Consider the following 72,089-nt stretch of genomic DNA (forward strand, 5'->3'; position numbering starts at 1 on the left):
TTAAGCTTATAGTTGAGAAACTACAAGATTCACCACCAATTGTGCCAATTTCATAGCAAGGTTTGTTGACTCCCTTGATCGAAATAAAATTTCCTCCTCCTAAACTCTGTGGTAGAGTGGTACAGAAACAAACTAATTCCTCATAACATATTCTTAAAGATTCAATGTAACCGAAGGAAGGGTGTGAACATGCTTGTGGATATGCTTGAAAGTAAAGAGTGCATAGAAAGTAAATATAGAAAATGGTGAAAGTGATGTAAAAAGAACAATCGTTGGAATATCTAACTTAGGTTTTGAGGTATCCCAATCAATTGTCTAAGCTTAGCCAACACATCTTGGAATGTTAAATGGAATACACCTAATCAATTAACAAATTTAGATGAAGTGCATGATAAACATATTAACCAACCACATTAAGTTTTATGGGTTAAACACAATATGAATGACAAGTAGGTAGTGTCTCGCTAATCACATAATACAATATTCAACTAGTTAATTAAATAATGCCAAATTGAATGGATGTCATACAATTCATAAGTTTAATTAACATATGTTATCAAAATATTAAGGATCTAAACGGTTATGGATTAAGATTTAACCTATAGCAATAAATCATGTAATTTTGACTAGTTTGTCAAACAATTCTAAAGATACACAATCATAAATATAATACAAGTTGAATGTCCATAGATAATATAAAAATAATCAAGTTTGGAATAAGTCTCACAAGTTTACGTTTCTAACCCACGCTAGAGCTAACCTCTTAGCCATAAAAGTCTTTTATCTCCAATGAATACAAGTATAAAGATGAAGATACAATATAAAAATGTGAAAATACAGAGGGGAAGTCGTGGAGAATTTGAGTGGGGGCTGAGTGCTTTGACTTAAAAAAGGCAAAGAATGTATTTATGGAAGTATCAAGGCATCATGGCGCTATTTCATATTTTATATGCGAACTTTTTTCTTGAACTGCAACTATTATCTTTCGCATTGTGGTACTGTGGTACGAGGACATTCACTGTCTTTTTCACGCCCTTTTGATCTAATTGTTTCATTAAGACCTACAAAATCATCAAATAAACACGTACAATATAGGAATAAACTCGAATTAAGTTGAGCATGATAACATATTTTAGGTGTTGTCAATCCACTTCTGATTACTTGGTGGCATTTGCAAGTGGTGTAGTGTCTTGGCAATCAAGATTGCAAAAGTGTATTCCACTTTTAAAATTGAAGTGCAAAGAGTATTAATCTTATAGCAGCAGAAAGGTGCAAAGAGATCGTGGATGAAGTACTTTAAACAAAAACTTGGTTTCAAATAACAACGATATGTGATATACTACGATAATTAGAGTATTATTCATCTTCGTAAAAATGCTATATTTCATTCAGAACAAAGCATATAAATGTGATGTATTACTAGATGAGATCTATTTTGAATGATGAATTTTTTAAGCTTGAGAAGATATATATCGGTCATAATGGATCTGATGGTGAAATATGGGAGATTTCATGGATTATTTCACTTTTTGTGGAAAGCCCATTAAGGCTCACTTGGGCCATTAGCTTTTGAACATAAAACCAAAAGCAATCAATCATAAATATTATGAAAATCAAGTATGACGACATGGTGAGAAAATTATAAAAGAAATATAGAAAAGAAAGTATTATGTATAGAAGTGTATTTTAGCATTTTGGAGATGGATTTGTGGTCTGATTGAACTAAAATTTTGACTGTTTATTCTTGACATGAGATTTTTTAATGTAGAAGATGAAGACTTCTTTTAGAGCTACTACAGTTGGATTAAAGTGAGTAGTCAGTTACCACTTCAAGTGAGAATTTTTTTATTTATTCTCTTCTATTATTGTCGTTTGTTACCAAGATTTTTATTTTTATATTGTGTATATCTATGGTTACGAAAATCAAGTGTGACAGCATAGTGAGAAAATTAGAAAATAAAAATATAAAAGAAAGTATTCCCTACCGAAGTATATTTCGGCGTTTAGGAGTTTGGAGGTCAATTTATTTTATTGAGCTGAAATTTTGATAGATTGTTCTTGAAAGAAGAGTCTCCAATCTAGACAATGGAGATTTCTTTTGGTGCTACTTATGGTTAGATTATAATGGGTAGTTGGTGACCACTTCGAGTGAGACTTTTCTAATTACTTTTCTATTATTGTTGTTTGTTGTCAAGATTTTTAATCTTTATATTGTGTATGCATCTAGTTGTGACTAAGGAAAATTTATTGTAACCTATTATTGATTATATTTAATAGAGATTTTGGTTTCGATTCTGGTTTTTTAATCCTTGAGGAGATTTTCGATGATTGATTATTATTATTATCATCATCATCAATAGTCAATTAATTTCCTTTAGATTCACAGAAAAGGGCGGATAATTAATCCTAGGAATATATTGATTATCCCAACAATACCCACATTTGTTATACTAATTATAAAACAAAGTTTTAAATCAGTTATCAATAATTGTATAATTATTAACTATAGTTATTTAGACATAATCAAAATTAAAATTACCAAGAAAATAAACATAAAAAAAAAAAAAAAAAAAACACGAATTCAATTCATCCAACTATTAATATTCAAAATCACACCAATACACAATCAAAAGCTTCACAATTTCTCAAATTCGTGAAACCCCACCACCACTTTCTTCCACACAAATTAAGATCACACTCAAAAACAGAAACATAGAAACTGAAAACAGCAATCATATGGCATGGAAGAGAGCCAATCTTGTAGTTAAATATGAGAAACACACACACAATGATATATATATATATATATATATATATGTTTCTCTATTCAAGTCCAAGGTTCTTTCTCATGGAGGTGAGAAAGTGATAGATCTTCCCAGGACAAGGGATAACACTTGCAACAGTCTCCTTCTGCAAACATCTCTTTTCCCAAGCTGATAATTTAGGGCAATGTTCTTCCACTTTGAAGTTCCCTATTTTCTCATAAGCATAGAACCAACTTGTGAATGGAATTGCAATCACATCTACAATCCCAAAACTTTCACCTCCAAAGAAATCTTTGTCCCCTAAAGCTTCCTCCAATTGCTTTAAAATCTCTATCAACTCTTTCTTGGCTGCCTCTTGCTCTTCTCCATTGCTCTTCCAAATCTTGGAACCCACATCAAATACCTTACCAAAAAAAGTTTGAAAATTTTTTATTCTTCAAAGTGAAAGCATGAAATGTATATAAATAACTCTAGCTAGGCAGAGAGATCAATGTTGAATTGTCACCCATTTTCAGCATTTATATAACCATTAGGAGTCATTTTATAACTAATTGATTTTTAGTTTTTTAAACACTAGTTTTCAACTATTGTTTTCTTTTCTTTTTTTAATTTGTACTTCTTAAAAGTGTTTTAAAATACCAAGTCAAGTTTTTTAAATTAAAAGAAAAATAGATTTTAAAAATTTGTTTTTATTTTTAGAATTTTGCTAACAACTCAACTAATTCCAAAACCTTACTATAATCATTTAGAGCCCTTTAATAAGTAATTAATTTTAGTTTTTTAAACATTAGTTTCCAACTATTAAACATTAGTTTTTTAAACATTGGTTTAATAACTAATTCATAGAAGTGTTTTAAAAAACCAAGTCAAATTTTTAAAACCAAAAGAAAATTTATTTTTAAAAATTCATTTTTTAAAAAATATTTGCTAAGAACTCAACTGCATATGGAAACTATTGGTCAAGAAGTTGTAAGAAAATATGCCTAATTTTCGAAAATATAAAACAAAAAACTAAATGATATTCAAGCAAGGTCTTAATTATCTATTTGATTAGGGTAAGTTATCAACAAAATATGACAGTTTTATTTATAACAAAAACATAACTAGGAGGCTAAATTTCTTTTAAAAGAATAAATTGAAAATGGAGAAAATAATTAGGAAAAATTTCACATATAGAAATAATGTCAAACCATTTACAGAAATAGTAAAAAAAAAACACTGATAGATTTCTATCGGCGTTTATCAGTGATAGACTTCTATCAGTTTCTATCATTGATAGACTTCTATCAATTTCTATCATTGATAGACTTCTATCAACATCTATTAAAGAAGAATAAAATTTTGCTATTTTGTGTAAATAGTCTTCCTTATTTTTTTATTTTCAAAAATCTCCATAATAATTAATATTAATACGCTTCTAGTTAATCTTAAGACTTTTTTTAAGGAAGAAGTTAATCTAAAACTAAGCACACACAAATGGGTAAGTTTCAATTATTCATGCCCCATTTGATATTAAAAAAAATGAAAAATGAAAAACATGCCTAGCTATGCCTTGATAGTCAAAACTTTTGGTGTAACCCAATTTCAAATACATTTTTATGATTTCAAAGGATAAACACTAGAAAATTATTGACTTTGGAAGGGTGTCGAAGTGTAGTTAAAAGTCATTTCAAACAGGTTCTAAAATATTGATAAGAAAGCATAGAAAGAAAACAAACAAACCTTTTTGTCGATGTAGTCAATCCAAAACCGAGCTTGAGCTCTTTTGTAGGGCGAAGAAGGAAGAAGTGGGGAAGAAGAAGGCCAAGTCTCATCAATATAGTTAACAATAATGGAGCTTTCATTCAATGGCTTACCATTATGCAAGAGAACAGGCACTTTCTTATAAATAGGGTTAGATTTGAGCAACAACTCACTTTTCCCACCTTTGAAACCAAACAAATCCTCTTCTTTACTTTCATAACTCACTCCCTTCTCATTCAAAGCAATCTTAACCCTATTGCAAAATGGGCTGAGCACACAGTCCAAAATTATAACCTCCTCTTTTGACATCTTCAAGATACTTCCTTTTTCTCCCCTCTAAAAAGGCTCCTCTATTTCTCTATATGTCTCCCTTTGCTTTAGCTCTTTGGCTCCTTGTAGATTGTGCATGAAGATAATATGTTTATATAGAGATGAAGATACTCAACAACATGGTTGGTTTCTTCATCTTTTGATTTGATTCTATTCTTTCTCGATCTATTTCATTTTATTGGGATCAACAATATATGAGATTGGAAGATTCGAACATTTGATATCTTAATCAAAGTTATATGTCTAATTAAACCAATTGAACTTTGTTCAGATTTTGACTTATTTATTTATTTTATAATTATTATGATACTCGTTCCAAACTATATAATATATAACAACCAAAACTTTGTTACAAAGACATTGGAGTAATTGATATATTGGAGAGTATAGCTATGGTCGGCCCAACAAGGAAGTATAAGCATAGTTTATAAAGTTAATAATGAAAGAAACTACATGATCAACATGACTTGGCCCTTTTTGTTTTATTTGTATTAATGCTTCCAAAGAATTGAGTTTCACAATGTGGTAAGAGTATATGATGTTCAAGTTCTCTTTTGTTATATAAATAAATGGAATTTCCAAGACCTTCTAAGTAAATATGAATGAATATGCTATATTATAAAGTTTTATAATTATTTAAGTTATATGAAGTGGGGTAATTTTCTATATATTTCATAGGTTGGAACATGTTCTATTTTATTATATTAAAATATAAGTATTTACAACTCGGTTATAAAATGACTTATATATATATATATATATATTAAGTGTAGTTTGATCTCACATTATGTCGTCTCTCAGTTTAGGTAAATGTTGACAAAAATATTGACATGAAACAAAAAAAAAATAGGAAGAAATTATTTATTGTTTATATTATATTCACATTAGCAACATTTTATTGTTTATTTTCTATGCTTCATGAATTTTTTTAACGATATAATGAAAATGTCGATTTACACTCTCCTCATATGAGATATCAAGGTTGAACAAATAAAAATGTAGAAATATCGACAAAAGTATCCGGTATGCATGTATGGATTATTTTTGGATTATTTTTGCATGAACGATTTCTTCCTCTCACTGATTTTTGCTTTCGATTTCTTCTTCTATTTTGCTTTCTACTTTCCAAAATCTCATTGATTTTCCTCACCGAGACCTCCATTTCATCGAAATCTTCCAAAATTTCGATTTTGCTCGATTTTCAGTCCTCCATTTGATCCTCACTGAATCCTCTATTGTAGCGGTCGTGTTGCTCGATTTTCATACTTTTTTTACTATCAATTTTTGCTCCTTTTTGTGGTATATTTCTTTCTCTAGTTGTTTTTCAATATATTTTAAACTTAGAAATATATGTATGTTTTTGGAATTCTTTCTCTAATTTATGTATGTTTTTGGCTGATCTATATTTATATGTATGTTTTTGCATGTTTTTGGGTTGAGTTTATTTTAAACTTAGTTTATGTATAGTTTATGTATAGTTTATGTATGATTTAGTCTATGTATAGTTTTTGTATGATTTAGTTTATGTATAGTTTAATTTATGTATAGTTTATGTATGATTTAGTTTATGTATAGTTTATGTATGTTTTTTGGTTGATTTAGTTTATGTATATTTTTTGACTGATTTAGTTTATGTATGTTTTTGGGCTGATCTTATATTTTTTTATTTGTTTGGATTGATTTAAACATAGAAATCTTATATGTATTTGTTAGGTTGATCTTATATGTATATGTTTGTAGATCTTATATTTGTTTATTTGTTTGAGCTGATTTAAATATATAATTTATAAATCTTAGATTTGGTCTGATTTAAATGTATAATATTTAGATTTTATATGTTAAATTTAGAAATTTGAGTTTGTTGGGTTGACATATTAACATATTTTTTTGTCAACTATGACAATTGAAAAAAACATAATAAATATGCCAATGCGTCCTGAAGATTTAGTAATTCTTGAACTTGGAAATGATGGAGATAGTGACATTGACGTTGAAGTTGATGAATTATTTGGAAACGACGGTAGTGGTGAACATGATCTTGAATTGGTACCATCGGAAATGTGCACCCAAATAGATTGGAAAATGACAAATTCAACTTGTGAACTAGAAGTCTACTTTGAAAGAAATGAATGTAGGAGTAGATAACTGTAGTTTAATACAAAAAGGAATGTTATTTAATACCAAAGAAGATTTACAGCTTGCTGTAAAAAAATATTGTGTGACAGAACACTACGAAATTATCGTAGTGGAATCAAATTAGGATCTTTGGTATGTTAAATGTAAATCATGGAGTGACGGTTGTGCTTGGAGGCTACGGGCATGTCGGTGCAAAACTCATGGGATGCTCGAAATCACAAAACTAAGGAGAACACTCATGTTTGTTTTCAGAATTGACACAGGATCATTCACAACTGAATTTAAATTTCATGAGTATCGAAATTCAAATTTTGGTTAGAGCTGATCCTGGAGTACCTATGGCCCTACTTCAAGAAGTCATTAAAAAACAATATGGCTATAATGTCAATTATAGACAGGTGTGGCAAGCCAAGAGAAAAACGTTAATTGTTGTGTTTGGCGATTGGGGGAAATCATATTCGAAGCTTCCGTATTGGCTGAATGCTGTTGTTCGTTACAATCCAGGAACACGAACAGATTGGTTTTTACTTCCCTTTAATGTGCCAGGTACGACTATTTTTGGACAAGTTTTTTGGTCTTTTGGTCCTGCAAAAGAAGGGTTCAACCATTGTAGGCCATTAATCCAGATTGATGGAACTCATCTCTATGGAAAATATAAGGGGAAATTATTGACAACCTTATCTATTGATGCAAACGGACATATATTTCCCCTTTCTTTTGATATCGTAGAAGGTGAGAATTCGTCCAGTTGGTCATGGTTTTTGTGGACATTGCGTGAATATGTTACCCAAAGAGAGGGTATTTGCTTGATTTCTGACAGACATAAGGGCATTCTTTCTGCAATTAATAATGAAGAAATTCGTTGGAGTGAACCCACCGATATTGTCTTCGCCATGTTGCCAGTAATTTCAATACAAAATACAAATTGAAGCAACTAAAAAGTTTGGTGTTTAAGGTCGAAAATCAACACCAAAGGCGTAAGTTCATTCGGTGCATGAAAGAATTGAAACAATTGCACCCTTAATGTCTTGAATTTTTTTTAGACATTGACTTGGAAAAATGGACACAGTCACGACGGTGGGTACCGCTATGGGTGGATGACCAGCAATGCAGCCGAATGCATGAATGGCGTTTTCAAAGGTGCTAGAATATTACTAATTACTTCTTTGGTTAGGCTAACATTCTATCGCACAATACTGTATTTTGAACGTCGGAGACAAGAAATCAGTGAAGCATTTGATCGTGGAGACATATATACAGAATATGCCCTAAAGAAACTGAAGAGGTGGGAAAAACGAGCATCGACACATACGGTGACATCCATTGACAGGGAAAGTCAAACTTTCGAAGTACAAACTGGCATAAGTATGATTTCTCCCTACAAAGGACAACACACAAGTTTTAAGCTCGAAAGAAGGGACATGTTCTTGCAATAAGTGGCAATCATTCAAGATTCCATGCTCTCATGTAATTGCAGTTTGTAATTATATGCATATGACATATCTACCACTTATTGATGAATGCTACAAATTGTCCAATTTCAAGCGTTGTTTTGAAGACCGCTTCCATCCAATTCAACACCCAGATTATTGGCCAGAATTATCATTTACAAAAGTTTGTCCAAATGCGGACTTACTTAAAGAACAAGGTCGGTCAAAAAGTATGCGCATTCATATGAAATGGATTGGAGAGAAGCAAGCCAAAAAGTGCAATGTACAATTTGTAAAAGAGAAGGACATAACAGACGCACTTGTCCACACCGTAAACTAGGTGCTTCGTTGTCTTCGGGTCATTAGGTGTATTTTTTTTTTACTTATACATTTCATGTATTTGTATTCTTTATGTATTTATATTTTTCATGTAATTGTATATTTCATGTATTTGTATTCTTTATGTATTTATATTTTTCATGTAATTGTATATTTCATGTATTTGTATTCTTTATGTAATTATATTTTTCATGTAATTGTATATTTCATGTATTTGTATTCTTTATGTATTTATAATGAATTTATGTAATAAATTTATTTTATGTAATTATATTTTTTAATGTATTTTTTATGTATCTTTTATGTCATGGATTTTATTATGTAATATAATTTGAACTTTTTAGGTAATGGAGCCTAGTCCTTCTAATCATGTACAATTGTACCAACAAAACACGCATCGTTCACAGACAGTATGGGATAGTTCTTCCACTATAGTGTTGAGTTGTCGGAGAAGGGAGGGGACTACACAACATACTATCTCATTTGATCACCGCATTATTCCATATGTTTAGGAGATAGGTTTTCTTGGAGTTGTACAGATTGGTTTCATCCAGCTTGATTGGCACCTTATTACTACTCTAGTTGAGCGCTGGAGACCAGAGACCCACACATTTCACCTGCCATGTGGGGAATGTACGATTATGCTAGGGTGGTCATTCAAACTGCAAAAACCGAACTGAACTGAAGACTTAGTGAAACCGAAAAATTCAGTTCGGTTCGATTTCACTTTCGAAAACCGAATTTGAATACGACACAGATAGTTTTTAATTAATATATTATTATATATTATTTATATTATTTATTAATTATTATATTAATTTATTTAAAAAAAGAGTAAAACTGAATTTTAAACCGAACCGCTTTTAATTTAAAGAACAACCCGAATTTAAAACTGAATCGAACCAAACCGCTTTTAATTAAAAAAAGAATAATAACATGGATTTTTTAAAAAATGCCAAAACCGAATTTGAAACTGAACCGAACTGCATAGAACCAATGGAATGGTTCGATCGGTTTAACCACCAAACCGAACCGTTTCCACCCCTAAATTACGCTGCAGGATGTTGCCGAACAATTTGGTCTATGAGTGGATGGGCAACCACTAACAGGCTCACTACAATATGACTGGAAGAACGTTGTTGAAGAGCTCTTAGGCGTTCTACCAAAGGATCTGAAGGGATTAAGATTGAGAATCTCTTGGTTTGGCGTCCCAGTTTCCCGAATTACCTCCGTATGCTTTGACGACATCAGCGTATGTTATGGTTACGCAACTTGAGCAATATCTATTTACCTGCAGCTTATTGGAGGATTTTTATTTGCCGACAAGTCAAATACTCTGGTGCATCTCATGTTCCTCCCATTATTGTCTGATTTCGAGCATGCTCGTACGTACTCGTGGGGTGGTGCATGTCTTGCATGGTTGTACAGAGAACTTTGTCGGGTTTCCAATACACAAGCATTGGAAATAGCGGGGCCACTGATACCATTACAAGTATGGGTTCATGATCGATTTCCAATTAGAGCACCACAAGTCCAACTACAGACCCCAGATCATCGTCCACTTAGTACCAGGTATTATTTTATTTATATATTTATTTCGTTACCATTTTATATAAGAATATAAATTAATTGTATTTTTTATAATTTTAGATGGAATGGTAACTGCCTCTGAACAGTCAGCAAATATATTGCTCGTGTACAGAAAAATATTCGACATGCTGACGCACAATCAGGTAGTAAATATGTATATAAATGAATATTTAAAACATTTTATATTTATACTTATTATTATTATTATTATTATTATTATTTTGGTCAGGTTATTTGGACGCCACACACACAGATTTGGTCATCCTTAACTGATTATTGTCGTGATGGTGAAGACATCTGGTTGACGTTAGCCCTCTTATATGCTTTCATATAGTAGAGTGGCATCATCCAGATCGCGTGCTGAGACAGTTTGGTATGCGACAAATGATACCTTCGTTGTCCTATACACTCCCATCACTATACCAGATTGATTTAAGAGGTAAGCACGACCAAGACTGGCATCGAGTCCATGCAGAATATTTATCCTACTGGCATGGACGACGTGATCGTTGTGCACAGGGAGAATTAACAAATGGGCCAGCTGTATCAGACGACTACTTTCCCTTATACAATTCGATCACGAGGCGATTTATCTCACCTGGCGGTGCTTACTATTACTGCATGGTAAGAGATTTAAAATCAGACATTTTCCATATATATGATATGAATATTGTTTAATATTTATTTTTTTTATTGTACAGAATAATTTTATTGGTGATGTTCAACAATATTCAGTGCAGAACAACTTACCAGAATTGGGTTCAATGTGTCAGCAAACATTGGTCAACGTAGAAGGTATTATTCAACAAACAAGACGATTCAATGTTGCTGACACCGATCGAAGACGTATTCGCCGTAAACGACAACGATAACGGGGTGAACCTTATTTAGAGGGACACGTAGACAACCCCATGAGAAGTAAGGGCCAGGGGGAGTCGTTTTTAAATCCCGCATTGTATCATTTTCAAATTGTAAATTAAAGAACTAATTGTAAATATTCTTTAATATCATGGTATATTTTTTTTAATATGAGTGCAAGATGTTTTCATTGTAGATAAAATATATAATTAAGTTTAATAATGAAAGAATTAAGTTTAATAATTAAAAAAAATTATAAACAATAATGAAGGAATTAATTTATATNAAAAAAATTATAAGCGAATCGTGTACCGGGTACACGAGTTCGCTTGACGATCAACCAGTCAGCCGACGTGGTTAACTGACTAGATTAAATGGTACTCGTGTACCGGGTACACGAGTATGCCACATGGTAATCGTGTACCGAGTACACGATTCCACTACACTAGTTTTGTCGATACTTTCCCAAAACACCTATTACCTTCAACCCTATTTTTGTCATTATTTATTAAAAAAACATTATTTCAAAAAAAAAATCAGGTTTTCATGCCAAGATTATTCAAGTAATGTTGATCAAACTACTTGAGAAGTGATTCAAATCTTGAATTTATCGAGATAAATCCATTCTATCTTCAAATCAAGATGATGACCATAACAATTCTTATATTCAATTCGCTAAGATTTTCTTATCATTTGTATGAGAGCTTTATGCTCTAGATTGGATTCATGTTAGTGTTGCATTCTTTTTCGACTTTTTTTAGTCTATGTACTTTAAATTTTATATGATATAATTTTTATCATGAAAAATATTGTTAGGATGTAATGAAATTTCTTACACGATGATAAAGTAAAATATCTTGTTAAATGAAAGAGACTTGATCGTTACAAAAAAATAAAAAAATAAAAATAAATGAATGAATAAAATAAAATAAAATAAAATAATTTATTCCAAAAAATTAGACCAAATGTATTTTTTAAGGTAATTATTTTAACCTGCAAAATTACTCGAAATGTTTTCAAATATAATAAAATGTCACGTCGTTCAATGATAGATAGTGATAAACATCTATTAATGTCTATTATGATATTGATAGACGATAATATTTTACTATATTTATAAATAAATTAGCTCAATTCCCTATATTTGAATGATAGAAATTTTCAATATGATTAAAACTTTATTAATAGTCAAAGCGATTGGCGAGCATAGAACTAGCATATGGATGTGTTAGTTATTCGAGAGCCAATGGTCCAATTGCGCTACCCATAGTACTAATTAAATAAATTAATTAAGAAAAAAAACCCACTTAATAATATAACCTAGATCGAATTGTCGTACGTTTATCCTTCACAAATACCATCCAAAACCTCTTGAGATGAGCACTGTTCTTGTACACTTGATGAAGATATGAAAATCAAAATCTATTACCCTTCGGCTAAGAGGAAAAAAAAAGGAAAAATTAAGCACCCAAAACAAAGACGAAGAAGAAGAAAAACCCTTTTGTAAATGCCTAGTAGAGAGAAAGGAAATTAATTTAAAACTTTTACAGACAAAAAATTACAAGAGTGGAAAATTTCAAGATTGAAATTGCTTGCCTTCAAAAGTCTGCCCAAAATTCCAATCCTTTGGAGCAACATTGTAAGACGTAATTGTTACTCCATCACTGCTAGTGACTTCGAAGGAAAGGGCTTGATGGTTCAAATCAGCATTAATGTGCCAGTTCTGCCCCCAATTACGACCCATCGGAAGCCAACCGGTTCTCGACCCCTTGATCTTTACAGCACTCACATCTCCAGCGCCTGCAACGTTACTTATCAATACTGAGAGGTAGATGCCGTACCCAGAAACTGTGTATCGAATACCTCCTTCCTTTCGGCATTTGATCCTGCAAAAGCCATATCAACAAAAGTTAAGACTCACTGATTTAGGAAGATGGAGCAAAGGCAATATGAGACAACGAGGCAACTTCTGTGGAGTCCCACAGTTCTAAAGTTTTATATTTTCAAGACAATATAGGCCACGTTTTGTAATGATTACGTTTATACTTTTATATTTTTTAAATTTATGGTGGCTTCCGCTCAATTCTCTGATCATAGTTTTCTCGTTTTCACATTTCTTGAAGAAACACTTAAACTCTTGACTAAATTCTTAAAACAAAAACAAATTTTTTTAACACTACTTTTTCAGTTTTCACAATTTTGCAAAAATTGGTACAAAATAGATAACAGAACATAGAAACTTATGGGAAGAAGTAATGTTTATAACTTAATTTTCAAAACCGAAAACAAAAAACCAAATGGTTATAGTTCGAGGCCATAGCTTTATGGTGTAAGCAGAAAAATACATAGAAACGGGACGGATGGATGTATCCACAAAGGGAATTTATGATAAAGCTACTCTAATTGGCACGAAGCAAAAAAGTAACGTCAGAAAGAACTTTGAGAAGGGTACACAAAGAAATCACCAATTTCACCTAGTCAAGAACCTCAGCAGAAGTTCCTCTTTTTATTCCTTCTCTTTTCTTCTCATTTTTTTTTATTTTTATATGAACCTCATCAGAAGCTCTCGGGATGTTGGAGAAAATTCTATTATTTAGATCCTTCCATATTTCAGATGTAGCTACAATTGAATTTTGAATAGAACTTTAGCTTCCTTTTGAACATAAGGCCATAAAGAGGTTGGTCCAAAAGATCTAAATAATGGAAGGCCCACCACTGAAATTGAAAATAGAGGGAATATAATCTCGAAAGAGTCAACAGTCAGCAGACAGCAACATACACTGCAGAAAAAAGTGATTCTGATTATCACCATCAGTTGATTTTTTTATTATTATTATTACTTTCTTTTTTTTTTCCTTTTTTTAACAGGAAATCATTGTATGAAAATTATGCAGTAATTGAGCTAGATGTGCATAAAGACAAGCTTTTTTGGACTTGATCGCCAGCATTAACTCTCCCTAATGCAAGGGCCTACAATGATACTCGAATATTAAATAAAATCTCTTTACTACACCAAATCTCTAAGGGTCTGTTTGGCCCAAGGAATCGGAAAGTAGATGTTGTGAACTTCTCTTCTTGTTTGGCCCAAGGACAAGTAGTTTGTGGGTCCCACTACTGAAAAACATCAATTTTATATCTTATCAACTCCTTATATTATGGACCCAGGAGTTTACAACTCCCTAGACTTCATAACTCCACGGAACTCCCTATTCTACTCCTTACCCCAAACACTCCTTAAAGAGTTTGCAAATATTGAGGGTTCCTCACAACTTCTATTCCAGCAGCCGTGTACCGTTTTGTATTAGAATTACGAAAGTACATGGGAAGCACAGAAGCTAGTGAATCACTATCAATCCAAGGGTTTTCAGGATATCAAACTGAACTCTATCTTTACAAACCTTAACGTCAGAGAAGGAGACGGCTGGCACTTGATAGTGGGAATAAAACCATGGTTATCTGCTTCTGCTAGCTTTCCAAGTAGTACTCCAAACAAGAGTCTTTACCATACTTTTTGACAGTGGTCCAGTACCAAAGGGAATTAATCTTCTTTGGGAAGCACCAGAGTCATTTAACCAAGTTCTTTTTTTTAAGTTTCCCAATCCAAACCTACCTTAGCAGTTCACTTCATTTACAAAAAGAAGTTGAACTTCAATAAAACCGTTGCTTTAATCTTTGGCCAACTGAATGAAAACATGGAATATGCCAACATACAAAAGGGTGCAAATATAGGACCAACAAACTGAAGTATATAAGTTAATTCTCAATCTAAAAGTGTTAAATTGTTAATAATGAGAATAAGTTACGAAGAGCTTAGCCTCTTTAACGGAAGCAAAGAGTACAGCATGATTTCCCAACTGTAGCTACGAAAACCATCCTTCTAGATTGAGAATGAACTCAAAGCATTCAAAACAAACACAACAAACAATGAGGAAAGATCTCTTCGCATAGTGCCCCTTGAACCTTTTATTCTCACATGAGGAGACCATTCAGGAAAATGGGATAAGTTGGCATCCAAATGTGGCTGTTTGCCCAGCTACTCCAAGCCAACCTAAAGTCCCTTCTAACTCTAAGAACAGATTGAATAAAATCCAAGTTAACCCTCTATCAAATACTTCCACTAGTTTAATTTTAGTTACCTCTCCTTTTCTCATCCACCAACCCATCAGCAGCTACAATACAACTTACAACAGATGCACAATCTCACAAAAGGCAGGTTTTTCCAAATTCTAGAGGGAAGCACCTTCTACGTATTTCCAAGAGGACCTTAGCAAGTATCCTATGCAAACTGGTGATGGAAGCTTATGGCATCAGGGTTGCAAGATTCATCCACCAAAACAATTCAAAGCTTCACAGAATCACAGAACTTCAAAGGAATCCATTCGTTACAACGAATTTTACAAAATACCCCATCTGGATTGTGAGAGGATGGTTTTTTTAAAAGCTTCACAGATTTAAAACATCAGACCAATATGATTCCTATTGTCTTTCACTTTTGCTTCATTTTTGTAATGTCCTTGTTTTTTGAGTCCTTTTCATTTATTTAATTGAAATGTCTTTGCTATTGTAGCATAAACGTCACAAATCTCTCAGAAGTTTAACAAGAATTATGGTTTCCCAACAAGTTTTTTTTTTTTTTTTTTTTTGAAACGGAAACAAACTTTTCATTGATATAATGAAAAGAGACTATTGCTCAAAGTACAAAGCTCAAAATAATAATAATTCGGAGCTCAATGGATCAGTAGGTTGGAGGACATCTCAACTAGGTTGACACCTCATAGCACCCTCATCATATCCATTTACAAGATGAAACTATCAAACAAAATCAGAGACTATTAATAGTTACAAAGAAGATATAAAAGCATTCTAGTTGAGGCAAATGTCTTGGATAGAATAATCAGCAAAAAACATAGATTGAGAGCACCAAGAAGCGGGTTGATCCAAATCTGTCTGATCATTCAATAGCTTTGTTGTGGAATACTCTTTAGTTTCGTTCAAACAATAATTCTGAAATTAAAGGTTTAACTGCATTTGACTAAAGAATTTGTGTCTTAGAAGACAAGATTGGTCTAGTCAAAATATGGGAAACATTACCATTATGAATGTTCTGTCCAAAGACCTAATGTAGATTGAAATATGAAAAAGAGATTCCTCCAACATTTTCTTGAATAAGGACAATCAAAGAACACATGTTGTAAGTCTTCACTACTTGCTAGGCATAAATGGCAGATGGTGGGTGAAAGATAATGAGATTGAAGTTTGGTTGCGACACTTCAGAGCAATTAAGAGATCCAAAAATTAAAGCCCAAATCAGAATGTTGATTTTTCTTGGGCTTTTGGACTTCCGGAGGCCTGAACAAGCTCTTCTTTCAAAGGGGAAGATGAGTTCAAGTGCTTTGATAAGGATTTTACTGAAAATCCTGCAGACAAATTCAATGACCACACCCTTGCATCAGCCCTTTGGGTTGGTTTTTTGCCTTCCAGACAGTCCATTAATTGCTGGAATTCTGAGAATTCCTCATCCTTTAGAGGCCTTCGAAATAACAAATTCCAAGAGTAAATTTCCCGGTCCCAATGTTCACTAATGTTACCTTTAGGCATTGTAGCAACACGGTAGAGATGAGGGAAGCTTTCTTTGAAAGCAACTTAGTTCCCAACAACTAAAGGAAACATATTCTATAACATTGTTACTAAAAAGGATATCATTTCGTTACAGGGATCCCTGCCTCTAAACCGCACGAGGCAATCAATTTTAACATGATTATCATATATCTTAAGGTTTCTCTACCAGACCTAAGATCATTAGAGTTCTTGTCAGTTGTTACTCATTCCATGTTATTTAATACCAAAATTCAACTTGGTGTTTCGAACTAGTTGAAGATTATTATCGCCACTATTGGAAATGTGAGCAGTGTCCCATATTGGCTAAAAGATAGGAAGGTCATAGTACCTTGGACAACTGTCTTCATTAATGTGAACCCTTTTGAGTGAAAATAAAACCAAAGTTATGCAGCCTTGAAAATTGCATAAGCTATAAAAACCTCCAACTAACTAGAAAATTGGCATCTATCACGCTTGCAGTTTTCCTTTAAATTTAGAACTAACACATTGTGAAAGCTCACTTATAGTAGCACTCCCTTTTCCTTAAATCAGATGCGAGTATCCTGAGTAAGGTTTGGTGTTCTGTCCTTAACTGATTAATTGGGCTCTATATTGGGAAGGTTAACTACGTCTCAAGATGTACATTAATTCTGATGAAGCTTACTATTCTGGTTAAATACACCATATCATTTTACGCCGTCAAGTGCACAATGTGTTTTTTCTAGCACATGGATGATTGAAAGTCTAACAAAGTCCACCTAATTTATAGCTGAGGGAATCCAGAGTCGCAATGTATACATATGGTAACAGAGTCGGATAAATCAGAAAATTCAATCATAATAAAACCATGTACTAAACAAACTTCACAATGATTACAGCTTAGTAGAATTATATATTGCAATTTAAAAATAAAACATAAAAGATCAAGACATTAAGGGCAACTTCAAATGTTAACAAGCGAGTAAAATTCGAGTATAGAATAAAGCAAGAACAGATCTCTTTACACATTTCAATCCTCAATCAAATAAATCAGATAATCCAAAAGCAAGACAAAGAAACCGCAAGAAAGAAAGCACTGAACACATACCTCCGATACTGAACAGGCATGTTTCCCGCCTTCCAGATAGCGATCTTCTCAAACGCCTCAATAGGGAGAACAAAATGCTTATTAGGAGGGTTACAATGTCCTCCACCCTCAGCCGTGAAGCCATAATTAGGCGCACAGAAATTAGTAACAGTGACAATGATAGAGGTACCAGGAATACACCACCGGAGGTCCTCTACACACCGGAGCTGAAAGCAGGCACCACAGATCTGTCCGCGTTCAAATAGCGACTCGCTGAGTCCCACAGTCGCCATGCCATAGCCTGCCTTCACTAAATCGCCATAACCACAGGCTCCGCCCACCGCATCGCGAGGGTCGGAGGCGGCGTAGTAGGTGGCACGAGCAGATCTCCAGTCGGAGAGCGACGGGGCGGAGTCCGGCGACGGCGAGGAGGTCGTAGAAGAGAAATGGGAGGTGACTGGAGATGTGAGAAGTGCTGCAACAGTGAAGAGGAAGTGAAGTGGAAGACATGGCGACATCTCTCCGGAGAGAGTGTGAGGGGCAAAGTGGGGAAGAAAATAAAATTGTAATTTACTGTTTTTGAAATTGGTGTTAATTTATATTATTGTTAAGAGAAAGGATTATAAATTTTAGAAAATTCCAAATTAATTGAAGTGAATAGTTTTGTTGGTTCCGCGTAGAATAATATGTTTATCTCCTCATGTCGGTTATGGAATCGAGGGAGAAAAGCAAAGACTACTTTCTTTTTCTTTTTTTCTTTTTTTTCTTTTGCGAACTTTTTTTTCGTCAATATACTTTTTTTTTCTTGTGAACTAAAGATTGAAATCATTAAATTCCTTCAAATAGTATTACGAAAAACGACCAGTGTAGTGGCTCGGTTGAACTTTAAGAGGACGAGTGGGAGCAAGATGAGTTGAGATGAGTTATGATATCGATGTAACGGTATTTGGGGATTCACTTTGTATGTCATAGATATTTTATATTCATGTCCATCAACTTGGTAACAATATACTCAACCCTTATCACCATCGATATCTCTATTGTCATTCTAACCAACACCTTTGATACTTAACTCCAGCCACCATCTTGGGTGATTTTTGACGATGGTCACCTCCACAGAATTCTTGTGATCGCCAACTTCGGCCACCACCTACCTCGACTTTCTCGCAACGGCCACCTTCGTCGTATTTGGCGACCACCAACTCTGGCTACATCCGACCACTATCGTCGACGACCAACTCCAGCGAGCACCTCTACTAACTTTGACAACCATTATTTTAATTATTGGTTTAGTATTTTATAGTTGTCTTTATAGTAATTCTAGTAAAAACATTTTCAACATAACAAACCAAACAAACTTGTAAAAAAAAAAAAAAAAGACACTTTTGAGAAAATGTTGTCAAACACATGATTATTTTTATTTAAACATTTTTTTATCAAAAGTATTTAAATGAAAAAAAAATCCAAATTAGCCCAAACATAGGCTTGTATCATGAAGAAAAGAAGTGTGAACTAGAGTTTGGGAGGTGGAAAGGAAGTTGTCAAGCATATCTATCAAATAGAAAATTGGATGGACGTTTGTATAATTTTTTTTCTTTTTTTTTTTGTATAAGTGGACTTAGCCATTTTTTTGGCTCATGTCATATATAATTTTTTTTTTTTTTTTGATATCATATAATTGGGTCGAAGAATGTAGCCATTTATTACATATTTTTGTGCTAGACATGTAACATGACCACTAATAAAGTCATTGTAATACAATTACATTTTGAGATATTCCACTTATAATATAAATCCAAATTTGTTTTTTTTTCAATGAATCCAATATAAGTTTGCCCAGCTTAATTAGAAATGTCACATACATAAAACTATAAAATGGTTGCTTAAATAAAAACTTTTTTAATTGCATGATCCAAAAGTAAACTCTAAACTCCATTTTCTAAAACTCCCAAACAACACACGTATACTAAAAAAAAACAATAAAATAAAATGCAATTCATAGTTTATTTGAAGAGAAACTTTCATAGATAGAAAAAATGTCAAACTATTTACAGAAATAATAATAATAAAAAAACACTGATAGACACTGATAGACTTCTATCAGCATATACCAGTTATAGACGTTGATAGACTTAGATCAACATCTATTTGTGATAGACATCGATAACAATGTTTATTAAAAGTATAATTAAATGTTGCGATTTGTGTAAATATTTTGTCTTAGTTTTCTATTTTTGAAAACCCCCTTTATTTTAATATATATATATATATATATTAGTAATATTGAATAAAAAAACTTCAAGCGAAAATAATCATCATAAAAACAGATTATTTATGTCAGGAAAAGCTGTATCAAATACCCCTGACATATGAACTCAATGTAGCACCCCAAACATAGATATATAAACTCAAACAAAATAACTTTGTACCCTAAACACAGACATGTGAATTCTACAAACATATAAACTCCAGACATCATATCTCAGCTTAGCACCCCAATAGTCCATAAAATTCATGTCTCTTTGTTTCTAAAATTTTTAAATTACAAAACACACTGAGACGCAAAGTTAGAAGTTTTAGATTCTAAATTTATATTTATATTTAATAAATCAATTAAAATTAAAAAAAAATCAAAGTATTAGATACAAAATTGAAAATTCATAGATTTAATAGAGAGAAAATGTAAAGTCTATAAATCTTTTTTATACTTTTAAAAGGTTAGGCCTCGTTTGGTATCCATTTAATTTTTACTTTCAGTTTTTGAAAATTAAGCCTACAAATATCTCTACCACCTCTAGATTTCTTGTTTTATTATCTACTTTTTACCCATATTTTCAAAAACCAAGCCAAATTTTAAAAGCTAAAAAAATTAGTTTTTAAAAAACTTGTTTTTGCTTTTGAAAATTGGCTACAACTTCAACTTTTATACTTGAGAAAAATGTAAATCATTGTAAGAAAATGTGAGAAAATATGCTTAATTTTCAAAAACTAAAAACAAAAAATAAAATGGTTAACAAATGGAACCTTAGCATTTTGGGTGTTGAGTTAGTTATTATAGATCATGATAATATGTGAGTTATGGTAATCTTACAATAGTCTATATTTGGATGCAAATTATCTTAGTTTGGGTTGTAATAGTCTATGTTTGGGGTGGAGATTATTTTAGTTTGGGTAACAAATAGTAAACACCATAATAAATAGTAAATATTGTAAACAGGAATTTGAAATAGTAATACTCCTAATTGTAAGTTATAATAGTTGGAAACATTGATTATCATAATTCGAGCCCAAACGCCACCTAAATAATTCGAGCATAGTTTAAATTTAGTCAACGTTTTGGGATCCGTTTGGATTGACTTGAGAAAAAAGCTGTTTCAAAAAGAGGAACTTCTACTAAACTTTTGTGTGGTTAGCTGTGAAGGACAGATTGGATACGCGGGATTGATTGAGGAGTTGGGGTGTGTTGTCAGAGGGGGNGAGGTCTTAGTACTTGAGGGCTATCTTGCGAAATAGAAATAGATTCAAACATTTGGTTCGTTTGATGGTTGACGATGGTCAGTCTTGTTTTGTTTGGTGGGATCTTTGGCTGCCGGGGGGTGCGATTTTGGATTCATATGAGTCTATGGTGGTTTATGATGTAGGGAGTAGTTTGGAAGCGCGGTTGTTGGAATTCATGAATGGTGAGGGAGGTTGGAGTTGGCCTACAGTGTCTTGGGAGCTTCTTGAGATCTAGGGTCTTATTCAGGCAGTGGGGCTTAGGGTGAGGGGGGAAGATTATTGGGTGTGGGTGCCGGATGCGAGTGGTCGATTTTCTATCGCTAGTGCGTGGGAGTGTTTGCGTCCTCGTCGTCTTAGGGTGTCTTGGGCTGGTATTTTGTGGGCGGGGGGTGATATTCCGCGTCACTCCTTCTGTGCGTGGTTAGCTGTGAGGGACAGGTTGGGCTCGTGGGATTGGGTGGGAAGTTGGGATGTGTAGTTAAGTTGGTTGTGTCGAGTGGGGTCGGGTAAGGGGGTGCGTAGTAAGTTATTCCGTATTTTCTGGTGTGCTTCCATATACTACATCTGACAAGAACATAATCGGCGACTGCATGGAAGTAGACCGAGGTTGATGTCAGCTCTGGTTCACCTTATGGTCTCTACGGTTCGTGCTCGTGCTTCTTCCTGGCGGGTTGATCTTCTTGGTCTTATATAGTGTGTTTACGGATGTTTTTTCTTGTTGTACTTTCCGTTGTTCTTTGTTTTGCTGTTATCCCTTGTTTGTAGGATTTTTGTTTCTTTTCTCTAGCTTTCTCTCTAGTGGTCTGCGAGTTTATTTTTTGTGTTGGTTTTGTTCTGATCTTATCTTGTAGGCTTTGTTTTGGATTTTGTTACCCTATTTTTGCTTGTGCTTTGATGCCTTGATCCCGGGCTGTGGGATCCCCCTTATTGTTGCATAATAATATCACCTATTCTAAAAAAAACCTTTAAATTGATACACTTATAAAAATTCAATGGTATAAATTGATAATTACTGAAATAAACGAGTAAATAAATTAATAAATATATATAAAAAGGGTAAAATAGTCATCTCACATGTCAAAAGTTCATCTATAAAATTAAAACCGAACCAAATCTCTTTTGTCCTCAAAGATTGTCTCAAAGAGTGTGGCTTCAGCTACTTCCACTGTTGCAATTTCTTCAAAAGCTAAGATCTCCTCCTCCCTATTTACTCAAGCTCCAAAAAATTCATCATCAAATCCCCAAAATTTCGCTAGAAATCATCATTAATGGTCTTCGTTCATATCACGGCCACCCGAACCAGTTGCATCACTTGCAGTTTTGCTGGAAAAGTTCAATACAGGGATTTCGTTTTAAGGCTGGCTTCCGATGTTCCTATAGAATTGCAAAACAGGTAATATTACTGCCACCGAAGCATTACATTTCTTTGACTTAATGATGCGTGCAAATCCTACCCTGCCATATCTTCATTCAACTATTTACTTGGTGAACTTGCTAAGATTAAACGTCTCTCAAGTATTTTTTTTTTTTTTCTGTATAATAGAATGTGCCTAGCTGGACTTGTGCCAAATTTCTTCATGCTGAATATTTTGATTAATTGCCTTTGTAATGTGAATCGGGTTAGAGAAGGTTTTGCAGCCATGGCAGGGATTTTAAGGAGTGGTTATATTCCTGATAAAGTGACAAATACGACTTTTCTTGTGTAGGGCGCATATGATTAGTGAAGCAATATATATATTTATGAGAATGCAAAAGTTAGGTTGTAGGCTTAATGTGATTACTTATGGGACCTATTGAATAAGGAATATTGACATTGCACTTAAGTTGCATGATGAAATGCTCAATGAGACTAGTCGATATGGGATTAATTGTAAGCCTAATGTTATTTGCAAAAATATAATTATAAACAGGCTTTGTAAGGATGGATGGGAAGATGAGGCAATAGAACTTTTCAAGGAAATGAAAGCTCAGGGAATGATTCCCAATATCATTTCTTATACCTCCTTGATTCATGCATTTTGCTATTGTGGAAAGTGGGAGGAGGCTAAATGTTTGTTCAATGAAAGGGTGGATCAAGGTGTTCGATCAAATGCGATCACATTTAGTGTGTTGATTGATATGCTTGGCAAGGCAGATAAGGTTATTGAGGTTAAGAATTTGCTAGAGATGATGATTCAGAGAGGTAATGTTCCAATTTGTTAACTTATCAATCATTGATTGAGGGGTTTTGTTTGGTTGGTGACCTGAATATTATTAGGAAATTGTTCATTGTTTGGTTGGTGACCTGAATATTATTTGGTTGGTGACCTGAATATGTGACTTACCCCTGCCTCGGGGAAGGAGTATATTAACAATCACAGGTATTTGTATATACTGTTTACAAACTACAGGACACGAGACTTTAGGGCATCAACCCCAACAATAGGCCCATCTATAGTAAGGGTTAGAGTCAGATTCATTTTACTCTAAGTATTCTTCCTCCTCAGGATCCTCCAAATTTCACGTGGCTCCCTCATTGAGTCCTTCTTGTAACTGCCCTTGTGGAATACCTCCATTGTCCGTCATTGTTGCAAAACAAAAACAAGTGAAAGAAAAGTGGACCTCACAAATCACTCTCTCACGTGTTTCACTCAACAAGTGAAGTTTGCTTGTGTTTACACTCTTTAATGTAGGCGCTCTCTCACAAAAATGGATGCTCTTAAGGTGATGAGTCAATATTTTGCAATCAAGACCAGAAGAGCAAGCAAAAAACAAACCAAGCAAGAATGAGTGTAAAGTATCAAACTCAAGCAAAGAACTAATAGAATTCAACAAAAATGAAAACTAGAAATCAAGAACCTAATGTTCGAGATTCAACAAATTAGATTCAACAAATTAGACATGAAAGCAAGAAAAATAAGATATTTAAAATCAAGAATTCAAGATTCACTATTCAAAGAGTAATACAAGATGAATAAAGATGACAAACTACTAGACAAATCACTGATAAAAAAAAAAACAAAGAATTATGAATAAAACTAACGACATGAATTTTATCGAAACCCCCAATGCCTTTCAGAAGCTTTGAACTCATAAAAATTGAGCTACTTGTTTCATGTACCTGCTTGACGTACTTGCACGAAAAAAATTTGTATGTTTGTATCTAACTTTTGTAAAATTTGAGACCATTTTCCCCCTCACGTCTGGCACCTCTCAGACTTCAATTTTTTTCCTTTTTTTTTTTTCAATTCACAACAACTTCCGATTTTCAGCACCCTCTTTTTTTCATTTTCAATCCAAAATTCCAGCAATAAATTAAAACTAAGATTTTGACGCAAATTTTTCAAAAGAAAACAACACAGGAACCCTAATTATATATATATATATATATATATAAAAGACTTAAGAAAGAAAGCAATTAATGTTGGGAATGTCCTAAACTCGCAGTTCGTAAATGTTACAAACATATCTTATTTATAAATAAAAATTTTTGTTGAGATTTTTATTCAATAAATTATTATTGATATTGCATCCTCTTATGAAAATTCAATAAACGAATTCATGGCTATAACATGAATACTTTAACTTTATGTGGCTACATAAAAATGGATCAAGTTTTAGTATGTAGCCAAAATGGTCTATAAGTATACGGATGAGATTGGATACCTCATCCTCGTGACACTATTAGATGCAACCTATTTTGTATACTAATATAAATGAAGTGATCCAAAAATCATTCATGTAGAGACATGTGAGTGGAGGGAGTTTGCATAAGATCGGACCTCGAAATAGTTACTTTTCTTTATAACAATCGTTTACTATTAAAGCTGACTATCTCAAACTCAATGACTTAGGGTAATGCGATCTTAATCCTGAGCTAATTAAGAACTCCTATTTATTCAGGATTATCCTTTAATTTGTAGGAGTATATCAGCATGCAGCGGAAGCAACAAGGATCAACAAGCATTCTAACTCATTAATTTTGGTTGTAAATAAAGCATGCTTATATAATAATAAGAGGGTTTCAAGTCATACCTTTGTAGAACCTCTTGAAACTCGAATTCTTCTTGTGAACCACCTCAAGATATTCCCTACTATTCTCTTGGAGCTTTAGATTGAGTTGTGAGACTCAAAATAAGTTTAAATGAAGGGAATTTGGAGAAGAACACCACTGATGCAACTTGAAGAAACCTTTTTCAACCTTTCAAGTTTTCAACAAAACTTCGGCAAGTTTTAATAGTTTGCATGCCCAATTTTCACTTCCATGTTCTTTATTTATTGCAGGACATTCAGGCATAGCAGAAGGCTGAATGAGGTGCAGCTCATGCTTGAAGAGTAAATCAAGATTCAAGTAGATTTTGTGTGAGTATCTTGGTTAAGTGAATGGAGGAAACCAACTTTCCAATTTTGTGTTGTTTCCAAATTTCTAATTTCAATATTGATTTCCAAAATCAACTTAATTTCAAAAATGAAATTATTATTGGTTTTACAAATTAATTTCATAAATTAATTTTCTAATAAAATTAATAATAAATAATTAATTAAACAATTTAATTAATTCTAATTAATTAAACAATTTAATTAATTCTAATTAATTTAATATCAAATATTAAATTAATTTACACAAATTCCATCTTCATGAATCTCTATTCATGAATTTAATATTTCAATCATATTTAAATATTCAATTAATTCTCCAATTTCGTTTAATTCTAATTTGAACGTTTCAAATTAACTTATCACGCTACTCTAAAGCTAATTCATTTATGAGTTAATAGAGGGACCTCGTGGACCAACAGATCATGGGCTCCAAGGATCCGAGATTAATTGGCTAAACTCTTTACACCGAGTTAATCCCCATTCGTTAACTAATGGGTCACTCCACTAAAGCTCATAGTTTCACTCCCCTCACTGTAGATATATTATGTCTACATGATTTAACCATAATTAGCAAGTCAATCCTCCACAGGTTGTTTGTAATAACGGCTGGGTCAAATATCTATTTTATCCCCGAGATTACGTCTTGTTCCTTAAGTTCCTACTGATCTTCTAATGAACAATTGGTTTGTGATCCAATCACTAAACCAGAACCCTCTCAGTCCAGTGAGAGGGCGAGGCCCCTTGTTCAAGACCTGGATTCAGTACTTATGAGAATAACCTTTCTCCTATCCCTAAATCGGGTAGGCATGAATTCCGTCTTGCACCCTATGTCTCCAACTATCTACCCGATCTTACCCCTGAAATGGGAGGCTTATTGAGCTGGTGCTGTTGAGCCAACCCTCTGAAGGAAATTGGACATGAGGATTTCCATGAGCAACAGAAGGATCTTTCCAAATTTCAATCGTATATGAACATTACAATTACAATCACAAACAGAAACATATGATTATGTGTAAAACAGAAATTACAGCATGTTTGACGACACAATCAAGGGATAGGACTAACAAACCTTGAAGACTCATCTTCAAGTTCCTTGATCACGAACGCTCACACAATCCGCAATACTGCAACACTTGAACGCTCGTACAACACGATCGCTACACTACATGATCACAGCGAACTCGAATAAAGCGATCACCATGGTCACGAACACCCCAAACGGCCTCCACAGAACCTCGACTGTGTTGAGTTTAGTATGACACCACCATGAAGGTCACCTCGGTGTTCTTGGTGTGAGAATCCAGAGGATGGGCTCTGTGTGGACTTGATCAGAGGCAAAAACTGGAGGAGGAACAATCGTGTAAACGATTGAGCAAGTGGGAGAAGATAAAGCCTATCGTATAGGTTGATGCCCAATCGTTTAACAAAAGCTATGTGATTGTTTAGCTCATCGTCCAGCTGAGTTTCTATCATATAGGAACACTCCACGATCGTCTAGTCTCTCCAAGCTGTCATTTAGTAAATCTGATTTACTTGACAACTATTCCATGAGTAACTTTTGATAACGAGCAGAAATGCACGTTATCATAGTGCTAATCCTTAAACAATGTTGGATTGCGTTGATGAAATATGTTAAATTGCGTCCATTAAGCATAAATTCTATAATATTGCGGTCGCATGCGTCCAATGCATTAGAGCAGTTGATCTTTATATTTTATGCAGAATAATGCGTTAACGCAATGCAAAGAATACGATCATAAGAATACATTGGTCGAGCGCAACTTCACTGCAAGACTTTGCATTGATCGTGCTCGCAAACATTCACCCAAGAAGAATCACCGCAACATGGTGGGCGTATCCGGACGAAAGGATAATTAAGATCGATGGGACAGAAAGCTGACGGCAGTTGGATCCAAATTAAGTTGACAGCCGATAATGGTCATAAAATATATCTAGCTTTATCAATGACAATTATTCGGCACATCAATCAGGAATTAAAGCTTTCCCATCTGTACAACCAGGAGAGAGAAGCCGTCTTTCACCTTTGATGCCCTATAAATACTAAGTACATTCTTCAGAGAAAGGGTTAAGCAGTTGATTACTTCACATCACTTTACAAGTTCACACCTCTGTTCATAGTTTTCTTTTCCATTTTACGACAGAGCTAGAGAAGAGTGGTGATGCCAAAGATCATCCAAGGCGGCTCGAGAGAGAACCTTGGGGTGTAAGAGCAGAGAGTGGGTTGACTCTCACGAAAGCGAGAATATCTTTAGNGGGTTGACTCTCACGAAAGCGAGAATATCTTTAGAGCACGAGTAGAACAGTGTAACGCCTGGTGGCAAGAAATTGCTCCAGGCTCTTTACTATACTTGCATTGGTATTCTGTACTTCATCTTATATCTATTCAATGGAAGTTCTATTTCTACATCTGCTCACTCTCTTAATACGCATGAGAAGCTAAACTAATAAAATGGGTTGAGAGGAACTAAGCTAATATGATCTAGGAAGTTTATTGCTTGCGATTGTCTTGTTTTATGTTGTGCAAATTACCTCTTAAAGTTACTCGAGAGAGAATCTAAAGAAAGAACCTAATGTCTCGAGAGAGCTAAGTTAGAATCTGGTCTCGAAAGAGCAAGATTAGACTTACATAAACAAGAGATAGGGACTTAGAGATAAACTCTGTTTGTAAACTTACATCGCATGCATCCTAGGAATAGGGATGATATTATGTGGTCGCATATTTGTGAATGTCATGTTGTCATCGGTTAAATAGAGATAGAGGTTTATATGTAAACCCTGTAGACTTATTGCATATGTATCGCATGCGTTCTAGCCTTAGAAGCCGTGGCATTCACGCTGAGAGGTGGTTTACTATTGTATGCATGTTGCACGATCGCAAAGCATGAACGCATCCTAGGGAGTGTTAGCCGAAACCCTTCTCAACCCTTCTCAACCCGTTCACCGTATTTTCATCGTATTTTCCATTTACCAACTCTTTTCAAACTCGGTCGCATTTATTATTATTTTCATCAACGCAACATACACCCAACACTTGTTTATTTCACTGGTTACCGCAAGTTTTCATAAAAATCTCCAACGCAACTATTTTCACAAATCCCTATGTTCGACCCTGGACTTACCAGGAAACTCAGAGGAATTTACACTTGGATTCCGCTGGGGAAACTTGAGTGCACAACACTATCCATCAACACATATCATCTATATTTTTCGCACCTCATAAATCTAAGCATCAACTTTCCGAGATTGGAATTCTCAAAATAACAACTTACCAAAATTAGGAAAACATTTTTCCTTTTATCTCATGGTTACCATGAAACCACCAATAACCTCCCACTCAATTGGTTATTAGAGAAAAAGAGATAATTATCTAATAACAATTATTATTATAAATATAAATGATAACCAACTTATCATACTATATTTGTAACCTATAGTTTTAATATTTCATCTCATGAAACATACAAACCATAACTCTTTTTCTATTCCATGGTCTTTAATGTAAATCTCATTTACATTAATCCTCCATTAGATGTATTTCATACATCATACTGATCATATCATATATAATCGAATTACCTCTTGTCAATTTGAACATTTCAAATCAACACCAAGAACTAGTCTTCAACTTGAATCTATTGAGCTACCAAATGGACCTTATGGACCTATAGCTCGAAGCTCCAACAATACGCGAATAATTGACTAAACTCTTGAATCACAGGATCCACCATCCGTCAACTACCAGGCACTCCACTAAAGTTCGACAACTGAACTCTCCTTACCACAAATATATTATATGTCCATCTTAACCAATCAATAATGCGACAACCCTTCATAGATCGTTCGTAAGTACAGCTCGACCTATAACTGTTATGCCCCTGTAGTTACATCTAACTCCTTAAGTACCACTGATCCCTCTAATGAACATAAGTCATAGTCCTACTATGGCCGAGTCCTCTCTTCTAAAGAGAAATTGTGGCCACTATGTTCAAGCCTTAAAATCAGCCCTTAAGGGAGCAATCTATCTACTTACCCCTGGCTCAGGGAAGGAGTGAATTCCATCTTGTGTAATTGAGTTTCCAACTCCCAAATTAGACAAGTCCCCAAAAAGTAGGCATGTTGAGTTGGCAATCGGGCCACTTCCACCCATACTAATCAAATTACTACCTTCAAAGGTAGGAGTTCCTAAAACACTCAAGATTGAGGTCCTATCACCTATGGTCGTTTTGGTGAGATGTAAGTCTCCAGTTTCAACGGCGTTATATACTGAGTTTAGTCATCTCGTGGTCCGGTCTTATACAAACTCTTTATATAGGAAAATCCCGCTCGCATATCTCCACTTGAATGGTCAGGATCTACCATCTGTAGTAGTTTACAACACTTGCAAACCCCTACAAAGCAGGTCGTATCCGTAGTGTCACAAGGATTAGGTATCCCAGACATATTTAGGTTATCACTTAAGGCATAATCCACTTGTATATCTCATATACATGCTCAAGTTTACATAAGATAACCATTGAGCTTTTTTATTGGATATGAGTATATGCCAGAATTAAATAATAGTTATTTTATTCATAAACAATGTGTATAATTATAAACAATGAGACTCCGGGAGAATTACGACATCAATCCCAACACCCTCACCTATGCAAATCTAAGGATAATCCTAAATAAACAGGAGTTCATAGTTAACTCGGGATGAAGATCGAGTTACCTAGGTCATCTAAGTGAAATAGTCAGTCTTATGCAATAAACAACGTTATAAAGTAAGAATGACTTATTTCTTGGTCCGATCTTATGCAAGCTCATTGCATAGGACGCCCCCATTCCTCATGTCAATACATGAACGAATCTTGATCACTTCGTTTGTAGTATCTTTACAACTCTTTGTAACAACTACAGAGTAGGCCACATCCAATAGTGTTACCAGAATAAGGTACCCAACCTTAATCATGTACTATAGACCGTTTTGGCTATTTACTCAAATTTGATCCATCTCTATGTCTCTACATAAAGTTCGAGTATTCATATAATAGCCATGGATCTTAGTTTATTGGATTTATACTTTTACGTATGCAATTTATAGAATCAATAATAAGTTTATTGACTATATAATATGTTTATCTTTTACAAACTGTGAGTTTTAGGACATAAAACCCAACATGATCTGCATAGGTGAGAATAGTCCAACAACATTGCTCAATAAGCCTCCCATTTTGAGGATAAAACCTGATAGATAGTTGGGGACATAGCTTTGCAATATGGAATTCACTCTTACCTGATTTAGGGTTAGCAGATAGGTTGTTCTCTTAAAACATTGATGCCTTGTCTTAAACAATGGGGCCCCGCCCTCTCATGGAAGAGAGGGTTAAGATTTATAAGTTGGACTATAAATCAATCGTTCAATGGAGGATCAGTGGGAGCTTAAGGAGCAAGATGTATTTACAGGGGTAAAATGGTAATCTTTGACCCAACTGTAAATACGAACAACCTGTGAAGGATTGACTTACCAATTATGGTTAAAATGGACCGAAAAATATCTACAGTGAGGAGAGTACAACTATCAAGTTATAGGTTGGTAGTCAACGAATAGTGATTAATTTGGTTTAAAGAGTTTAACTAATTAATTAAAAATCATTGGAGCTCAAGATCTGTAGGTCCATTAGGTCCCTCTACTAGCTCGTAATTTGGATTAGTAAATTGAGTAATCTTGACTAGATTTGAAATTAGGGTTTAGAATTTGAAATGTTCAAATTCAATTAGTATTTCTATTAATTGTATTTGATACAACATGTTTAATTTTATCGAAATTTAACAAAATTGGAGAATCAATTAATGTTTAAATTATGATTTAAATATTAATTATATAAAATCAAATTCATTGTAGTGAAATTGGTATTTTATTAATTTAATATTAGATATTAAATTAACAAAATTAATTAAAATGTTGAATTAATTTGTTGTATTTAAAATTAATTAATTGAATTAATGTTTATAAAATTAATAAAATAAATAAAATTTTTATTTAGAAATTAGTTTTAGAAATCAATTTTTTAAAAAACAAATTTTGAAAACTCAAAGTGGTGATTTTCAAAAGTTCGAAATCTCCACTATGGTGCAAAGCACCTTATTCATCCAATTCAACTTTCTCCATGAAGAAGGAGCTGACCTTCATGCAAGCTTTGAATTTGTATGATGAAACCTTTATAAATTAAAGTGTTGGGTTGAATGATGTTTTAAGCTTTCAAGAACTTTCATATATTCATCAATTTAGTGTTTCCACCACACATTTCTTGCAAGAGAATAGTAGAAAAGATATTCATGGTGGTCTACTTGTAGATTGAAGCACATTTACGTGGATCTCAACTGGTGTTGAAGAGGTTTCATCAAAGGTATTGTGTTCAGCAAACCCTTTACTGTAATAGTTACTTTGAAGCATGTTTTAAACTCAAATTAAGTATAATTAGAGTGCTTATTGATTCTGATTATCTACGCTACATGTTAATATACTCTATCAATTGGTATCAGAGCATGATTTAAACACTCAATAATCGTTAATTTGAGTTTGGTGGGTGTTTTTCATAAATTGTATGAAAATGGGGAACTGATATGTTTTTCTAGTGTTTTGGCATTTGAATCTTTTCAATTATGTTGTAACTCTTATAATTGGCTCTTGTTTGATGGGCCTTAATGTGTGTTTAAGTGTCTGTAATTCATTTGGAGTCATTAGATTTGCAATTAGGATGTAATTGAAGAAAAAGTGAAGAAGGTCGAGCAACAGGAACTGAAAATTCAAATTTTTGCCAGATACTCAATGCTTGATGGAATACTCAATAGTGTTTCATGAAATACTTAATGCACGATGCCATACTCGATGGTACTCGATGCGTTTACTCGATGATATTTCATGAAATACTTGATGCACGATGCCATACTCGATGGTACTCGATACGTTCACTCGATGATATTTCATGAAATACTCGCTGCTTGATGCATGGTGCTTTACTCGATGGTCGATGGCCTCTACTCGAAGGTATTTTGTGAAATATTTAAGGTTTGATGATGCTTGATGTCATACTCGAGGCACACTAGCATACTTGATGCTGGGTGCGTGCTGATACTCGATGGGTTTTGCCTGGTTCAAAGCGGTTTGAGTGGTCCAGAAGGTTTTTTAAGCTAGTTTTGCTAATTTATATAATAGCTAGACCTTTCTTTGCTTGGGAATGCCAAAACCAAAAACCATATCAGTTTTGTGTTTACTTATTTATGGGTTTGATTGATAACCAGTTTTATGACTGAAATAACAAAAATTGATAACCAGTTTTATGAGCTTGCATGAGTGGTGTGAGGTTTTAAAGTTACTTTTAACCTAGACATCGTAGGTTTAAATCCAAATGTAAATGTTATACTTGGATAATAAACACATAGACTTAGGTAATTTAAAATTAGTCGTGATAGACCTAAGTTAAAGAATACCCAAACATTTAGAATACTTCAGTGGGAGATTAACTATATATACGATATATTGTTTTTAGCTCTTACGTCCTCAAGAGTACACACCGTGAGATCCATGCTCGGATTCGTGTCAATTTTACCTCGATTACTCCATTCAGAAAGTGTTTGCATGGGTCAATAACAAGATGAATGAGGGAAGTAGTTCATAGTAAGTGGGTGAAGGAAATGTATCAACATCTTCGACGGTCTACTCAACTAGTTTGAACCGTGAGATTTCCATGTTGCGCCTGCTGTCGTTTTTAGGCGGCACTAGCTAATCATTAACAGCAGCGATCCCTTTGGAGGGTTGTAACATAAGATTTGGAACAACTCAAGCTTTAGAAATGAATAGGGTCTTATAGTTCTGTCTTGCACATTGTCTTCCAATTCAGGGACATGTTCCTATCGTACTATAAGGTTTAAAAATGGCGGGTCACACTTACAGAATTACTAAGTGTTAGTAAGTTCTTGACTGAAAACTGGTAGCTAATGACTGTCAAAATATGAGTTATTCTGGAGATAGTATTTAGTCAAGAATGTCTTGCTTTAGTGAAGGAATATTTGACTGCCTCAGGTAGCACTTATTCTAACTCAAACGTTGCAAATAAACAACAATCTATGGGTACTTTATTAGTTTTTGCTAAAATTTGATTTAGATGCACTTTATTAATAGAATTTGTGTAATTTTTCAGAATGTCCAACTCAGTGAAACAACTTCTAGCTTCTGACAAATTTAATGGAAAGGGTTATTTCAACTGAAAGTCATATTTAAACACAATATTAGTTGTTGATGATTTGAGGTTTATGTTAACAGAGGAATTTCCTTCTATTCCTAGTACGACGGCAAATCGAAGCATTTGGAATGCTTATGATATGTAGGTCAGGGCGAATGAAAAGGCAAGGGCCTATATCTTAGCGAGCATATCCGATGTGCTCAATAAGAAACATGAGCCCACGCCCACAGCCCGTGAAATTATGGCGTCATTACAGGATATGTTCGGACAACTGTCATCTTTTGTTCGACACGAGGGTATAAATTATGTTTATAACTCGCGAATAAAATATGGAACCATTGTCAGAGAATATATTCTAGACATGATGGTCCATTTTAATGTCGAAAAAGCTCATGGGACTATCATAGACGAAACTAGTCAAGTTAGTATGATATTAAAGTCTCTTCCGAAGAGCTACCTAACCTCTCGTGCCAATGCCGTAATGAATAAATAAATTACAGTTTGACTAATTTATTAAACGAACTATAGACTTATAAGTCAATGATGAAATTGAAAGAGAGTGAAGCAAATATTGTTCACGACAAAAGAAATTTCTGAAGGGTTCATCGTAAAAAATGAAACCCACTGACCAAAAGAAGTCTATCCCTTCATCATCTAAAGACAAAACTGCACAGATGAAGAAAAAGGGAAAAGGGAACAAAAAACACACTACAAAGAAAAACAATGCTCCCAAAGGAAAATGTTTCCATTATGGAGAAGATGGGCACCGGAAATGGAACTGGCCGAAGTATATGGCTGAGAAGAAAGTGGAAAACGAAAATCAAGGTAAATCAGATTTACTTGTAATTGAAACATGTTTAATGGAAAATTCTCACTTGACCTAGATATTAGATTCAAGAGCCTCTAACCATGTTTGCACTTTTCTACAGGAAACTAGTTCTTTGAAATAACTCTCGGAGTACAAAATGACTTTTAAGATGGGAACAAAGGAAGCCATTTCAACAGAAGCAGTGGGAGATGTCAAGTTGTTTTTTAGAGATTCTTTTGTCTTGTTAAGAAATGTATACTTGAAGGAACTCTAAATCTAGAGAACCAGTGAGCGAAAGCAAATCGTTCCAAACTCCATTGTGGAAGAATAAACATTTACAATCATACAAAAATAGTTATGCATTAAACGACAAATTACTGCATGCTACAAAATAAAATACAAAAGATCAAGTAGAATACCTTTGAAGAACCATTTCTTCACATATTTCCTCGATCGATCAGTAACGCGTCCAAGAGCACAAATGCAATGAGCAACTCAGCAAACAACACGAACTGGAAAAACCTCGATCACCACCAAGTATAACTTGATCCTTGATCCTCGAACAGAATTGGACACCACCACTTGATTACCTTAGTATTTTAGGTGTGAGAATCTAGGAGGTGTGGGCTCTGTATTAATTTTGGATAGAGGGATGGAGGGAAAAGACGATCGATTATGCGACAGAAGGAATAAGAAGTCTATTGTATAGACTTGGTACTCGATCGTGTAGTAAGCGAGTAACTATCGTATAGAAAACTCGGCGCGATCGTTTAGTCTCTAAGGCTATTGTTTAGTAAAATTCGTTTTTACTGGATAGTGTTACTATGAAAATGTCTCGAATGAATGAATTTGGAAAATTATTTTTCTTTTATCTCACAGTTACCATAAACTGTCTAAAACCACCTACTAAGGTGGTTATTGGAGAAAATGAATCATTATTTATCTCATAATTAATATATTATAAATAAATACAATTATTAACTTATCATATTATATTTATAACCCATAGTTTTAATATTGCATCATATACAATATATAAACCATAGTTCTTTTTCTCTTTTATGCCATTTAATATAAATCATATTTAGATTGATTCCTCCAATCAAATAATGTATTAAATAGATCAAATCAATTATATCATATATAATTGAACTAATTTAATTATATCATATATAATCAAATTCCCTCTTGTTAATTTGAATATTTCAAACTAACCCAAAAACTTATTCTCAACATGAATCCATTGAGCTACCAATGGGACCTTATAGACCTATAGCTTGAAGCTCCAACGGTACGTGAATAACTGATTAAACTCCTTAATCACGATATCCACCATCTATTATTTGTCGGCCACTCCACTAAATACCAACAACTGCACTCTTCGCACTACAGATATATTTTTGTGTCCATTGGATATAATCAATCAACAGTACTATGACCCTTCACAAATCGCTCGTAAGTATAGCTGGGCCAATTTGTCGTTTTACCGCTGTAGTTACATCTAACTCCTTAAGTACCACTGATTCCTCTAATAAATAATATATCATAGTCTCACCATGACTAAATCTTCTCGGGTCAAGAGAAGGTGTGGTGCCACATTGTTCAAGCCCCGGAAAAGGAGTAATTTATCTACTTACCCCTGCTTCGGGGAAAGAGTGAATTCCATCTTGTGTAGCTGAGTTCCCAGCTCCCCAATCAGACGAATCTTTTAAGTGGTATGTTTAAGTCGGCTATCTGGCCACTCACACCCATGCAAATCAAAGGACCGCCCTCATAGGCAGGAGTTCATAACTCACTCAGGATTAAGGTCATGTTACCTATGGTCATCCTAGTGAAATGAAAGTCTCTGTCATGAACGACGTATAACGAGACAAAACATTTCGTGGTCCGGTCTTATACAAACTCTTTTTTAGAGAGCATCCCCGCTCACATGTCTAATACACGAATAATCAGGATCATACCATTTGTAGCACTTTACAACATTTGTAATACCTACAAAGCGGGCCACACTCATAGTGTCACTAGGATAAGGTTTCCCTCCTTTATCCATATACTACAGACCATTTAGGTTATCACTTAAAGCACGATCCACTTGTATGTCTCCACATACATGCTTAATTTACAATGATAACCAGGGATCTTAGTTTATTGGTTTGTGGTTAATGCAACTAAAATATCTCGTATTTCATAGACTGAAGTGAATAAAATATCTCATATTATACATCACAAAGCGTTTGTTCATACAAGTATTTACAAACTACAAGACCCTACGAGATTTAGGGCATGAACCCCAACAATCTCCCACTTGTCCTAAAGCTAGTGGGATGTACAAGATAATCTCATTACAAGTACACAAAACAATAAACTAGGGCACAAATGCCCAGTACAACATCTCCCACTTGTTCTAGTTCAACCGCAGTCAGTCCCATAGACCCATACTCTACAGGTGACCCTCAAACATTATAGCCATGAGAGTCTTCATAAACGTATTAGCAACATTGTGCTCTGAAGCTATCTTCGTGACAATCACGTCCCCTCGATGCACAATCTCTCGGATGAGATGATATTTCCGCTTTATGTGCTTGTCGCCTGATGACTTCGAGGCTCACATGAATTCACCACAACACCACTATTATCACAATAAAGGGTGATGGGCCTAGACATGTCTGGAACAACTTCCAGATCAGTCAGGAACTTTCTAAGAAAAATAGCCTCCTTAGCAGCTTCACAAGCCGCTACATACTCGGTCTCCATGGTGGAGTCAGCGATGCACCCTTGCTTGGTGCTTCGGCAGACTATTGCCCCTTCATTAAGAGTAAACACTGATCCTAAAGTGGATTTCCGAGAATCCTTATCAGTCTGAAAATCAGAGTTCGCGTATTCTATAAGGATTAAATCCTTAGCACCATACACAAGCATGTAGTCCCTCGTTCAACGAAGATACTTGAGGATGTTCTTGGTGGTTGTCCAGTGACCCTGTCCTGGATTAGACTGATATCTACTGATTATCCCCACAGCATATTAGATGCCAGCTCTAGTACATAACACCGCTTACATCAAACTGCCCACGACAGATGCATAGGGGACCCGTCTCATTTCCTCAACCTCTTAAGGTGTCTTAGGACACTGTTCCTTAGACAATGTAACTCCGTGCGTCTCCCAAATATTTCATTTAGAATTGGTTCACTAGCCAGTTCTTAACTGAAGTCAGTAATACGTCATTCCCAATGAGTAGGATATCGTCTACATACAACACTAGGAAAACTACTGAACTGTTGATGATTTTCTTGTAGACACAAGGCTCATCAACGTTTTGGTCAAAGCCATAAGATTTGATCGCAGTATCAAACCTTATGTTCCAAGATCGAGATGCCTGTTTCAGTTCATAAATGGACCGATTCAGCTTGCAAACCTTTTTCTTGACCTTGGGCTATGAATCCCTCTGGTTTCACCATATAAATGGTCTCCTCAAGATTTCCATTCAGAAAAGCGGTCTTGAAATCTATTTGCCATATCTCATAGTCATAATATGAGGCAATGGATAGGAGGATACGGATAGACTTCAGCATGGCAACAGACAAGAAAGTCTCCTCATAGTCAACTCCCTCTACCTAGGTATAACTCTTTTCCACAAGTCTAGACTTGAAGGGTTGCACCTTCCCATCAGCACCTCGTTTTCTCTCGTAGATCTATTTACAACCTATAGTTTTAATCCCATCAGGTTGATCTATAAGATCCCAAACTGAGTTGAAATACATAGACTCCATCTCGAGATCCATGGCTTTGACCCTTTCATCTCGGTCAACATCCTCCATTGTTTTCTTGTAAGACAACGAATCCTCAACCTCGCCATTAGCTACCATAGCTAGGATTTCAGGTAAACCCATATAGCGAACTACGTCGGGGTTCCCTCAATAATTGAGGTGGATTTGACCCACTAGATGAACTTCCATCAACAACTTTTGTTGTGGTAGAAGGCTCTTCAACAATTCTTGTTGAAGTTTCAGTAGTTTCTTTGGAAGCCTCATTCAACACGATTTTAATTCTTAGACTGTGCTCTCTTATATGACCCTCCTAAAAAAAAGTAGCATTTGTCGACACAAACACCTTGTTTTCCTTAGGATCATAAAAGTAACTCCCTCATGTCCCTTTCAGGTAGCCTAAAAATAGGCACAACCTCGAACGTGGTTCCAGTTTCCTAGGATTAGCCTCAAGCACATGTGCTGGACAACCCTAAATACGGAAGTGACATAAACTAGCTTTATGTCCGTTCCATAGCTCCAAAGGTGTTTTGGCAACACTCTTAGAGGGAACACAGTTAAGGATGTAAGCTGCAGTCTCTACTGCAAAACTCCAAATCGAGTCCAGTAAGGAAGCATAACTCATCATCGCTGAAACATGTCCAACAGGATTTGATTTCTCCTCTCCGATACACCATTTTGCTAAGATGTACCAGGTGCTAAGAGTTGGGAAACGATTCCATGTTCTATCAAATAGTTCTAGAACTCAAAATCCAAAAACTCTCCACCTTGATCAGATCGAAGTGTTTTAATCCTTTTACTTGATGCATTTTCAACTTCAATCTTGAACTCTTTGAACTTTTCAAAGGATTCAGACTTATGTTGCATCAAATAAACGTACCCATACCTTGAATAATCATCAGTAAAAGTGATGAAGTACTTATAGCCTCCCCTGGCTCGCACATTCATCAGATCATAAAGGTCTGAATATACTAACTCTAAAGGTTTTTTGGCCCTATAACCTTTTCCAGTAAAAGGTCTTTTAGTCATTTTTTATTCAAGGCATGACTCGGACACAGGTAAAGAATTTTCTTCTAGCTCGCTTAGAAGCCCATTCTTCACCAACCTCTCAATCCTATTGAGATTAATATGCCCCAAACAAAGGTGCCAAAGTTGGGCATTTTCCTTGGGAGAAACTTTAAGTCATTTGTTTTGAGTTACAACAGTTTTAAAAATATCTATGTTATGGAGGGAATTTATTGCTAATGGCCTTAACACATACAAATTGTTTTCCAGTTTTGCTGAACATATATCAACACCATTTTTCAAAATAAACACTTTATTTACTGAAAAGTTCAAGGTGTATTTACATTAAAGCAATGACTTTACAGAAATTAAGTTCTTCTTTAACTCGAGAACAACGTATACATCATTCAAAATGATAAACCTAGTCTATAAAGTCAACCGGAGGTCTCCCACTTCCACAACTAAGACGACGTGACCAGTTTCAACTTGCATCATCATCTCACCAGCCTTAAGCTGTCGCGAGGAACTAATTCCCTGAAATGAAGAACAAACATGGTTAGTGGCCCCAGAGTCTATAATCCAAGCAGAATCATCATTCTCCACTAAACAAGTCTCCAAAACCAGTAAATCATATTTACCTTGTTTGGCTTTCTTCTTCTTCTTCTAAATAACTTAGGCAGTTCCGTTTCTAGTGCTCATCCTATTTGCGGTGGAAACATTTCCCCTTGTCAACCAACACTGGTCGCCTACCCTCGGAGCGGCAGGTTGTGGGTTTGCAGACGTTTTCCCTTTCCCTTTACTACCCTTCTTCTTCTTCCACTTTCTAGTGACGGAAGAAGAAAATGCCAACTTAGTTTCAGAGGTCGAACCTCAGTGGAACTTCTTGGAAGATGAAGCAACATTTGCCTTACCAATCTTCTTCTCCTTACTTTTCAGCAAGGATTGGAACGTCTGCAACTTGTTGAGTAGAGTTGTAAGGTTGTAATCAACTCTGTTCAGAACAGCGTTGCTTACAAAATGAAAAAAGCTTTCTGGTAACAACTCTAGAATAATGCTAACTTGGCCGGCCTCATAAATGCTAGACCCGTTCATCTCCACTACATTAAAGTGGACCATTATGTTCAGAACATGTTCACGAATAGATGTACCCTTCTTCATTTTGAAGTTGAAGATGAACTTTAGAGCGTCGTGCCTGAGTTGCGCGGACGGTTGTCCGAACATTCCCCTCATGGACTCCATGATCTTGTTGGGATTGGTGTTCTAATTCTCCCGGAGTCTCGTTGTTTTGTAAAGATACACATTGTTCAATGAATAAAATAAATGTTATTTAATTTTGGCATTTACTCATATCCAATAAACAAAGCTCCTTGGTTATCTTATGTGAACTTAAGCATGCATATGTGAAATAAAAGTGGATCATGCCTTAAGTGATAACCTAAATCAGTCTGTAGTATAAGGTTTAAGGAGGGATACCTGATTCTGATGACACTATGGATACGACCTGCTTTCTAGAGGTTTGCAAGTGTTGTAAACTACTACAAATGGTTGATCTTGACCATTCATGTGGAGACGTAGAGCGGGAGTGTGCTATAAAAAGAGTTTGTATAAGGCCTAGACCACGAGATGACTAAACTCTGTATATAACGTCGATGATATTAGAAACTTGCATCTCACCTAAACGACCATAGGTGATACGACCTCAATCCTGAGTGTTTTGTGAGCTATTGCCTTTGAGGGTGGTCCTTTGATTAGTATGGGTGAGAGTGGCCAGATTGCCAACTCAACATGCCTACCTTTTTGGGGACTTGTTTGATCTGGGAGCCACAAGATGGAATTCACTCCTTTCTCGAAACAAGGATAAGTAGAGAGGTTGTTCCCTTAAGGGCTGATTCTAGGGCTTGAACATAGTGGCCACGGCTTCTCTTTGGAAGAGAAGACTCAGTCATAGTAGGACTATGACTTATGTTCATTAGAGGGATCAGTGATACTTAAGGAGACAGATGTAACTAAAGGGGCATAACGGTTATTGGCCCAACTGTATTTACGAGCGATCTGTGAAGGGTTGTCACACTATTGATTGGTTAAGATGGACACACAATATATCTATAGTAAGGAGAGTTCAGCTGTCGGTCTTTAGATGAGTGCCTGGTAGTTAACGAATGGTGGATCCCGTGACTAAAGAGTTTAGTCAGTTATCCACGTACCATTGGAGCTTCGGATCTACAGGTCCATGAGGTCCCCTTGGTAGCTTGGATTTTGTTCAGGATCAGTTCTTGGTGTTGATTTGAAATGTTCAAATTGACAAGAGGTATTTTGATTATATATGATATAATCGGTTGGATGTATGAGATACATCTAGTGGAGGATTGATGTAAATGAGATTTACATTGTTTCATGAATGAAATATTAAAAACTTAATTTATAAATATAGTATATGATAAGTTGGTTATCATTTATGTTTTATTCAATAATATTATATTATTGGATAATTAATATTATTTTTTTTAAATACCAAAGTAGTATTAGGTGGTGTATTTGGATCATGGTAAACGTGAGTTTAAAAAGGAAGTTGGTTTTCTTTAGTTTGTGAAAAGAGGTTTGTTTCATAAATATTTTGAAAGAGCAATTTTGTGGTTTCTCTCGACGTATAGGGAACTCTATGGTGACCGTCAAAATATACATACATAATTTAATTAAAAACGGTCACTGGTGCGAGCTTATTCATTACGATCGAATGCTCAAGTGTGTTTACTAAACGGATCGCTTAGCCAAATGGGTAACGATCGTTGTAAGTGTTCTAGTTTAAGCGGAACATAATTGAGCTTAAACGAGAATAAGAGTTTGGTCTCTTTAATCGTATTGCATAGAGGCTTTTGCTCAGTACATCTAATCATAGGCTTTATCAAAAAACATAATTGGGCAACTTCGACTATACGAAATAAGGTCTCTACGGTCCAATTCTCCCATTTGCCTAGTCATGTACGGCGGATCTCGTTGTTCATTCCTCTCGAAATCTTCTGTTTTGTTCCTCTATACATGTACGCGATCGTTGTTTCCTCCGTTCGTTTGCCTCATACCAAGTTCGAACAGAGCCCACCCTCTGGATTCTCACACCGAGAATACCAAGGTCGCCTTGTTGGTGGTGTCAGACTCAACTCGACACCATCAAGGTTTTCTAGAGGTCATTCGTGTCTCTGAGGACGAGCACGGTGTGAGACAGAGGAGATCGTTCTGGATGAGCGCAAAGTGTTCATGCGATGTTCGTTGCAATGTTGCGGTCGTGTAGATCGAGCGCTCGTGGTTGTTGTTGTTTGATCAGAGTCACGTATCGAAACGTGGAGACGCACTCTCCTATGTACGTAGAGTTTGTCTTTCTATGCATTTGAGTTTGTTCATGTTGTAATTTCTCTATATAATTGTATAAGTGTTTGCTTGAAGTCGACTATAAATGATTTGTTGATTCATGATTGTAATTTGGAATAGTCTTGCTTCCGCTGCTCATGGAAATCATCGCTTCTGATTTCCTTCAATTGGTATTAGAGGCAGGTTCTCTGATATTCCAAATTACAGATCTGAATTAAACATATTTTACAGTCGCGGTGGGTTTCTGCATTTGTGGTTAACTGTTTTCTGCATTTGTGGATGAATATGATGAACGTTTTGGGTTTAAATTGCCTTTTGTTAAAGCTTTCGGTATTACAAAGTGTTAATTGTAAGGGCCTCTGTGTTTTTGGGCGAAATTAACTTTGCAATCGAGTCTGTAATTTGAAATGTTCGAGTTCGTTGAGTCATTCGTGATGAAGCTTCGGTGCATGGTAATGTTGTTCTCAACGAAGAAGAAGATCAAGCATTGGTCGGATCGTGTCGCCTCAGGTAAACGATCATAGGGATTTTACTAAGCGATCGTTTAGAAATTTTTTTTAGACGATCATGTAGTATTTTCTAAACGATCGTTTAACTAATGCTAAGTGATGGGGTAAATTGTTTACCATATCACGTAGCGTTGGTTGCACGATCGCGTAGGCGCTGGAGGTAGTCGATCGTAGTGGGAGCATGCAATGCTCGTCCTTTAGTAGAAGGCACGCGTTAGACGATCATATAGTTAGCAAGCTTTATCGCTTTGTTACTATCTATGCGATCGCGCGTATGTGATATAGAGGCGTTAACTAAGTGATCGCTTAGCCGATGGTGCTTCGCAACATCGTAGTCGCTTAGACGATCGCGGAAGGCGGGTGCTATGCAGAGCGCGCTAAGAGATCGTGTACTTCAGGCTTCATCGCTTAGTAAAGGTACACGATCGTGGTGTAATAGCTAAATGATCGTTTGGATTTTTCTAGACGATCTTATAGTAATTCTAAACGATCGTTTAACTCTGGGAGCGCTGGTAAGTGATGGAGCAAAGAGTTTCTTTTATCATCTAAACGATCGCGGGGTGCTTAGTACACGATGAACGGTTGGAGAAGCGATGCTTTGCTGAGCGGTTCAAGACCCGGTTCGCCTGTTTGAACCGAAGACTCCTTGTCTTTGTAATAGTTATTTTTCCTTTTGTGTTTAAGGCAATTTCACCCGATTCATCAACTTTTATTGCTAATACATGTGATGTATGGTTCTTATATGTCAAAGTGTTTGTCATATAATTAAAAACCCACCTTAGGTTGTGCAATCATTCATGCATCATGTATTATAAATTTTATAATCGAGCATGAAGAAATTACTTGAAAGCATATGCATGCATCATGAAATATAAGAGTTATATTTTGCATGCAGTGAGCATTATCATGCATGATCTTGTTATTATAAATGTTATAGTCTAAGGGTGAATGGAAGCATGTTTTCTTGTTTCATTGAGATTTTGTATAAGTGTTATATAAAAGAAGTAGCAATGAATGGACAATGCATTGAGCATGATACTTAGGCTGTTTATAATCGTTATGAATGCCTTGAATGTGTTAGCTTAGCATTGTGGTTGTTTCCGTTTATAAGTGTTATAAAGGAAATTAGACCTAAAATCAATAATTCAGAGTTGTATGCGAACTTAGGGTGAACTCAAGTTTTTAAAAGGGTTTTAAAACTGGATTGAGATACATCTAAGTTCAAGTGGTTCTAAAGAGTTTAGTAACCTAGATTAATCTTTTAAAATTAGTTTAATAGGATTAAATGGGTTGGAATAAAAGATTAAATTTGTTGTAAACCTATCTATAAGGGACCTTTATTCTAAGGCAGGTTCTGGCTAGGCTGGGGTTCTTAAGTTGATGAAAATGTAACACCCCTACCTTGGAACCTACCTAGAAAGGTAAATTAGATAGATTTTTAGCAAGCATGTGACGTTTTGGTCAAAGACTCCATTAAAGAGTTTAATAGATGATAATCAAAAGTTGTTCAACTATCCAAGGTAAAAGTTACTCTTGGGAAAACCTAAAATTCACTTAGTTAAAATCCTTAGCCGTGTTTTTTCTAAGTAAGCTAAACCCTAGGTTTTAAAATACTCAGTGGGAGGAGGAGGCGTCTCAGATATGTCTATAATTCCACTCATGTTTCTCCCTGTATGTTCTGTATGTTCACACTGTGAGATTCATGCTTGGCCTCGAGATGCCCTAGGATGCATCCCCCTTCAGATGGTGTTTACATGAGTCAATATCAATGTGGACGAAGAGAGTATTTATAGTAAGTGGGTGAAGGGTGTGTGTCAACACATTTATGGTCTCTGTCATTGGTTTACAACGTGAGATCATTCTGTACGCCCTCGTGTCGCTTTCGAAGCGGCCCCCTTCGGATGGGTTTTGTGCAGTTGGTCAATATCAACGTGAACTCTAGAAATGGATAGGGTTGCTTTAGGTTTTGCCCCAATCGGATTTTTCCTTTTGGACTGGCCTTTTATGACGGATCTTTAGGGCTTAAAATGGTGGGTCACACTTACGGGAGATTGTTAAGTAAGTTAATGATCTCTTGGCCAAATCAATGATGGCTAGTCGTTATAGGAACAATATTTGTTCTAGTATTAATGTCTTGTTAAGATCTTCTCAATTCAGAGGAGGGATAACTGACCTCCCTTTAGCGGTTTTTGTCCTAAACCTTTGAAGCGTCATTGCGAAACTAGATGTCACACAGGGTTCATGTTAGTTTTGCTAAAATCTTATTGGATGTTGTTTTGTTATACAACGGGTATTTGCTTAAGACTTAACGTAGGTCAATGTGTTTTTCTTTTTAGTAACTCGTTAGTATTTCCGTTTAAAGCTTTTAAAAATGACTGATTTATTACAGTGGAAAGAATCGTGTGAAATGAATTTCGTGGCAAACGACCTCCATCCCACTACTCTTTTAAAGAGGAGACAAGATAGTAAATATGATTTATTGGTCTTAGAGACATGTCTGGTAGAGAATGATGATTCTTCATGGATCCTTGATTTAGGTGCTACAATCATGTCAATTCCTCTTACCAAGGATTTAGTTCCTGGCAAACGTTGCCACAGGGAGAGATGACTCTTCGAGTCGGTAATGGTGAGGTTGTTTCAGCTATTGCTGTAGGCAGACTGAAGTTATTTGTTGACAAGAAACATTATCTGTTATTGGATAATGTTTTTATAGTTCCTCATATTAAGAGGAACTTAATCTCGGTTTCTTGTCTCATTGAACAAAGCTATACCGTCTCCTTTTCTGAGAATAAAGTGTTTATTTTTTAGAATGGAATGGAGATTGGTTATGGTTCAATGGAAAATAACTTATATGTACAAAGGCCGTTAGTCATAAAAGCCTTGTTTAACACTGAAATGTTTAGTTCGGCAACAATAGCTAAAAGACCAAAGGTTTCTCTAAAAGAAAACGTCCATCTTTGGCATCTAAGATTAGGTCACATCAACCTCAATAGGATTAAGAAGTTGGTGAAAAGTGGACTTCTAAAGAGTTTAGAAGAAAACTCCTTGCCGGTATGTGAATCATGCCTTGAAGGCAAGATGACCAAACGATCTTTTACTAGAAAAGGTTATAAAGCCAAGGAAACCTTGGAGCTTGTACATTCAGACCTTTGCAGTCCGATGAATATTAAAGCTCAAGATGGGTATGAATATTTCATCTCTTTCATAGATGATTATTCAAGGTTTGGGTATCTCTTCCTAATGCAACGTAAGTCTGAAGCCCTTGACAAGTTCAAAGAGTATAAGGCTGAAGTTGAAAACTTGTTAGGTAAGATAAAAACACTACGATCTGATCGTGGTGCAGAGTATATGGACCTCTAATTCCAGAACTATATGATAGAACATGGGATTGCGTCCCAACTCTCGACCCTTGGTACACCTCAGTAGAATGGTGTATCAGAAAGGAGAAACAAAACCTTGTTGGACATGGTTCGGTCTATGATGAGTTATGCTCATCTTTCAGACTCGTTTTGGGGTTATGCAGTGCAGACTGCATGTTATATCCTGAACACCGTTCCCTCAAAAAGTGTTTCTGAAACACCTATTGAGTTATGGAGAGGCTGTAAAGGTAGTTTACGCCACTTCAGGATTTGGGGCTGTTCGGCACTTGTGCTAGCGACTAACCCAAAAAGTTGGAACTGCGTTCGAAGGTTTGCTTCTTTGTGGGCTACCCCAAGGAAACGAGAGGAGAATACTTCTATGATCCAAGTGAGAACAAAATGTTTATTTCCACTAATGCTATCTTCTTAGAAGAAGATCACATGAGGGATCATAAGCCACGAAGTAAGCTCCTTTTACGTGAGATCTCAAGTGAGATTGAGACTGCTGAGGGTTCAACAAGAGTTGTTGAACAGATCGACAGATCAACAAGAGTTGTTGAGGTCGGGATTTCTAGTCAACCAGCTCAAGAGTTGTGACTGCCTTGACATAGTGGGAAGGTTATGAACCCACCGGATCGCTACATGGGTTTGACTGAAGCCTAAAACGTCATTACAAATGATAGGATCGAGAATCCGTTGTCTTTTAAGAAAGCAATGGAGGATGTTGACAAAGATGAATGGGTTAAGGCCATGAACCAGGAAATGGAGTCCATGTACTTCAATAACGTTTGGGAGCTTGTTGATCCACTTGATGGGGTCAAACCTATTGGGTGCAAGTAGATCGATCAGGGAAAGAGGGGTGTAGATGGAAAGGTGCAAACCTTTAAGGCTAGACTCGTGGCAAAGGGTTATACCCAGGTTGAGGGAGTTGACTATGAGGAAACTTGCTCACCTGTTGTCATGCTTAAGTCTATATGAATTCTTCTGTCCATAGCCACCTTTTATAATTATGAAATATGGCAAATGGACGTCAAGACTGCCTTTCTTAATGGTAATCTTGAAGAGACCATCTATATGACTCAACCAGAGGGGTTCATAGTTCCAGATCAAGAGCAAAGAGTTTGCAAGCTTAATAGGTCTATTTATGGGCTGAAACAAGCATCTTGATCTTGGAACATCAGATTTGACACTGTTTTCAAGTCGTTTGGCTTTAACTAGAACGTTGATGAGCCTTGTATTTATAAGAAGATCATCAACAACTCAGTAGCTTTCCTGGTACTGTATGTGGATGATATCCTATTCATTGGGAATGATGTGGGGTATCTGACTGACATTAAGAGTTGGCTAGCTGCCCAGTTCCAAATGAAAGATTTAAGTGAGGCCCAGTATGTTCTCGGGATCCAAATCATTTGGGATCGCAAGAACAAATGGTTAGCTCTGTCGCAGATATCATACATTGATCAAATTTGATTAGGTACAGGATGCAGGATTCCAAGAGGGGTTTGTTACCTTTTAGTCATGGAATTGTTCTGTCTAAGGATCAATATCCTAAGACACCTCAAGAGGTTGAGGAGATGAGACGGATTCCCTATGCTTTTGTTGTAGGCAGCTTGATGTATGCAATGTTGTGTACCAGACCCGACATTATCTATGCAGTAGGGATTGTCAGTCGATATTAGTCTATTCCAGGATTTGATCACTGGACGGCGGTCAAGATGATCCTCAAGTATCTTCGAAGAACAAGGGACTACATGCTTGTGTATGGAGATAAGGATCTGATCCTTACAAGACACGTGGACTCTGACTTTCAAACCGATCGAGATTATCGCAAATCGACATCGGGGTCAGTGTTTACTCTGAATAGAAGGGCTGTAGTTTGGCCAAGCATCAAACAAGGATGCATCGTGGACTCCACTATGGAAGCCGAATACGTAGCGGCTTGTGAAGTAGCTAAAGAGGCTATTTGGCTGACGAAGTTCCTTACAGATTTGGAAGTTATTCCAAATATGGATTTTCCTATCACTCTTTATTGTGATAACAATGGGGCTGTGCAAATTCGAATGAGCCTCGGAGTCATTGTCGAGGTAAGCACATAGAACTAAAATATCACCTGATCAGGGAGATTGTGCGTCGCGGTGATGTGATAGTCGAGCAGATCGCATCGGAGCACAACGTTGCTGATCCCTTTACAAAGGCTCTCACGGCTAAAGTGTTCGAGGGTCACCTGGAGTGTCTGGGTCTGTGGGACATGCGGCATCTTGTCTAGGGCAAGTGGGAAATGATACTGGGGTATACCCTAGTTTATTGTATATTGTACATTTTCCTATTGTATTGTACATTAGTCTCCCGAGTCATTAGAACAAGTGAGAGATTGTTGGGATTGGTGTCCTAATTCTCCTGAAGTCTCGTTGTTTTGTAAAGATACACATTGTTCAATGAATAAAATAAGTGTTATTTTATTCTGGCATTTACCCATATCCAATAAACAAAGATCCTTGGTTATCTTATGTGAACTTAAGCATGTATATGTGATATACAAGTGGATCATGCCTTAAGTGATAACCTAAATTGGTCTATAGTTTAAGGATTAAGGTGGGATACCTGATCCTGGTGACACTACGGATAAGGCCTACTTTATAGAGGTTTGCAAGTGTTGTAAACTACTACAGATGGTTGATCCTGACCATTCATGTGGAGACGTGGAGGGGGGGTGTCCTATACAAAGAGTTTGTATAAGACCTAGACAACGAGATGACTAGACTCTATATAATGCTATTGATATTAGAGACTTGCATCTCACCTAAACGACCATAGGTGACACGACCTCAATCCTGAGTGTTTTGTGAACTCTTGCCTTTGAGGGCAGTCCTTTGATTAGTATGGGTGAGAGTGGCCAGATTGCCAACTCAACATGCCTACCTTTTTGGGGACTTGTCTGATCTAGGAGCTGGGAACTTAATCCACAAGATGGAATTCACTTCTTTCTCGAAGCAAGGATAAGTAGAGAGATTGCTCTCTTAAGGGCTGATTCCGGGGCTTGAACATAGTAGCCACGACTTCTCTTTGGAAGAGAAGACTCAGTCATAGTAGGACTATGACTTATGTTCATTAGTGGGATCAGTGGTACTTAAGGAGACAGATGTAACTAAAGGGGCATAACGGTTATTGGCCCAACTGTACTTACGAGCGATCTGTGAAGGGTTGTCGCATTGCTGATTGGTTAAGATGGACACATATTATATTTATAGTGAGGAGAGTTCAGCTGTCGGTCTTTAGTGGAGTGCCTGGCAGTTAACGGATGGTGGATTCCGTGACTAAAGAGTTTAGTTAGTTATTCACGTACTGTACGAGCTTCGGATCTACAGGTCCATGAGGTCCCCTTGGTAGCTTAGATTCTATTGAGGATCAGTTCTTGGTGTTGATTTGAAATGTTCAAATTGACAAGAGGTATTTTGGTTATATATGATATAATCTGTTTGATGTATGAGATATATCTAGTGGATGATTGATGTAAATGAGATTTACATTAAGTACCATGGAATAGAAAAAGAACTATGGTTTATATGTTTCATGAGATGAAATATTAAAACTATAAGTTATAAATATAGTATGATAAGTTGGTTATCATTTATGTTTATAATAATATTAATTATTGGATAATTAATATTTTTTCTTTTAAATAACCAAAGTAGTGGGTGGTTATTGGATCATGGTAACTGTGAGTTTAAAAGAAAAGTGGTTTCCTATTTTGAAAAAGAGGTTTTTACAAAAATTTGAAAAGGATTTTTGAGTTTTCTCTCGGCGTATAGAAACTCACAGTGGTCGTCAAGTAAATACAGATTTACTAAATGATGGCTAGGCGAGCTAAACGATCGTGCAGGTTCGAGCTAAATGATCGTGCAATGTTTACTAAAAAATTGCATAGCTTTGCTAGACGATCGCTGACCCAAGGTAAATGATCGTGTAGTGTCTGTAAGCAACAGATAGAGCTAAACGATCGCATAACTTTATCTAAACAATTGGGCATCGACCTATACGATAGGTCTCCGCCATCTCCCACTTTCCCAGTCGTGTACGCGATCATTGTTTCCTCCGTTCCTCTGCATCATACCAAGTCCGAAAAGAGCCCACCCTCTGGATTCTCACACCGAGAATACCAAGGTCACCTTGTTGGTGGTGTCAGACTCAACTTGACACCGTCGAGGTTTTCTAGAGGTCGTTCGTGTTGCTATGGAGGTCGTTCGTGTTGTAGAGGATGAGTGTGGTGTTCGTTCGTGTTGCAAAGGAGTTCGTGACCGAGGAGATCGTTGTGGACTAGCGCGAAGTGTTCGTGCGGTGTTCGTTGCAGTGTTGCGGTCATGTAGATTGAGCGCTCATGGTTGCTATTGTTCGATCAGAGTCACGCATCGGAGCATGGAGACGTATCCTCTTATGTGCATAGAGTTTGTTTTTCTATGCATTTGAGTTTGTTCATGCTATAATTTCTCTATATAATTGTATAACCATTTACTTAAAGTCGACTGTAAATGATTTGTTGATTCATGATTGTAATTTGGAATAGTCTTGTTTCTGCTGCTCATGGAAATCATCGCTTCCGATTTCCTTCAGACCTTACGTGCAGTGACCATGGGCTCATGTTCTTGGCCAAAACGTCATTAAGGCTAGCCAAGATATACGCTCAGGCCTTCTTGTTTGCCTGTCCATTTCTCGTATGCCTCTTGAACATTTGGAGTGGCATTAGGAGGTGGAATAGGAGGACGATCCTCCATAAGGACAAACCTAAGGTCATCGATGATAAGTATCGTGTTTATCGTGTTTTTCCAACTGGCATAGTTTTCGTCAGTCAGTTTATCGGCAATTAATAAAGCAAGAGTAACGGTAGCGATTTTTAAAAGTTGCTGAAAACAAGAACAAACTTAATGAGTCTACTTGCATTACCATTTCTAACACCATTTAAGTTTTAGCAAAATAGTTCTATAGTACCCTAAGTGACATCAATTTTGAAATGATGTCTCAGTGAGGCAGGACAAAAGTCACCAGTGGGGTGATCAAGTGCCCCTTCATTGGGATGAGACAATCTCAACAATAGGACAGAAACAACTCCGTGTAACTGAATCTAACAACCACCATTGTTCGGTCCAGAATTTGTTAACATCCTTAACAATTTTGTGTAAGTGTAACCTCTCATTTTAGGCCCTAGAGTCCCGCCTTAATGCGCCCATCGTAGGGAAAAGGCATATTAGGACAAGAGACTAAAGCAATCCTATCCATTTCTAGAGATCAAATAAAGAGTTGTGCAAATACAACCATCCCTTAGGAGGACACTCCCAGGGTGCCTCGAGGTGATGCATAAAAAACGTTATCCAACCTAATGAAAGAGACTATGGGATATGTTGTCACAAGTCCCGCTCCCACTTACTATGAACATTCTCTTCATTCACCTTGGTATTGACCAACCTAAACACCATCCTATAGAGGAACACTTCTAAGGTGCCTCGAAGACGAGGATAGATCTAATGGTGTGAATTTTTAGGAAGAAATGTGTAGAAGTAAAGTGAAGCATCATATACCCAAATTGCCTCCCACTGAATGTTCTACCTATGGATTCATTAACTTAGTAAATCCGGCTACTAATTTTAACTAAGTGGATATTTAATTTTCTAAAAAATAACACTTGTTTTTTATAATTAAACAAGTTTGATTCAAGTCTTATTAAACACTTTAATAGACTATCATCAAATTGCATGCATGCAACAAATCTATCTAATTCACCTTTCCAGGTAGGTTCCCAGGTAGGGGTGTTTTGTTTCCACAAGCTTAAATACACCAGCCTTGCCAGAACCCACCTTAGACAAAAGGTCCCTTATAGATAGATGTGATACATATTTAATCTTTTATTAATCAATTTAATCCTATTAAACTGAATTAAAATATTAAACTTAGGTATCTAATCTCATCAAACTGTAATCTTAGGTCTATCTCAATCAAATTTTAAAACATGATTAAAGCCTAAGTTTGCATGCATGTCTTTCTTATTGATTTTAATTCTAATTTCATTAATTATAACACTTATAAAAAAAATGAAACAACTAAAATCAACAACATTTCTAAGCTAGACATCCACAAGGTATTTATAACTTTTATAAATAAACCTAAGTGTCATGCTTCATGAAATGTTCATTCATTACTAAATATATATTTACAAGTAATGAACTACGCATACATGCTAACATACACTCTTATACTATAACACTTATAATATAAAGATGATGCATGAATATGATTAATGCATGCATATATTATAACTCTTATATTTTATGATGCATGAACATGCTTTAATGTAATTTAATCATGCAAACTACTATATTATAATACTTATAATATAAAGATGATGCATGAATAAAATGCGTAACTTATGGTGGGTTTTATCTATATGACATACATTATGGCATATAAGTAAAAATACATCACATGTACATTCATTAAAAATTGATGGACCAGGATAATTAGCCTCAAAATCCGGAAAAATACAGCTATCTTTTACAAAAGCATTGAGTCAACTGGTTCAAACAGGCGAACTAGAACTTGAACCGCCCGGGCGAAGCCTCGTCACTTGATCGTGTAGCAGCTCCTTGTGATCGTCGAGTAACACTGATCGAGTATAAACGATCATATGCGTGGATCGAGTGCCTTTGAACTATGCGATGAGCATGAAGGCCATGCGATCGTGCAGTGCACATCGAGCAACGCATGCCTAAACGATCGAGTAGATAATGACTATACAATGAAGCATGATTGTCTAAACGATTGAGGAGCAAGTGTAGAGTATCTTATACCGAGTGATCGAGTAGCCAGTGACTATGCGATGAACATATTGGACTACACGATCTTTTAGCGCGCGCCATGCGTCAAGTATCATATACTCAACGATCGTTTACCCCAAGCGTTTACACGATCGAGTAGCTAATACAACACGATCAAATAAACTCTTTACTCGATCGCGTAGCATTAGATATGCGATCGTTTAGTAAATACTACACGATCGAATAGAACTTTTCTACATGATCGCATAGCCAAATCTAAACGATTGTTTAGCCTGGGCTACACGTTATTGCCAACCCTTAGTCTTCTTCCTCGAAGACGACAACATCTTCATATGTTTGAAGCTTCATCACAAACGACTCAAACAAACAAAAAAACTTGAATACAGATTCGATAGCAAGTTAATTATGCCCAAAAAGGTAAGGGTCCTTACAAATTAACTTTGAAAATGTAAACAAAGCTTAAACAGAGGCAATTATCCCGAAATTATTCATCAACCACAATCCACAACCACACTAAACATTTAAATGCATTACAAAATCCAATAAACCCACCAAGACTGTAAATGAAATTCAATACAACAATGGAATTTGGAATATCAGAACAACCTGTCTCTGATACCAATTGAAGGAACTCTAAATCTAGAGAACCAGTGAGTGGAAGCAGATCGTTCCAAACTCCATTGTGAAAGAATATAAACATTTACAATCATACAGAAATAGTTATGCATTAAATGATAAATTATAGCATGCTTCAAGATAAAATACTAGGGATCGAGTAGAATATCTTTGAAAAACCATTTCTTCACGTATTTCCTCGATCAATCAGCAATGCGTCCAAGAGCACTAACGCAATGAGCAACTCAACAAATAACACGAACTGGAAAAACCTCGATCACCACCGAGTACAACTCAATCCTCGATCCTCGATCCTCAAACAGAATTAGACACCACCACCCGATTACCTTAGTATTCTCGATGTGAGAATCCAGGAGGTGTGGGCACTATATGAATTTTGGATAGAGGGATGGAGGAACTAGAAGATCGAGTATGCGACAGAAGGTCTTCTATTGTATAAACTTGGTACTCGATCTTGTAGTAAGCGAGTAACTATTGTATAGAAAACCCAACGCGATCGTTTAGTCTCTAAGGCTATCATTTAGTAAACCTCATTTTTACTCGATAGTGTTTCTATGAAAATGTCTCGAATGAATGAATTTAGAAAACTATTTTCCTTTTATCTCATATAAACTACCTAAAACCACCCACTAAGGTGGTTATCTCATAATTAATATATTATAAATAAATACAATAATTAACTTATCATATTGTATTTATAACCTATAGTTTTAATGTTGCATCATATGCAACATATAAACCATAGTTCTTTTTCTATTTTATGGAATTTAATATAAATCATATTTAGATTAATTCTTCGAATCAAATAATGTATCAAATACATCAAATCAATTATATCATATATAATTGAACTAATTTAATTATATCATATATAATCAAATTCTCTCTTGTTAATTTGAACATTTCAAACTAACCCAAAAATTTATTCTCAAAATGAATCCATTGAGCTACCAAGAGGACCTAATGGACCTATAGTTTGAAGCTTCAATGGTACGTGAATAACTGACTAAACTCTTTAATCACGATATCCACCATCCATTAATATCGAGCACTCCACTAAAAACCAACAGCTGCACTCTTTGCACTACAGATATATTTCTGTGTCCATTGGATATAACCAATCAACAATACGATGACTCTTCACAAATCGCTCATAAGTATAGCTGGGCCAATTTTCCGTTTTGCCTCTATAGTTATATCTAACTTCTTAAGTACCACCGATTTCTCTAATGAACAATATATCATAGTCTCACTATGACTAAATACTTCTCGAGCCAAGAAAAGGTGTGGTGCCACATTGTTCAAGCCTCGGAATCAGCCCTTAAGGTTACAATTTATCTACTTACCCCTGCTTCAGGGAAGGAGTGAATTCCATCTTGTGTAGCTGAGTTTCCAACTCCTCAATTAGACAAATCCTCAAAGTAGTAGGTTTAAGTCAGCGATCTGGCCACTCATACCCATGCAAATCAAAGGACCGCTCTCATAGACAGGAGTTCACAACTCACTCAAGATTAAGGTCATGTTACCTATGGTCATCCTAGTGAAATGAAAGTCTCTGTCATGAATGAAGTTATATAACGAAACTAAACACTTCATGGTCCAGTCTTATACAAACTCCTTTGTATAGGGCATCCCCGCTCGCATGTCTAAACACGAATGATTAGGATCAGACCATTTATAGCACTTTACAACATTTGTAAACCTACAAAGCGGGCCACACTTGTAGTGTCACTAGGATAAGGTTTCCCTCCTTTATCCATATACTATAGACCATATAGGTTATCATTTAAAGCACGATCCACTTGTATGTTTCCACATACATGCTTAGATTACAACGATAACCAAGGATCTTAGTTTATTAGTTTGTGGTTAATGAAACTAAAATATCTCATATATCATAGACTGAAGTGAATAAAATATCTCATATTATACATCACAAAGCATTTGTTCATACAAGTGTTTACAAACTACAGGACTCTACGAGATTTAGGGCATCAACCCCAACAATACTATGTACCAAAGATGAAAAGAAACTTAATCTCCATACCATGTCTACTTGAAAATATGTATAAAGTGTCTTTTGGAGTTAATGAAGTGTTCGTTTTTTCAAGAGGGGTTCATATTTGTTCTGCTATACTTGAAAATAACTTGATAAGAAGTTGACCATCATAGGAGAGCAAGCTCAATCCAGCTCAATCGAAGCTCATGCTGAAAATCCATAGGAGAGCTTTCCAAGTCAATCTAATCATGATGTAATGATTATGTCCCAAAAACCAATGATGAGCTAGAGCTAAAAGACTTCTAGAAGGATTAAATGCTTTCTTTGAAGATAAATTTCTAGTCAAAGGTGAAGAGTTGAAACCATTGAAGCTCCAAGAGTCATTTGGTCATCCAAAAGCCATCATGAATCTAAAAGATCAGATTCATTTACATTATTAACATCCCATGTATTTAATTAATGTTATGAATTTACATTTATTAGAGTATTTGAAAGGGTATTAGATGAATTTAGCCAATATAGGTGAAAGGTTGCACCTTTTCATGGTTTCTTTTCAATTAGTATAAATACCTATGTATGCTTTTTCTTTGTATTCTTGTGTTTAGAATGCATGTATTAGAACGTTCAATCTAATTTGATCAATTAGATTATGGAGAGTTCAAAATCTTGAAGTTAGGAACAAATTCTTCTTTCTTCATGATCATCGATCAATCTTCCAAGCAAATCTGTTTAGCTTTCTTGGGGTTGCTTACTAAATAGTTAATTAGGGTTATTTTTATTATCGTTGTGGGGGTTCACCTAGAATAAAGGGGGGTTCTCATACGTGATTGAGGTAGTTCCCGTTATCATTTGGTATCAGAGCTTGGGCTCTAGATCAAATATATGTTTCCTTTGTTACAATGTCAATTTGTTTTTTTTTTTCTTAATCATCTTGTCAGCTTTTGAAAAAAAAAAAGTGTCAATTTTGTTGTTTGTTTGGTGTTATTTTCTTTTGTCCTTTCATATGTCGTGTCCTGATGTAAAATTTCTCATTCTTTGAGAACTTTGAATTTGGCTTAATTTGGTGTCAAGTATTTTCGTCACCTTTTGTCCATTTTATAAAAACCAAAAAAAGAAAAAAAAAAGTTTCAGCTCTTGTTTTCATTTTTCATTTTTTGTCTTCTTGAATGTTCTAGATCTGAGTTTCATCTACGAGTTTTCTTGCTTCAAGGTCTTCCCATTCATTTTCCTTCAGTGTCAAATATTTTTGTTTTGAAAATCTGTTAAAAAAAATAAAAAGTGATGTAATCTGAGAGATTTCCTGTTGAATTTATTCAAGTACAAGAAGATGCATCATAAAGATATCCTTAAGATTCAAGGACGAATCTTCTCGAAGAAAGTGAGAATGATAAGCAAATAAGTGGAAATCATAAGGAGCTGGCCAAGTAAGAAATATTGAGGTTCTACAAGATGAAAGTGAAACTCAACAATCTCAAACCAGCTCAATTGAAGCTTTGGTGAAAATCATTGTAAGAACTAAGAGAATGAAGGAACAAATAGGGAAAGAATCCATGGAAATGGAATTGGAATTAGAAATTTCATGAGGATGAAGAAGAGGATTTGATAAAAAAAAGGAAGTTTTCCAAGTCAATCTAATCATGAGGCAATCATTATGCCTCAAGGACCAATGACAAGAGTTGGAGCTAAAAGACTTGAAGAGGGATTAAATGCTTGCTGCCAAGCTAAATTTCCAGCCCATCATGAAGAGTTGCAACCCTTCAAGCTCTAAGAGTCACTTGGGCACCCAAAAGTCCTAATGAATCTAGAAATTCAGATTCATCCCCATGTTTAATGCTTGATGTATTAATTTATTTCAATGTATTTACATTTATTAAGGTTCATGTATTTAGTTGATAGATGAAAGATTGCATCCTTTCATAGTATATTTTCATTTAGTATATATAGTGTTGTATTTTTTTTACATTTGGAAGATATAGAGAAGAAGATTTGAGAAATGTAATCTCGGGTTTTAAACCTTGAAAGCTTTTTAAGCTTTGTTTCTTGTGTGTTCTTGAGATAGAATGCATGAATATTTGGAGCATTCAAGTGAGGATTGATCTATCTTACTTGTGGAGTGCTTTGAAGATCAAGGGTTGATGGGAGTTGAAGCTTTGTCCGATCCTTGGTTTATTAGATCATCTAAGTAATATGTCATCTAACCTATCTTAGGGGTTAAGATCAAATTGGTTATGGGGTCTATTGAGGTTGAGTTCTTTAGGTCCTGTTTTTCAAGATGGTTCATAGATCCGATTCTCAAAGGTTCCTTAAAATGATAAAGGGAACTACCTCAATCATGCATGAGAACCCCCCTTTATTCTAGGTGAATCCCACAACGATAATAAGAATAACCCCAATTAACTATTTAGTAAGCAACCCCAAGAAAGCTAAACATATTTGATTTAAAAGATCGATTGATGATCAAGAAGAAAGGAAAACTTGTTACTAACTTCAAGATTTCGAACTCTCCACAATCTAATTGATCAAACTAGATTGAAAGTTCTAATACATGCATTCTAAACACAAGAATACAAAAAAAAAAAGCATAAAGTTTGAGAGACAAAAACTCTAATGAAATTTCATTCAAATTCAAAGTGTTTTTCTAAATGTGGAGATTACAACCCTATTTAAATTAATTGAATAGACACCATGAAAGGGTGCAACCTTTCACCTATATTGGCTACATTCATCTAATACCCTTTCAACTACTCTAATAAATGTAAATTCATAACATTAATTAAGTACATGGGATGTTAATAATGTAAACGAATATGATCTTTTAGATTCATGATGGCTTTTGGTGGCTTTGATTCTTGAAGGGTTGCAACTCTTCATACTTGGAAGCTTAATTTAGAAATAAGTCTTTTAATGCTCCAACTCCTAATCATTGCCAATTATTTCCTTATCATTCTCCCCTTCTTCGAGAAGATTCGTCCTTGAATCTTAAATGACCTTGTAACGCAACTTTGTAATCATCATCTCGAACTTTAGAAAAGAGTTTGAAAGTCTCGTCTCCTCCAAAATCAAATGTGAAATTTCTTTGTACCACACTCCACCCCATCGTCTTTGATGAAAATTTTCAAACTTAGTCATCCCCATCATGCCTTCAATGCAGTATATAAAACACAGGGAAAATAATAGGAAAGAAAGTAAGTTGGAAAACTACTCCCATGATTTTTCTAACATGAATATTTTCCTTCACCTCCACTATTAATCACACTCTCTTATTTTTTTTTTACTCTAATGTCTCACTTTTTGATATTTTCTCAATTTCCACACTGCCTCTCATTTCTCTAGAGAATTTGTTATGGTCTCATTCATAACACATACTTTAAATTTCTCCACGCTTTCTATAACCACTTTACCTTTTAATTCATCTCTCAAATTTTGATGATCACCGTCATTCATTTCAATAACATCACCAATGGAATCTTCCTTTTTGACCTGTGGATGAACTCCATCATTTGGAATCAGTAGATCAATTTCTGGAAATTGACTATCTTCTTGATTTTTAATGGCTCGTGCGACATGATTATTTCTTGCTAGCTTTTGCAACTTCAATGTTTCATTCAATTGGCCTATGTAATCAATGGATTGGTGCAACTCGGCCAAACTTTCTCTAAGATTCTTCTAAAAATTATCATCATTGTCGAAGTCGCATGATAATTTCTTCTTCGATGAGACATATCATAAGACTTCTAGTATCTCAGCTTCAGCAAATCTTATAGTATTCTTGTGAGAATCATGCGAGAAATTCCAATATAACTTAGAATACGAAAAGGCCCAAAATCTATGTTTTTTTAAAAAAAAAAAATTATGGAAAGATGCGAAAGACAATTTTTTTCCAATTTTTCCAAAAATTACACATAAATATGAAGGATAAATAACATAAAATGAAAGGTCACAAGACAACATAAGACTTTTTTTTTCCACAACTTTTTTTTCACTTCTTTGTTTTGTTAAAAAAAAAACAGCAAGTGCACAAAAAAATGAAGGAAATTGAAAAGGATGGAAAGTCACAAGAAAGATAGATAGAATAGAGTTAGACAGAGAAAACAAAGATAGAATGAAAAATAGAAAAAAAATATATATAATCTGTTTAGAGCCAAAGCTCTAATACCAAATGATAAAGGAAACATATATCTAATCTAGAGCCAAAGCTCTAATACCAAAATGTTAAATAACCACTTGAACGTCGGATCTAAGAACCATGTTGAAAAAACAAGATCCAAAGAACTCAACCTCAACAGACCCCATAACCAATTTGATCCCAACCCCTAAGATAGGTTAGATGACAGATTACTTAGATGATCTAATAAATCAAGGATCGGACAAAGCTTCAACTCCCGTCAACCTTTGATCTTCAAAGCACTCCACAAGCAAGATAGATCAATCCTCACTTGAATGCTCCAAATATTCATGCATTCTATCTCAAGAACACACAAGAAACAAAGCTTAAAAAGCTTTCAAGGTTTAAAACCTGAGATTACATTTCTCAAATCTTCTTCTCTATATCTTCCAAATGTAAAAAAAAAATACAACACTATATATACTAAATGAAAATATACTATGAGGATGCAACCTTTCATCTATCAACTAAATACATGAACCTTAATAAATTTAAATACATTGAAATAAATCAATACATCAAGCATTAAACATGGGGATGAATCTGAATTTCCAGATTCATTAAGACTTTTGGGTGCCCAAGTGACTCTTGGAGCTTGAAGGGTTGCAAGTCTTCACGATGGGCTGGAAATTTAGCTTGGAAGCAAGCATTTAATCCCTCTTCAAGTCTTTTAGCTCTAGCTCTTGTCATTGGTCCTTGAGGCATAATGATTGCCTCATGATTGGATTGACTTGGGAAGTTCTTACAATGATTTTCACCACAAGCTTCAATTGAGCTGGTTTGAGATTGTTGAGTTTCACTTTCATCTTGTAGAACCTCTACTTGGGTAGCTCCTTATGATTGACACTTATTTTCTTATCATGTGTTGGTACAAAATCCTAAGAATTGGAACGACATTTAAAATTGTGCCTCTTTGTTGGATACTCAAAAGAAACGAAAGGATGATTGTTCTATATCCCCAAGAAGATAAAGTATTTGTTTCTAAAAATGCTACATTCTTGGAAGAAGATAATATTAGAAGTCATCAACCTCGCAGTAAACTAATATTGAAAGAAATGACAAAAGATACCACAGATAAATCAACAAAAGTTGTAGATGAAGCTAGTCCATCAGCTACATCACATTCTTCTCAAGAGTTGAGAACGCCTCGACGTAGTGGGAGGATTTTTCATCAACCTGAATGCTACATGTGTTTAACAAAAACTCAAGACATCATACTTGATGATGGTTCTATTGACCTTTAAATGGGCAATGGAAGATGTTGATAAGGAACAATGGATAAAAGCCATGAATGTTGAAATGGAGTCAATGTACTTCAATTCTGTCTGGGATCATATAGATCAACCACATGAGGTTAAACCTATAGGTTGCAAATGGATCTACAAGAGAAAAAGAGACTAAACTGGCAAGGTGCAAACCTATAAAGCCAGACTCGTGGCAAAAGGTTTTACCTAAAGGGAGGGGGTTGACTGTGAAGAAATCTTCTCTCCTGTTGCCTGTTGACTTGTAAAATGAATCTTTATGCATTAGGACAATGATGAATATGAATGAATGAGATGTTGAGTTATGTTATCACTTATTCACACTACTGCTAAGTTAATCTCTTTATTTACTCTAACGCATGGCTTATGGATGAAAGGAATGATGTGTTAAATATGCACTCAAGTACTTTGCGATAAAGAGAATTTTATGCGATACTACATCTAAATATATGTGTTGTTAATGATATGCTCGTAGTATGCGATGGAGTAATGTTGTCATAAGTTTCCTTGCGCTGAAACCAAGTATAATTCCAACGCAAGTTTCTCAGAATAATCCGAGGTCAAACACAGGGATTGTTTTCGTTAATGTGTTACTTTTGTGATACATGCAACTGGTTTAACAATGAATAAAGAATTAGGATTATACAAGAATGTAAATTGCGATGAAATAAAATTGCGTTGATAAAATAAAATCCTAAACTAATATGATACATGATACAAGATACATGATACAGGATACTGAGGTCGAGAACTGACTGTGAAATTGTACAAAGATTCGATGTATGCGATGGCAATTCTTTATGAATGAACTAGAGAGAGAAAGAGTAAATAGTAAAAACAATGCAAGTTTGTCCATTGCATTAAAGATGCAACTAAGGTTCCGCTTTCCCTTTGCGTACACCTCTCGGTGATCGGCCGCGTTCCCATATCTCTATGGTGAAACAAGCATGAACGTGATGAACGCAAGGTTGTTTCCATCTCTGGAAATACTTCTCGCTTTAGTTCACGCATTCTTCCAACCTTTTCTCGATAGGCAGAATAACATCTTCACTTCTGCTCTCACAGGTGAAGATGCTGTCGAGCATGCTTTAGCTAAACTTAATTATTTCCTTAACACAAATTAACTCACTCGCTTAATTCTTGCTGATTACCCAGGGAATTAGGAAAACATCATGGAGAAAATGAGTTATGGATGAACTGAAAGAGACAGAGAGATGGCAATGGTAATTATCATAACATTTAATTCTAGAATTAAGCATTCGATACATGGTGTGAATGAAATATTAAGGAGGATGAATATAAATGATGAAATAGAGATTAGAAACAAATACAGAAAGAGTGTCAACGTCTTGACACAAATTTCGAACGGAGATTGTGCTTGCGGGCATGTGGAAGTAATGGAGAGGAAAGCTTCCCTCTCAAGCTTGCTTTCCTGGTAGAGTTGACCTTCGCACAGAGCTTCAGCTACGAGAATTGGAAAGATTCTCTGCTCGGAGACTCACCTCTCGGCCTTGTCTTGTGGTTCGCCCGGATCTACTCTGTAAGTCACTTCAGACCAGTCTCTCTCTCAGAATCAATATATTCACCTCTCTATGTATTCATGTATATTTTTCAGTGAATTTGTAGAAGTTATTTATAGGTGAGGCTTGGCTCTTTCAATGTATAGTCCCCACTGTAAGGTTATGGTAGTTCCTAAAATGGCAGAGTGAATCTTCCTTCTGTTACGCAATCAATCCGTCAGAAATGCACAACTGAAAGCTGTACATTTGTCAGAATCCTCCGCAAATGCGTTGCTTTTTACTTCTTCGATCTATCCCCGCATGCGGTGTTATTTTTTTTTATTATCGCATGCGGTTGAAATTGCATTGATCGCTAGAGCTCTTGATCGATTATCGAATGCGCCGTCATTACGTTGATCATTTCTTCGTTCTTTATTGATGGGCGCAATGCGACGAGATGCGTTGTTTATTTTATCTTTGAGTCATGAACGCATACGGTGACTGATTTCCTACAAAATAGGAACGGAAACATTCTATTCTACCATCGGAATGATGTTAGTGGGTGTATTGACGACATTTTATAATTTTCGCATTTCTTTGCCAATTTCTATACTATCGACGTAACTTTTCTTTCTTTGAGCCGCAATATCTAAATAAAACAGTATAAATAACTTGTATTTCTACAAGTTATCATTGCCATGATAAAATCAATAAGATTACTCTTATCCATTGTTGCATATTATGACTATGAAATATGGAAAATAGATGTCAAGACAGCTTTTTTGAATGGCCATCTTGATGAAAATATTTTTATATCTCAACCAGAAGGGTTCATTAACTAAGGTCAAGAACAAAAGATTTATAAGCTTAAGAGATCCATTTATGGGTTGAAGCAAGCTTCTAGATCCTGAAATATAAGATTTGACACTACGATCAAATCTTATAGCTTTGAACGGAATGTTGACGAACCTTGTGTATACAAGAAGGTAGTCAACAAAACTGTAGCATTCTTGGTTATTTATGTTGATGATATCTTGTTCATTGGGAATGAGACAAGTTACCTCGCTGACATAAAGAGATGGTTTGTATCATAGTTCCAAATGAAAGATTTGAGAAATACTCAATATGTTCTTGGGATTTAGATTTTTCAAAATCGAAAGAACAGAACCTTAACACTATCTCAGGTATCTTATATTGACAAAATGTTGTCGAGATATAACATGCAAAATTCCAAAAAGGGTATGTTACCTTTTCTAAATGGAATTCATCTATCAAAGGAACAGTGTCCTAAAACACCTCAAGAAATTGAGGAAATGAAAAGAATTCCATATGCATCGGCAGTTGGGAGTTTGATGTACGCTATGTTGTGTACACGTCCTAATATATGCTTTGCAGTTGGAATCGTCAGTAGTTTCCAATCGAACCTAGGACACAGTCATTGGATAGCTGTCAAAAACATCCTCAAATATCTTAGGGGAATGAGGAACTATATGTTTGTGTATGGACCTAAGGATTTGATTCTTATAGGATACACTGATTTTGATTTTTAGACTGGCGTAGATTCTAGGAAATCTACTTTAGGATCAGTTTTCACTCTTAACCGAGGAGCTATAGTGTGGAGAAGCATTAAACAAATTTGTATAGTTGATTCCACGATGGAAACAGAATACGTAGCTGCATGCGAAGTAGTTAAAGAAGCAGTTTGGTTGTGCAAGTTCCTGACATATTTGGAAGTGGTTTCAAATATGCACCTACCCATTACTCTATATTGTGATAATAGTGGTGCAATTGCTAATTCCAAGGAACCTAGGAATCACAAACGTGGAAAACGTATTGAAAGAAAGTACCATCTCATCAAAGAGATCGTACACTGAGGAGACATGATAGTCATGTAGATAGCCTCAGAAGACAACCTTGTTTATCCGTTTACGAAGGCCCTCTTAGCTAAAGTGTTCGAGAGCCACCTGGTTAGACTAAGACTATAAGCAACATAATCTAGGGAAAATGGGAAAATGTCAAAGGGTATTTTGGATGCCCTAGTTTATTATATTTTCTCTCTTTATTTCTCAATAATGTAAACATTATATATTTATATGTTTGTCTCACTGGAGTGTTAGTCCAACTGGGAGATTGTTGGGAATGTCCTAAACTCGCAGTTCATAAATGTTGCAAACATATTCTATTTATCAATAAAAATATTGTTGAATGTGCAACTATCGAACTATAATAGAATGTCTTAGTAGTCAATGAATAGTGATTAATTCGGTTTAAAGAGTTTAACCAATTAATTACAAATCGTTGCAGCTCATGATCTATAGGTCCACAAGGTCTCTCTACTAGCTCGTAATTTGAATTAGTAAATTGATTAATCTTGACAAGATTTGAAATTAGGGTTTAGAATTTGAAATGTTCAAATTCAATTAGTGTTTCTATTAATTGTATTTGATATCATTGAAATGTTTAATTGTATCAAAATTAAACGAAAATGGAGAATCAATTAATGTTTAAATTGTGATTTAGATATTAATTATATGAAATTAAATTCATTATAATGAAATAGGTATTTTATTAATTTAATATTAGATATTAAATTAACAAAATTAATTAAAAGGTTTAATTAATTAGTTTTATTTAAAATTAATTAATTGAATTAATTTTTTATAAAATTAATAAACAAATAAATTTGTTTATTTAGAAATTGGTTTTAGAAATCAATTTTTAAAAAACAAATTTTGGAAAACAAATAAATCAATTGTTTATTAGAAGTTGGAAATCTCCACTATGGTGCAAAGCACCTTATTCATCCAATTCAACTTTCTCCATGAAGAAGGAGCTGGTCTTCATGCAAGTTTTGAATTTTCATGATGAAAGCTTTATAAATTAAAGTGTTGGGTTGAATGATGTTTTAAGCTTTCAATAACTTCTTCAAGAACTCTACAAAATTCGAAACCCTCAAAACCCTCTTCATATATTCATTAAATCCAGCTCATTTTTAGTGTTTCCACCACACATTCCTTGCAAGAAAATAGTAGAGAAGATCTTCGTGGTGGTCTACTTGTAGATTGAAGCACATTTACGTGGATCTCAACTGGTGTTGAAGAGGTTTCATCAAAGGTATTGTGTTCAGATGTTGTAAACTTAAATTAAGTATAATTAGAGTACTTATTGATTCTGATTTTCTCCGCTACATGTTAATATACTCTATCAATTGGTATCAGAGCATGATTTAAGCACTCAATTATCGTTGATTTGATTTTGGTGGGTGTTTTTCATAAACTATATGAAAATTGTGAACTAATATGTTTTTCTAATGTTTGGCATTTGAATCTTTTCAATTATGTTGTAACTCTTGTAATTGGCTTGTTTTATGGGTTGTTTAAGTGTCTGTAATTTGTTTGGAGTCATTAGAGTTGCAATTAGGATGTAATTGAAGAAAAAAATGAAGAAGGTCGAGCAACAAGAATTGGAAATTTAAATTTTTGCCAGATACTCGATGCTCAATGACATACTTGATGGTATTTCATGAAATACTCAATGCACGATGCCATAATCGATGGTACTTGATACGTTTACTCGATAATATTTCATGAAATACTTAATGCACGATGCCATATTCAATGGTACTTGATGCGTTCACTCGATGATATTTCATGAAATACTCGCTGCTCGATGCATGATGCTTTACTTGATGGTTGATGGCGTCTACTCGTTGGTATTTTGTGAAATATTTGATGTTCGATGATGCTTGTTGTCATACTCGATGCACACTAGCATACTTGATGTTGGGTGCTTGCTAATACTCTATGGGTTTTGTTCGGTTCAAGGTAGTCTGAGCAATCCATAAGGTTTTTAAGCCAGTTTTGCTGATTTATGTAATAGCTAGGCCTTTATTTGCTTGGAAATGCCAAAACTAAAAACTATATCAGTTTTGTGTTTAATTATTTATGCATTTGATGTATGTTATAATTAAATAAATATTTTATGTGCATAAAGTATGTCATGTAGAATTAAAATCCCACCATAGGAAGCATGTTACATGCATTGAAGTATGTTATAAAATTGTTATAATGTACAGTATGCATGTATAGGTTTCAATTGTTTTAATATAAAGGTTATATTAAATATTGAATGCCTTTGATGTATGTTATGGATGTTTAGTATGTCTATTTTTGTAAGTTGTTATAAAATTGAATTAGACATTAAAATCCATAACAAAGATAAAAAACATGCTCATTTAGGTTAACAACTTGTTTTAATAGTTAAAATAGGTCGTTATCGTATAAAATTTTGGTTAAAAACTCAATCAGTTCACAATCCTGTCTAATGTTAGGGGTATTTAAGTTGATAGTTTACGTAACACTTCCTACCTGGGGATTATGACTAAAATAACGAGAATTGATAACAAATTTTATGAGCTTGTGTGATCAGTGTGAGTTTTAAAATTAGTTTTAACCTAGAGAACGTAGGTTTAAATCCAAATGTAAACATTATACTTGGATAATAAATATATAGACTTAGGTTGTTTAAAATTAGCCATAACAAACCTAATTTAAAGAATACCCAAACATTTAGCACACCTCAGTAGGAGATTAACTATACATACGATATATTTTTTTTAGCTCTTATGTTCTCAAGAGTTCACACCGTGAGATCTATGGGTACTTTATTAGTTTTTTTTCTAAAATTGGGTTTAGATGCACTTTATTAATAGAATTTGTTTAATTTTTCAGCATGTCAAACTCAATAATACAACTTCTAGCTTCTGACAAATTTAATGGAGAGGGTTATTCCAATTGAAAGTCAAATTTCAACACAATATTAGTAGTTAATGATCCGAGGTTTATGTTAATGGAGGAATGTCCTCCTATTCTCAATTCGACGGCAAACCAAAGCATTCAGAATGCTTATGATAAGTGGGTAAGGGTGAATGAAAAGGTAAGGGACTATATCAGCGAGCATATCCGATGTGCTCAACAAGAAACATGAACTCATGCCCACAGCCCGTGAAATTATGGCATCATTACAGGATATGTTCGGACAACCGTCATATTCTATTCAACACGAGGTTATAAAGTATGTTTATAACTCACAAGTGAAAGATAGAACCAATGTCAGGGAACATGTTCTAGATATGATGGTTCATTTTAATGTCACAAAAGCTCACCAGGCTACCATAGACGAAACTAGTTAAGTTAGTATGATATTAGAGTCTCTTCTGAAGAGCTACCTAACCTTCCGTACTAATGTCATAATGAATAAAATAAATTACAATTTGACTACTTTATTAAACGAACTATAGACTTATCAGTCAATGATGAAAATGAAAGAAAGTGAAGCAAATGTTGTTTCATGAAAAAAGAAATTTTTAAAGGGTTCATCGCCAAGGACGAAACCCACTGACAAAAAGAAGTTTGTCCTTGAAGGAACTCTTAACAAAGAGACCCCTGAGCTAAAGCGAGATCGTTCCAAATCCCATTGTAACAGAACATACACATTTACAATCAAACAGTAATAGTATGCAAAAACTCTAAATTACAGCATGCCACAAAAGGGAAATACTAAGGTTCAAGTGAACTTACCCTTGAAGAACTATTCTTCTCGTTCCTCAAACTTACTGCATGATCGTTCACAAACAAGAATGAATCTACACTCGAATAGTAATCTCCTCAGCAATCTCCTCGAACAAGAATCAAACTACACTCGTCCCTCGAATTGTAAGAAGACACCATCAAAAGGCAACCTCGGTATTCTCGGTGTGAGAATCCAGGAGTTGTGGGCTCTATTAGATTTTGAAGAAGGTAAGAGGAATTTGACAGATCGTGTAGACGATCGAGTAATTGGATGAGTTTAGTCTATCATATAGACAGTGTACTCGATCGTTTAGAAGATAAATGATTATCGTATAGAAAACTCTTACACGATCGTGTATGCTCTCAAGCTATCATATAGCTAATGCTTTTGATCATACGATTCTCAATCGCTTAATGATCGCATAGTGTAAAAATGAAAACGATTTTCATTTTAACCATCAGTTACCATAACTGATCACAACTTCCCACTATGTTGGTTATGGGAGAAAAAATCATAACCATTTATCCTATAATTGATTTAATTACAAATATAATCAATATATTCATAACTTATGTTTTAATATCACATCTCATGCAATATATAAACCATAGTTCTTTTTCTCCCTTATAGCAAATAATAATTCCTCCATTTAATATATCTAAAACATTAAGTAAATTATATCTCATATAATTCATGCAATTTAATTATATCATATATAATAAAATTTTCTCTTGTTAATCTGAACACTTCAAACTAACCCAAAAACTGATTCTCAACATGAATTCATTGAGCTACCAAGGGGACCTTATGGACCTATAGCTTGAAGCTCCAACGGTACGTAAATAACTGGCTAAACTCTTTAATCACGATATCCACCATCCGTTAACTGTCGAGCATTCCACTAAAGACCGACAGCTGCACTCTTCATGCTACAGATATATTTTTATGTCCATTGGATATAACCAATCAACAGTACGATGACCTTTCACAAATCGCTCGTAAGTATAGTCAGGCCAATTTACCGTTTTACCCCTGTAATTACATCTAGCTCCTTAAGTACCACTGATTCCTTTAATGAACAATACATCATAGTCCTATTATGAGTAAATCCTTCTTGGGCCAAGAGAAGGTATGGCGCCACATTGTTCAAGCCTCGGAATCAGCCCTTTAGGGAGCAATTTATCTACTTACCCCTAAATCAGAGAAGGAGTGAATTTCGTCTTGTGTAGCTGAGTTCCCAGCTCCCCAATTAGACGAGTCCCCAAAGTAGTAGGTTTGAGTCAGTGATCTGGCCACTCGCACCCATACAGATCAAAGGACCACCCTCATAGGCAGGAGTTCCCAACTCACTCAGGATTAAGGTCATGTTACCTATGGTCATCTTAGTGAAATGAAAGTCTTTGTCATGAATGGCATTATATAACGAGACTAAACATTTCGTGGTCTAGTCTTATATAAACTCTTTTGTATAGAGCATTCCCGCTCGCATGTTTAATACATGAATGGTCAGGATCAAACCATTTGTAGTACTTTATAACACTTGTAACATCTACAAAGCGGGCCACACTCATAGTGTCAACAGGATAAGGTTTCCCTCCTTTATCCATCTACTACAGACCATTTAGGTTATCACTTAAAGCACGATCCACAGATAAATTAACAAAAGTTTTTAATGAAGCTGGTCCATCAACAACGGTTGTTGCCCTATCACATTCTTCTCAAGAGTTGAGAATGCCTCGACGTAGTGGGAGGATTTTTCATCAACCTGAACACTACATGGGTTTAACAGAAACTCAAGACATCATACTTGATGATGGTCAAGAGGATTCATTAACCTTGAAACAGGCAATGGAAGATGTTGATAGGGAACAATGGATAAAAGCCATGGACGTAGAAATGGAGTGCACGTACTTCAATTCTGTCTGGGATCTTATAGATCAACCACACTAGGTTAAACCTATAGGTTGTAAATGGATCTACTAGAGGAAAAGAGACCAAACTAGCAAGGTGCAAACCTATAAAGCCAGATTCGTGGCAAAAGGTTTTACCCAAAGGGAGGGGGTTGACTATGAAGAAACCTTCTCTTCTATTGCCATGATAAAATCAATAAGAATACTCTTATCCATTGCCGCATATTATGACTATGAAATATGGAAAATGGATTTCAAGACAGCTTTTTTCAATGGCCATCTTGATGAAAGTATTTTTATGTCTCAACCAGAAGGGTTCATTAACCAGGGTCAGAATAAAAGGTTTGTAAGCTTAAGAGATCCATTTATGGGTTGAAGCAAGCTTCTAGATCCTGGAATATAAGATTTGACACTACAATCAAATCTTATGGCTTAAAATAGAATGTTGACGATCCTTTGTGTATACAAGAAGATAATCAACAAAACTGTAGCATTCTTGGTACTTTATGTTGATGATATCTTACTCATTAGAAGTGAGACAAGTTACCTTGCTGACGTAAAGAGATGGTTAGCATCATAGTTCTAAATGAAAGATTTAGGAAATGCTCAATATGTTTTTAGGATTCAGATTTTTTGAAAATCAAAAGAACGGAACCTTAACACTATCTCAGGCATCTTATATTGACAAAATCTTGTCGAGATATAACATGCAAAATTCCAAAAAGGGTATGTTACCTTTTTAACATGGAATTCATCTATCAAAGGAACAGTGTCCTAAGACACCTCAAGAAATTGAGAAATGAAAAGAATTCCATATGCATCGATAGTTGGGAGTTTGATGCACGCTATGTTGTGTATACATCTTGACATATGCTTTGCAGTTGGAATCGTCAGCAGGTTCCAATCTAATACAGGACACAGTCATTGGATAGCTGTCAGAAACATCCTCAAGTATCTCATGAGAACGAGGAACTATATGTTTGTGTGTGGACCTAAGGTTTTGATTTTTATAGGATACACTAATTCTGATTTTAAAACTGACATAGATTCTAGGAAATCTACTTCAGAATCAGTTTTCACTCATAACGGAGGAGCTCTAGTGTAGAGAAGCATTAGACAAAGTTGTATAGTGATGCGTTATGAAGTGTGATGCGATTATGGTGTGAGTTTGCGGTGGTATGTGTTATGCGATGCAAGGTTTCCTAATAAGACCCAAGTATAAGCCTCACTAGGTTTCCTGGTAAGTCCAGGGTCGAACACAGGGACTACTGAGTAAATATGCGATAGTTGCTTCGATTCTCTTGCGGTGGTGAAAACGAATAAGTTGGATGGTGTTTTGATTAAGAATATTCCCTATGTGACGGAGTTCGAACGAAGAGTTTATGAAATCAAGAGTTACAATGAGTATGCGATGAATGGGTTGAGAAGGGATTTAGCTAACACTTCCTAAGATTACATAC

The 72,089-nt window shown here is 35.2% G+C and overlaps 3 protein-coding genes across 6 annotated transcripts; 1 reads left to right on the forward strand and 2 right to left on the reverse strand.

Moving 5' to 3' along the window:
• Positions 1–2,823: 2,823 nt before the first annotated feature.
• Positions 2,824–4,817, reverse strand: LOC120068409 (glutathione S-transferase 3-like). Its single transcript, XM_039020166.1, has 2 exons — positions 4,488–4,817; positions 2,824–3,168 (listed from the first exon to the last, which is right to left on the reverse strand). The coding sequence occupies exons 1-2, from the start codon at positions 4,815–4,817 to the stop codon at positions 2,824–2,826; spliced, it is 675 nt and encodes a 224-aa protein (XP_038876094.1).
• Positions 4,818–12,498: 7,681 nt separating this feature from the next.
• Positions 12,499–18,443, reverse strand: LOC120068520 (expansin-A13). Of its 2 annotated transcripts, none has more exons than XM_039020316.1 (2): positions 17,877–18,438; positions 12,499–13,077 (listed from the first exon to the last, which is right to left on the reverse strand). In XM_039020316.1, exons 1-2 carry the CDS (start codon positions 18,371–18,373, stop codon positions 12,768–12,770), a joined length of 807 nt encoding a protein of 268 aa, XP_038876244.1. In that variant the 5' UTR covers positions 18,374–18,438; the 3' UTR covers positions 12,499–12,767. The 2 variants fall into 2 exon arrangements, with proteins under 2 accessions (XP_038876244.1, XP_038876245.1); XM_039020317.1 differs by lacking the exon at positions 12,499–13,077 and adding an exon at positions 13,493–13,971 and having other exon boundaries at positions 17,877–18,443.
• A 4,047-nt stretch (positions 18,444–22,490) lies between these two features.
• Positions 22,491–33,015, forward strand: LOC120068087 (pentatricopeptide repeat-containing protein At1g62914, mitochondrial-like). Of its 3 annotated transcripts, XR_005479081.1 has the most exons (5): positions 22,491–22,746; positions 23,264–23,535; positions 25,617–25,694; positions 32,070–32,122; positions 32,538–33,015. XR_005479081.1 is itself a non-coding variant. In XM_039019785.1 (3 exons), exons 1-3 carry the CDS (start codon positions 22,622–22,624, stop codon positions 25,640–25,642), a joined length of 423 nt encoding a protein of 140 aa, XP_038875713.1. In that variant the 5' UTR covers positions 22,491–22,621; the 3' UTR covers positions 25,643–25,776. The 3 variants fall into 3 exon arrangements, 1 of the variants encoding a protein (XP_038875713.1); XR_005479080.1 differs by lacking the exon at positions 32,538–33,015 and having other exon boundaries at positions 32,070–32,447; XM_039019785.1 differs by lacking the exons at positions 32,070–32,122; positions 32,538–33,015 and having other exon boundaries at positions 25,617–25,776.
• Positions 33,016–72,089: the final 39,074 nt, after the last annotated feature.

This window comes from Benincasa hispida, chromosome 12 (assembly GCF_009727055.1).
Source record: "Benincasa hispida cultivar B227 chromosome 12, ASM972705v1, whole genome shotgun sequence".
Classification (NCBI taxonomy): Eukaryota; Viridiplantae; Streptophyta; class Magnoliopsida; order Cucurbitales; family Cucurbitaceae; genus Benincasa; species Benincasa hispida.

What these genes read in the sequence shown, in the direction of transcription:
- LOC120068409 (XM_039020166.1), bottom strand. Translation starts at nt 4,817, where the DNA reads ATGTCAAAAGAGGAGGTTATAATTTTGGACTGTGTGCTCAGCCCATTT. An exon ending in TTGACTACATCGACAAAAAG is followed by an intron (nt 3,169 to 4,487) that starts GTTTGTTTGTTT and finishes TTTTTTGGTAAG; the next exon opens with GTATTTGATGTGGGTTCCAA.
- LOC120068520 (XM_039020316.1), bottom strand. Translation starts at nt 18,373, where the DNA reads ATGTCGCCATGTCTTCCACTTCACTTCCTCTTCACTGTTGCAGCACTT. An exon ending in ATGCCTGTTCAGTATCGGAG is followed by an intron (nt 13,078 to 17,876) that starts GTATGTGTTCAG and finishes TGGCTTTTGCAG; the next exon opens with GATCAAATGCCGAAAGGAAG.
- LOC120068087 (XM_039019785.1), top strand. Translation starts at nt 22,622, where the DNA reads ATGGTCTTCGTTCATATCACGGCCACCCGAACCAGTTGCATCACTTGC. An exon ending in CCTATAGAATTGCAAAACAG is followed by an intron (nt 22,747 to 23,263) that starts GTAATATTACTG and finishes AATTATAAACAG; the next exon opens with GCTTTGTAAGGATGGATGGG. An exon ending in AGAGATGATGATTCAGAGAG is followed by an intron (nt 23,536 to 25,616) that starts GTAATGTTCCAA and finishes TATTTATTGCAG; the next exon opens with GACATTCAGGCATAGCAGAA.